This window comes from Dryobates pubescens, chromosome 39, assembly GCF_014839835.1.
Source record: "Dryobates pubescens isolate bDryPub1 chromosome 39, bDryPub1.pri, whole genome shotgun sequence".
In the NCBI taxonomy this organism is placed as follows: Eukaryota; Metazoa; Chordata; class Aves; order Piciformes; family Picidae; genus Dryobates; species Dryobates pubescens.
The window spans coordinates 1-59262 of record NC_071650.1 but is presented as its reverse complement, the minus strand read 5'-3'; the positions used below and the strand labels follow the sequence as shown (position 1 = coordinate 59262).

Below are 59262 nucleotides of genomic sequence, written 5' to 3'. Positions count from 1 at the left end.
TGTTTAAGTCTGTCAAACACACAGCTCTCCCTTTGTCCTCAGAACAGGCTGCTGCAAGCTTCACCCTTTAGAACAACCCACAACCACCACTGTGTTCACAACAGGTTCAAAGACGCTGCAGGCACAGTGCTGAGGCCATGGCTGAGTGGCCCTGGGTGGTGCTGGCTGGAGGCTCGGCCTGGATGGTCCCAGAGGCCTTTCCCAAGGGAACCATTCCATGGCTCCATGAGTCCAAGGCAAGGCTGAAGCCATCCTGGGAGACTTTACTGGGCAGAGCTGCAGCAGCCCAGGGCCAGCCTGGCAGAGCCCTGGGAGTCTTGGGGCTGCTAAGCTGGGCTGGGGCAGAGGGGCTGAGCCAGGGGGGCAGCGTGGGGCTGTGGGGATGTGGCACAGGGAGGGGCCAGGCACAGGGGAGGCTGCAGGCAGGGCCTGGCCGGTGGCTGAGCAGGGGCAGAAGGTGATTCAGGAGCCCTGTGGGGAGAGAAGGATCCCAGTCACAGAGTGGTGGGGGGCAGGGGGGAGCACTGGGGAGCATGGAGTCCAACCCCCTGCTGGAGCAGGGACACCCAGAGCCCATCCCCCAGGGGCACCCAGAGCTCATCTCCAGGGGCACCCAGAGCCCATCCCCAGGGACACCCAAAGTGCATCCCCAGGGGCACCCAGAGCTCATCCCGAGGGGCACCCATTGCCCACCCCCCAGGAGCACCCAGAGTCCAGCCCCAGGGTCACCCAGAACCCACCCCCAGGGGCACCCAGAGCCCATCCCCCAGGAGCACCCAGAGCCCATCCCCCAGGAGCACCCAGAGCCCACCCCCCAGGAGCACCCAGAGCCCATCGCCCAGGAGCACCCAGAGCCCACCCCCAGGGGCACCCAGAGCCCATCCCCAGGAGCACCCAGAGCCCACACCCAGGAGCACCCAGAGCCCACACCCAGGAGCACCCAGAGCCCATCCCCAGGGGCACCCAGAGCCCACCCCCAGGGGCACCCAGAGCCCATCCCCCAGGAGCACCCAGAGCCCATCCCCCAGGAGCACCCAGAGCCCATCGCCCAGGAGCAGCCAGAGCCCACCCCCAGGGGCACCCAGAGCCCACACCCCCAGGAGCACCCAGAGTCCAGCCCCAGGGTCACCCAGAACCGACCCCCAGGAGCACCCAGAGTCCATCGCCCAGGAGCACCCAGAGCCCATCCCCAGGGGCACCCAGAGTCCACCCCCAGGGGCACAATGGCCGGGGGGGGCGGTTGGAAAGCCTGCAGAGCTGGAGCCTCCAGCAGCTCCCTGGGCAGAGAGAGGCCCCCAGCCGCTGGCCCCCACCCCCCAGCTCACCTTGCTGCGCAGGTGGAGGCAGAGCCCCAGGCCCAGGAAGAGGAGCCCCAGCACCAAGCCCCCCACCCCTGTCAGCATCTTGCTGCGGCCGGGGTCCGACGGCAGCTCTGTGGGGAGGAGAGCGGGGAGGGGGCTGAGGGCTGAAGTCAAGGCAGAGCCCATCCCCCACCCTCCCCCTCCAGCCCTGCAGCTCCCAAGCTTCCCCAGCAGGACTCGATGGGGACCCCACCAGCACCTTGTGCCCCCCCAGCTGCCCCGGGGCCGGGGCAGAGCCTTACCCCAGCGCTGGGCGATGGGGCGCTGCAGGCTGCTGTGCTCCACCTGGCACAGGTAGGTGTCCCCGCGCTGCGGGCTGGTTTCCAGCAGCACCAGCACCTGGTAGGTCCAGTCCCCGTTCTGCAGCACCTCCGTGGACACCACGCTCTCCGTCTCCTCCTGCCCGTTCCTGAACCACTTCACTTCCACCTCCGCGGGGTAGAAATCCATCACGGCGCAAACCAGCCTGGCGCTGGTGCCCTGGGGCAGGGAGCTCGGCTGCACGAAGTGGATCTGCACCTGGGGTGGCACTGGGGCAGAGCCAGAGACAGCTGGCAAGGGGCTGGCACAGCCCAGGCAGGGACCACCCTGCCCCTGCTCTGACCCACGTTTGGCTCTGGGGACCCCAAGCACCGCGGGACGTGCCCAGGGACTTGCCAACCCTCTCTGCACCTGGCACAGCCACACTCTGCCCTCCTGCCAGCCCTCCTGGGCATCTCCTCCGTGCTCAGCCAGAGCCAAGGGCTGGGGGGCAAGAGGGCAAGCAGGCTGCCCAGAGAGGTTGTGGAGTCTCCTCCTGTGGACAGCTTCCAACCCCCCCCTGGCCTTTGTGCTCCTGGGCAAGCTGCTGGGGGTGCCCTGCCAGAGCAGGGGGCTTGGGCTGGGTGAGCTCCAGAGCTCCCTTCCCACCCCTACCATGCAGGGATTCCATGGCACCAGCCCTGGGTGGGGGGCGTTGCAGGGCTGCCAGCTGGCAGGAACCTCTCCAGAGGGCTATGTTGTGGGGCACTATCCTGCTGGCTCAGCTCCAGCAGCCTCCAGGCTCAGCTCACTTCTGCCCTGGGAGCTGCTGACAGCCCTGGGCGTGGGGGGAAGCTTCCCTCGGAAACCCCCTGGCAGCCTTCCCACCCAGTTCCCCTTTCTGTTCTCCTCCCCCCTCCCCTCAGCAAGGCAAAGCAGGACCCCTGCATGGGGCTGGGGGGGGCTGAGCCAGGCGGGGACCACCTTAGTGACGGGCGATGGGCACAAGGCACCAGCAGCCCTGAGGCTCCCATCCGGATCCCCAGAGGTCCCTTCCCACCCTGAACCACGCTGGGGTTGGGGCATCTGGGGAGTGCCAGGGGCTTGGCTGGTGCCCACTGCCCAGGGAAAGGCTCTGCCACACTCTCACCTCTCCTCTCCACCGTGAATGGAGTTACCACCTTGTAGTTGTGCCGGCAGAACCTGTCCACCTCAGCCCTTCTCTGCTCCAGTACCTCCGGTTGGCTGTTCCAGTACCGGGCTTGGGGCTCACCCAGGGGGGTGTCGGCCACAAAGATCCCCAGATCGCTGTCGAAGTGAGCATACTGCTCCCGGTTGTGGATCCTCTTGTACACAAACCTGACCCTCTCGGTGCCGTTGAGGAACTGGCACTCGCCCTTCACCATCTCCAGGAAAACTCCTGGTGGGGCAGGAGCCAGGTCAGGGGAGGGCAGCCAGGCACCAGGGAGCCCCCTGCCCATCGCCGCTCCCCTCCCAGCCTCCCCCAGTGCCACGCAGCTGCCGCAGCACTGCTGGGGGGATCCTGACCCCGAGAGGACTCCGTGCCTCAGCCTGGGCCCTGGGCACAGCCAGGGAGGAGCTAGGGGAGGCCAGGGCAGGAGGGACTGGCACCCAGCAGTGGGGGCAGGAGGGGACAGCAGACCCCCAGCACCTCGCAGGGCACCACCCAAGCCCAGCAGCCCCTCCCCGTGCCCCAGCTCTGAGCCCACCTGAGAGCTCCTCAGCTCCAGCCGGGTGGGCTCCCAGCACCACCAGTGCCACCAGCACGGCCGCAGCTCCCAGCACAGCACCAGGCTCCATGGCTAACGCAGCAGAGGCTGCGGTGGGGCTGGGACCCCCTGAGCAAGCTGAGCTCCCGCCCCAGCCTCACCCAATGCGGGCCCCGGGAGCCCCAGCACGGCGCAGCCAGGAGCGGCGCTGGGCAGCGTCAGCAGTCACCAGGCAGAGCCCAGCCCCGCAGGGCTGCCAGCGCCGCTTGGCCCCGGGCTGCAGCACCGGCCCCAGCCAGGGGCTGCTGGCCCCAGCCAGCTCTGGGGCTCTTTCACCTTGGCAGCGCCCGGCTGCCCCCTGCCCACAGCCCCCTGCAGGGGCGTGCCCGGCCCGAGGGCATCGCTGCCCCTTGGCACCCTGGCTGGGCGTCCGTCCGTCCGTCTGCTCCGCAGGGTGCCCGGCGCTGCTGCTCTGCCTGGGCACAGCCGAGTCAGCAGCAGGGCTGCCTCCCATTGGCCGGGCACTGGGTGGCACTGGCTGCCCAGATCCACCCCCAGCCCTCAGCCGGTGCTGCTGGCACTGCTGGGTGCGGGGGCAGGGGGAGCTGGCTCATGGGGCAGGGGGGGCACAGTCGGGGCTGGGGTGGCCTGGAGCCATGGGTGGGGGTGCTGGGGCAGGTGAGAGGCTTGGGGCAGTGCCTCAGTGTCCTTCCTGGAGTAAACAGCCCAGAGCTGAACACAGCGCTCGAGGTGTGGCCTCCCCAGTGCTGGGCACAGGGGGATGGACACCTCCTGGCCCTGCTGCCCACCCTGCCAGGATGCCATTGGCCTTCTTGGCCGCCTGGGCACTGCTGCCTCATGGTCAGTCGACTGCCAACCAGCACCCCCAGGCCCCTCTCCGAGTCGCAGCTTTCCAACCACGCATCCCCAGGTCTGCAGCCTGCCTGTGCGTCACAGGCCCTTAGGTGGCGCTGTTGCAATGCGCGGAAAGCAAGGAAAGGGCAACTAAGGCTCCATGGGGCTCTGGAGAGGCTCCCATGGGCTCTGGAGAGGCTCCATGGGGCTCTGGAGAGGCTCCCACGGGCTCTGCAGAGGCTCCATGGGGCTCTAGAGAGGCTCCCACGGGCTCTGCAGAGGCTCCATGGGGCTCTAGAGAGGCTCCCACGGGCTCTGCAGAGGCTCCAGGGGGCTCTAGAGAGGCTCCCACGGGCTCTGCAGAGGCTCCATGGGGCTCTAGAGAGGCTCCCACGGGCTCTGCAGAGGCTCCATGGGGCTCTAGAGAGGCTCCCACGGGCTCTGCAGAGGCTCCATGGGGCTCTAGAGAGGCTCCCACGGGCTCTGCAGAGGCTCCATGGGGCTCTAGAGAGGCTCCCACGGGCTCTGCAGAGGCTCCATGGGGCTCTGGAGAGGCTCCCACGGGCTCTGCAGAGGCTCCATGGGGCTCTAGAGAGGCTCCCACGGGCTCTGCAGAGGCTCCATGGGGCTCTAGAGAGGCTCCCACGGGCTCTGCAGAGGCTCCATGGGGCTCTAGAGAGGCTCCCACGGGCTCTGCAGAGGCTCCATGGGGCTCTAGAGAGGCTCCCACGGGCTCTGCAGAGGCTCCATGGGGCTCTAGAGAGGCTCCCATAGGCTCTACAGAGGCACCACAGGCTTCTGTAGAAGCTCCACAGGCTTCTAGAGAGGCACCCACTGCAAAGGCCTCTCTAGAGGCTCCAATGGTCAATATTGAGGTTCCTTAGGGCTCCATAGAGACTCCCAAGGGCTCTACAGAGGCTCCATGGGGCTCTACAGAGGCAACCATGGTCTATCGAGAGGCTCCATCAGCCTCTATAGAGGCTGCATAGGCCTCTATGGAGGCTACCATGGTCTACATAGAGGCTCCAACAGTCACCACAGAGGTTCCATAGGCCTCCATAGAGGTTCCCACGGGCTCTATAGACACTCCCATTGGCTCAATATGGGCTCCACAGGCCAATGTAGAGGCTCCCAAGGTCTATACAGAGCCTCCCATGGTTTATATAGAGGCTCCATTGGAATCTAAAGAGGCTCCCAGAGGTCTATAGAGTCTCCATAAGGCTCTATAAAGGTTCCATAAGCCTCTAGAGAGGCTCCCATGGGCTCTACAGAGGTGCCACAGGCTTCTGTAGAGGCTCCCTAGGCCGCTCTAGAGGCTCCCACTGTCTATATAGAGGCTGCATAGTCCTCTATAGAGTCTCCAATGGTCAATATAGAGGTTCCTTAGGGCTCCATAGACTCCCAATGGCTCTACAGAGGCTCCATAGGCCTCTGCAGAGGCAACCACAGTCTATCTAGAGGCTCCATCAGCCTCTATAAAGACTGCATAGGCCTCTATGGAGGCTACCATGGTCTACATGGAGGCTCCAACAGTTAATATAGAGGCTCCATAGACCTCTATAGAGGCTCCATTGGGCTCCATGGGGCAATATAGAGGATACACAGGACTCTATAGAGCCTCAATAGGGCTCTATAGTGGCTCTATAGAGCTCCATGGGGTTCCATAGGGCTCCATAGGGTATTATAGAGGGTGCATTGGGCTCCATAGAGGCTGCATTGAGAGTCTAAAGGGCACTAGAGAGGCTCTAGAGAGGCTCATTGGGCTCTAGAGAGGCTCTATGGAGGTTCCTTAGGGCACTATAGAGGCTGCATGGGGCTCTCTATAGACTGTATAGAGGCTCCATAGGGCTCCATAGGGTGCTACCAGGCTCCACGGGGCTCTGTTGGGCTCTATAGTGGCTGCATTAGGCTCTATAGAGGCTGTATAGAGTCTCCCTAGGGCACTCTAGAGGCTGTGTTGTGCTCTCTACAGGCTGTCTGGAGGCTGAGTAGTGTAGGAAAGCAGAATGTATCTATGAAAGCTTTCAGGACAAGAAAGAACAACAGGCCTCTGCTACTGGAAGGATGGCTTGATGAGAAAGAAGAGCTGACCGTGGCAAACAGCCTGAAGTGCGAGACAGGAGGACACTCGCCTCCACGCTGGAGAAGATCAACCTGATAGGGCATGAAGATAACAATGGACAGCTGCATCTCAAAGGAGAAAACTCATTTAGCAGCAGTGGTGCAAGAATGTCAGGGAATGGCTTACCCTGCTCGATTTTTCCTACATAAGCTGCTTGTTCTGTACCAAGAAAGGATTCCTGCCTCACCAACAAGGGAGTCCCTGCAGGCTTTCCGACAGCCATGGGTGGTGCTGGCTGGAGGCTCGGCCTGGATGGTCCCAGAGGCCTTTCCCAAGGGAACCATTCCATGGCTCCATGAGTCCAAGGCAAGGCTGAAGAAGCCATCCTGGGAGACTTTACTGGGCAGAGCTGCAGCAGCCCAGGGCCAGCCTGGCAGAGCCCTGGGAATCTTGGGGCTGCTAAGCTGGGCTGGGGCAGAGGGGCTGAGCCAGGGGGGCAGCGTGGGGCTGTGGGGATGTGGCACAGGGAGGGGCCAGGCACAGGGGAGGCTGCAGGCAGGGCCTGGCCGGTGGCTGAGCAGGGGCAGAAGGTGATTCAGGAGCCCTGTGGGGAGAGAAGGATCCCAGTCACAGAGTGGTGGGGGGCAGGGGGGAGCACTGGGGAGCATGGAGTCCAACCCCCTGCTGGAGCAGGGGCACCCAGAGCCCATCCCCCAGGGGCACCCAGAGCTCATCTTCAGGGGCACCCAGAGCCCATCCCCAGGGACACCCAAAGTGCATCCCCAGGGGCACCCAGAGCTCATCCCAAGGGGCACCCATTGCCCACCCCCCAGGAGCACCCAGAGTCCAGCCCCAGGGTCACCCAGAACCCACCACCAGGGGCACCCAGAACCGATCCCCCAGGAGCACCCAGAGCCCATCCCCCAGGAGCACCCAGTGCCCACCCCCAGGGGCACCCAGAGCCCACCCCCCAGGAACACCCAGAGCCCACCCCCAGGGGCACAATGGCGGGGGGGGCGGTTGGAAAGCCTGCAGAGCTGGAGCCTCCAGCAGCTCCCTGGGCAGAGAGAGGCCCCCAGCCGCTGGCCCCCACCCCCCAGCTCACCTTGCTGCGCAGGTGGAGGCAGAGCCCCAGGCCCAGGAAGAGGAGCCCCAGCACCAAGCCCCCCACCCCTGTCAGCATCTTGCTGCGGCCGGGGTCCGACGGCAGCTCTGTGGGGAGGAGAGCGGGGAGGGGGCTGAGGGCTGAAGTCAAGGCAGAGCCCATCCCCCACCTTCCCCCTCCAGCCCCGCAGCTCCCAAGCTTCCCCAGCAGGACTCGATGGGGACCCCACCAGCACCTTGTGCCCCCCCAGCTGCCCCGGGGCCGGGGCAGAGCCTTACCCCAGCGCTGGGCGATGGGGCGCTGCAGGCTGCTGTGCTCCACCTGGCACAGGTAGGTGTCCCCGCGCTGCGGGCTGGTTTCCAGCAGCACCAGCACCTGGTAGGTCCAGTCCCCGTTCTGCAGCACCTCCGTGGACACCACGCTCTCCGTCTCCTCCTGCCCGTTCCTGAACCACTTCACCTCCACCTCCGCGGGGTAGAAATCCATCACGGCGCAAACCAGCCTGGCGCTGGTGCCCTGGGGCAGGGAGCTCGGCTGCACGAAGTGGATCTGCACCTGGGGTGGCACTGGGGCAGAGCCAGAGACAGCTGGCAAGGGGCTGGCACAGCCCAGGCAGGGACCACCCTGCCCCTGCTCTGACCCACGTTTGGCTCTGGGGCCCCCAAGCAGCGCGGGACGTGCCCAGGGACTTGCCAAGCCCTCTCTGCACCTGGCACAGCCACACTCTGCCCTCCTGCCAGCCCTCCTGGGCATCTCCTCCGTGCTCAGCCAGAGCCAAGGGCTGGGGGGCAAGAGGGCAAGCAGGCTGCCCAGAGAGGTTGTGGAGTCTCCTCCTGTGGACAGCTTCCAACCCCCCCTGGCCTTTGTGCTCCTGGGCAAGCTGCTGGGGGTGCCCTGCCGGAGCAGGGGGCTTGGGCTGGGTGAGCTGCAGAGCTCCCTTCCCACCCCTACCATGCAGGGACTCCATGGCACCAGCCCTGGGTGGGGGGCGTTGCAGGGCTGCCAGCTGGCAGGAACCTCTCCAGAGGGCTATGTTGTGGGGCACTATCCTGCTGGCTCAGCTCCAGCAGCCTCCAGGCTCAGCTCACTTCTGCCCTGGGAGCTGCTGACAGCCCTGGGCGTAGGGGGAAGCTTCCCTCGGAAACCCCCTGGCAGCCTTCCCACCCAGTTCCCCTTTCTGTTCTCCTCCCCCCTCCCCTCAGCAAGGCAAAGCAGGACCCCTGCATGGGGCTGGGGGGGCTGAGCCAGGCGGGGACCACCTTAGTGATGGGCGATGGGCACAAGGCACCAGCAGCCCTGAGGCTCCCATCCGGATCCCCAGAGGTCCCTTCCCACCCTGAACCATGCTGGGGTTGGGGCATCTGGGGAGTGCCAGGGGCTTGGCTGGTGCCCACTGCCCAGGGAAAGGCTCTGCCACGCTCTCACCTCTCCTCTCCACCGTGAATGGAGTTACCGCCTTGTAGTTGTGCCGGCAGGTGTCCACCTCAGCCCTTCTCCGCTCCATTAGCTCCGGTTGGCTGTTCCAGTACTGGGCTTGGTGCTCACCCAGGGGGGTGTCGGCCACATGGATCCCCAGATCGCTGTCGAAGTGAACAAGCTGCTCCCGGTTGTGGATGTACCTGAGCACAAACCTGACCCTCTCGGTGCCGTTGAGGAACTGGCACTCGCCCTTCCCCATCTCCAGGAAAACTCCTGGTGGGGCAGGAGCCAGGTCAGGGGAGGGCAGCGAGGCACCAGGGAGCCCCCTGCCCATCGCCGCTCCCCTCCCAGCCTCCCCCAGTGCCACGCAGCTGCCGCAGCACTGCTGGGGGGATCCTGACCCCGAGAGGACTCCGTGCCTCAGCCTGGGCCCTGGGCACAGCCAGGGAGGAGCCAGGGGAGGCCAGGGCAGGAGGGACTGGCACCCAGCAGTGGGGGCAGGAGGGGACAGCAGACCCCCAGCACCTCGCAGGGCACCACCCAAGCCCAGCAGCCCCTCCCCGTGCCCCAGCTCTGAGCCCACCTGAGAGCTTCTCAGCTCCAGCCGGGTGGGCTCCCAGCACCACCAGTGCCACCAGCACGGCCGCAGCTCCCAGCACAGCACCAGGCTCCATGGCTAACGCAGCAGAGGCTGCGGTGGGGCTGGGACCCCCTGAGCAAGCTGAGCTCCCGCCCCGGCCTCACCCAATGCGGGCCCCGGGAGCCCCAGCACGGCGCAGCCAGGAGCGGCGCTGGGCAGCGTCAGCAGTCACCAGGCAGAGCCCAGCCCCGCAGGGCTGCCAGCGCCGCTTGGCCCCGGGCTGCAGCACCGGCCCCAGCCAGGGGCTGCTGGCCCCAGCCAGCTCTGGGGCTCTTTCACCTTGGCAGCGCCCGGCTGCCCCCTGCCCACAGCCCCCTGCAGGGGCGTGCCCGGCCCGAGGGCATCGCTGCCCCTTGGCACCCTGGCTGGGCGTCCGTCCGTCCGTCTGCTCCGCAGGGTGCCCGGCGCTGCTGCTCTGCCTGGGCACAGCCGAGTCAGCAGCAGGGCTGCCTCCCATTGGCCGGGCACTGGGTGGCACTGGCTGCCCAGATCCACCCCCAGCCCTCAGCCGGTGCTGCTGGCACTGCTGGGTGCGGGGGCAGGGGGAGCTGGCGCATGGGGCAGGGGGGGCACAGTCGGGGCTGGGGTGGCCTGGAGCCATGGGTGGGGGTGCTGGGGCAGGTGAGAGGCTTGGGGCAGTGCCTCAGTGTCCTTCCTGGAGTAAGTAGCCCAGAGCTGAACACAGCGCTCGAGGTGTGGCCTCCCCAGTGCTGGGCACAGGGGGATGGACACCTCCTGCCCCTGCTGCCCACCCTGCCAGGATGCCATTGGCCTTCTTGGCCGCCTGGGCACTGCTGCCTCATGGTCAGTCGACTGCCAACCAGCACCCCCAGGGCCCCTCTCCGAGTCGCAGCTTTCCAACCACGCATCCCCAGGTCTGCAGCCTGCCTGTGCGTCACAGGCCCTTAGGTGGCGCTGTTGCAATGCGCGGAAAGCAAGGAAAGGGCAACTAAGGCTCCATGGGGCTCTAGAGAGGCTCCCACGGGCTCTGCAGAGGCTCCATGGGGCTCTGGAGAGGCTCCCACGGGCTCTGCAGAGGCTCCATCGGGCTCTAGAGAGGCTCCCACGGGCTCTGCAGAGGCTCCATGGGGCTCTGGAGAGGCTCCCACGGGCTCTGCAGAGGCTCCATGGGGCTCTAGAGAGGCTCCCACGGGCTCTGCAGAGGCTCCATGGGGCTCTGGAGAGGCTCCCACGGGCTCTGCAGAGGCTCCATGGGGCTCTAGAGAGGCTCCCATAGGCTCTACAGAGGCACCACAGGCTTCTGTAGAAGCTCCACAGGCTTCTAGAGAGGCACCCACTGCAAAGGCCTCTCTAGAGGCTCCAATGGTCAATATTGAGGTTCCTTAGGGCTCCATAGAGACTCCCAAGGGCTCTACAGAGGCTCCATGGGTCTCTACAGAGGCAACCACAGTCTATCTAGAGGCTCCATCAGCCTCTATAGAGGCTGCATAGGCCTCTATGGAGGCTACCATGGTCTACATAGAGGCTTCAACAGACACCACAGAGGTTCCATAGGCCTCCATAGAGGCTCCCACGGGCTCTATAGACACTCCCATTGGCTCAATATGGGCTCCACAGGCCAATGTAGAGGCTCCCAAGGTCTATACAGAGCCTCCCATGGTTTATATAGAGGCTCCATTGGAATCTAAAGAGGCTCCCAGAGGTCTATAGAGTCTCCATAAGGCTCTATAAAGGTTCCATAAGCCTCTAGAGAGGCTCCCATGGGCTCTACAGAGGTGCCACAGGCTTCTGTAGAGGCTCCCTAGGCCGCTCTAGAGGCTCCCACTGTCTATATAGAGGCTGCATAGTCCTCTATAGAGTCTCCAATGGTCAATATAGAGGTTCCTTAGGGCTCCATAGACTCCCAATGGCTCTACAGAGGCTCCATAGGCCTCTGCAGAGGCAACCACAGTCTATCTAGAGGCTCCATCAGCCTCTATAAAGACTGCATAGGCCTCTATGGAGGCTACCATGGTCTACATGGAGGCTCCAACAGTTAATATAGAGGCTCCATAGACCTCTATAGAGGCTCCATTGGGCTCCATGGGGCAATATAGAGGATACACAGGACTCTATAGAGCCTCAATAGGGCTCTATAGTGGCTCTATAGAGCTCCATGGGGTTCCATAGGGCTCCATAGGGTATTATAGAGGGTGCATTGGGCTCCATAGAGGCTGCATTGAGAGTCTAAAGGGCACTAGAGAGGCTCTAGAGAGGCTCATTGGGCTCTAGAGAGGCTCTATGGAGGTTCCTTAGGGCACTATAGAGGCTGCATGGGGCTCTCTATAGACTGTATAGAGGCTCCATAGGGCTCCATAGGGTGCTACCAGGCTCCACGGGGCTCTGTTGGGCTCTATAGTGGCTGCATTAGGCTCTATAGAGGCTGTATAGAGTCTCCCTAGGGCACTCTAGAGGCTGTGTTGTGCTCTCTACAGGCTGTCTGGAGGCTGAGTAGTGTAGGAAAGCAGAATGTATCTATGAAAGCTTTCAGGACAAGAAAGAACAACAGGCCTCTGCTACTGGAAGGATGGCTTGATGAGAAAGAAGAGCTGACCGTGGCAAACAGCCTGAAGTGCGAGACAGGAGGACACTCGCCTCCACGCTGGAGAAGATCAACCTGATAGGGCATGAAGATAACAATGGACAGCTGCATCTCAAAGGAGAAAACTCATTTAGCAGCAGTGGTGCAAGAATGTCAGGGAATGGCTTACCCTGCTCGATTTTTCCTACATAAGCTGCTTGTTCTGTACCAAGAAAGGATTCCTGCCTCACCAACAAGGGAGTCCCTGCAGGCTTTCCGACAGCCATGGGTGGTGCTGGCTGGAGGCTCGGCCTGGATGGTCCCAGAGGCCTTTCCCAAGGGAACCATTCCATGGCTCCATGAGTCCAAGGCAAGGCTGAAGAAGCCATCCTGGGAGACTTTACTGGGCAGAGCTGCAGCAGCCCAGGGCCAGCCTGGCAGAGCCCTGGGAGTCTTGGGGCTGCTAAGCTGGGCTGGGGCAGAGGGGCTGAGCCAGGGGGGCAGCGTGGGGCTGTGGGGATGTGGCACAGGGAGGGGCCAGGCACAGGGGAGGCTGCAGGCAGGGCCTGGCCGGTGGCTGAGCAGGGGCAGAAGGTGATTCAGGAGCCCTGTGGGGAGAGAAGGATCCCAGTCACAGAGTGGTGGGGGGCAGGGGGGAGCACTGGGGAGCATGGAGTCCAACCCCCTGCTGGAGCAGGGGCACCCAGAGCCCATCCCCCAGGGGCACCCAGAGCTCATCTTCAGGGGCACCCAGAGCCCATCCCCAGGGACACCCAAAGTGCATCCCCAGGGGCACCCAGAGCTCATCCCAAGGGGCACCCATTGCCCACCCCCCAGGAGCACCCAGACTCCAGCCCCAGGGTCACCCAGAACCCACCACCAGGGGCACCCAGAGCCCATCCCCCAGGAGCACCCAGAGCCCATCCCCCAGGAGCACCCAGTGCCCACCCCCAGGGGCACCCAGAGCCCACCCCCCAGGAACACCCAGAGCCCACCCCCAGGGGCACAATGGCGGGGGGGGCGGTTGGAAAGCCTGCAGAGCTGGAGCCTCCAGCAGCTCCCTGGGCAGAGAGAGGCCCCCAGCCGCTGGCCCCCACCCCCCAGCTCACCTTGCTGCGCAGGTGGAGGCAGAGCCCCAGGCCCAGGAAGAGGAGCCCCAGCACCAAGCCCCCCACCCCTGTCAGCATCTTGCTGCGGCCGGGGTCCGACGGCAGCTCTGTGGGGAGGAGAGCGGGGAGGGGGCTGAGGGCTGAAGTCAAGGCAGAGCCCATCCCCCACCCTCCCCTTCCAGCCCCGCAGCTCCCAAGCTTCCCCAGCAGGACTCGATGGGGACCCCACCAGCACCTTGTGCCCCCCCAGCTGCCCCGGGGCCGGGGCAGAGCCTTACCCCAGCGCTGGGCGATGGGGCGCTGCAGGCTGCTGTGCTCCACCTGGCACAGGTAGGTGTCCCCGCGCTGCGGGCTGGTTTCCAGCAGCACCAGCACCTGGTAGGTCCAGTCCCCGTTCTGCAGCACCTCCGTGGACACCACGCTCTCCGTCTCCTCCTGCCCGTTCCTGAACCACTTCACCTCCACCTCCGCGGGGTAGAAATCCATCACGGCGCAAACCAGCCTGGCGCTGGTGCCCTGGGGCAGGGAGCTCGGCTGCACGAAGTGGATCTGCACCTGGGGTGGCACTGGGGCAGAGCCAGAGACAGCTGGCAAGGGGCTGGCACAGCCCAGGCAGGGACCACCCTGCCCCTGCTCTGACCCACGTTTGGCTCTGGGGCCCCCAAGCACCGCGGGACGTGCCCAGGGACTTGCCAAGCCCTCTCTGCACCTGGCACAGCCACACTCTGCCCTCCTGCCAGCCCTCCTGGGCATCTCCTCCGTGCTCAGCCAGAGCCAAGGGCTGGGGGGCAAGAGGGCAAGCAGGCTGCCCAGAGAGGTTGTGGAGTCTCCTCCTGTGGACAGCTTCCAACCCCCCCCTGGCCTTTGTGCTCCTGGGCAAGCTGCTGGGGGTGCCCTGCCGGAGCAGGGGGCTTGGGCTGGGTGAGCTCCAGAGCTCCCTTCCCACCCCTACCATGCAGGGACTCCATGGCACCAGCCCTGGGTGGGGGGCGTTGCAGGGCTGCCAGCTGGCAGGAACCTCTCCAGAGGGCTATGTTGTGGGGCACTATCCTGCTGGCTCAGCTCCAGCAGCCTCCAGGCTCAGCTCACTTCTGCCCTGGGAGCTGCTGACAGCCCTGGGCGTGGGGGGAAGCTTCCCTCGGAAACCCCCTGGCAGCCTTCCCACCCAGTTCCCCTTTCTGTTCTCCTCCCCCCTCCCCTCAGCAAGGCAAAGCAGGACCCCTGCATGGGGCTGGGGGGGGCTGAGCCAGGCGGGGACCACCTTAGTGATGGGCGATGGGCACAAGGCACCAGCAGCCCTGAGGCTCCCATCCGGATCCCCAGAGGACCCTTTCCACCCGGAACCACGCTGGGGTTGGGGCATCTGGGGAGTGCCAGGGGCTTGGCTGGTGCCCACTGCCCAGGGAAAGGCTCTGCCACGCTCTCACCTCTCCTCTCCACCGTGAATGGAGTTACCACCTTGTAGTTGTGCCGGCAGTAGGTGTCCACCTTAGCCCTTCTCTGCTCCAGTATCTCCGGTTGGCTGTTCCAGTACCGGGCTTGGGGCTCACCCAGCGGGGTGTCGGCCACATGGATCCCCAGATCGCTGTCGAAGTGAACAAACTGCTCCCGGTTGTGGATGTTCTTGTACACATACCTGACCCTCTCGGTGCCGTTGAGGAACTGGCACTCAGACTTCCCCATCTCCAGGAAAACTCCTGGTGGGGCAGGAGCCAGGTCAGGGGAGGGCAGCGAGGCACCAGGGAGCCCCCTGCCCATCGCCGCTCCCCTCCCAGCCTCCCCCAGTGCCACGCAGCTGCCGCAGCACTGCTGGGGGGATCCTGACCCCGAGAGGACTCCGTGCCTCAGCCTGGGCCCTGGGCACAGCCAGGGAGGAGCTAGGGGAGGCCAGGGCAGGAGGGACTGGCACCCAGCAGTGGGGGCAGGAGGGGACAGCAGACCCCCAGCACCTCGCAGGGCACCACCCAAGCCCAGCAGCCCCTCCCCGTGCCCCAGCTCTGAGCCCACCTGAGAGCTCCTCAGCTCCAGCCGGGTGGGCTCCCAGCACCACCAGTGCCACCAGCACGGCCGCAGCTCCCAGCACAGCACCAGGCTCCATGGCTAACGCAGCAGAGGCTGCGGTGGGGCTGGGACCCCCTGAGCAAGCTGAGCTCCCGCCCCAGCCTCACCCAATGCGGGCCCCGGGAGCCCCAGCACGGCGCAGCCAGGAGCGGCGCTGGGCAGCGTCAGCAGTCACCAGGCAGAGCCCAGCCCCGCAGGGCTGCCAGCGCCGCTTGGCCCCGGGCTGCAGCACCGGCCCCAGCCAGGGGCTGCTGGCCCCAGCCAGCTCTGGGGCTCTTTCACCTTGGCAGCGCCCGGCTGCCCCCTGCCCACAGCCCCCTGCAGGGGCGTGCCCGGCCCGAGGGCATCGCTGCCCCTTGGCACCCTGGCTGGGCGTCCGTCCGTCCGTCTGCTCCGCAGGGTGCCCGGCGCTGCTGCTCTGCCTGGGCACAGCCGAGTCAGCAGCAGGGCTGCCTCCCATTGGCCGGGCACTGGGTGGCACTGGCTGCCCAGATCCACCCCCAGCCCTCAGCCGGTGCTGCTGGCACTGCTGGGTGCGGGGGCAGGGGGAGCTGGCTCATGGGGCAGGGGGGGCACAGTCGGGGCTGGGGTGGCCTGGAGCCATGGGTGGGGGTGCTGGGGCAGGTGAGAGGCTTGGGGCAGTGCCTCAGTGTCCTTCCTGGAGTAAGTAGCCCAGAGCTGAACACAGCGCTCGAGGTGTGGCCTCCCCAGTGCTGGGCACAGGGGGATGGACACCTCCTGGCCCTGCTGCCCACCCTGCCAGGATGCCATTGGCCTTCTTGGCCGCCTGGGCACTGCTGCCTCATGGTCAGTCGACTGCCAACCAGCACCCCCAGGGCCCCTCTCCGAGTCGCAGCTTTCCAACCACGCATCCCCAGGTCTGCAGCCTGCCTGTGCGTCACAGGCCCTTAGGTGGCGCTGTTGCAGTGCGCGGAAAGCAAGGAAAGGGCAACTAAGGCTCCATGGGGCTCTGGAGAGGCTCCCACGGGCTCTGCAGAGGCTCCATGGGGCTCTAGAGAGGCTCCCACGGGCTCTGCAGAGGCTCCATGGGGCTCTGGAGAGGCTCCCACGGGCTCTGCAGAGGCTCCATGGGGCTCTAGAGAGGCTCCATGGGGCTCTGGAGAGGCTCCATGGGGCTCTGGAGAGGCTCCCACGGGCTCTGCAGAGGCTCCATGGGGCTCTAGAGAGGCTCCCACGGGCTCTGCAGAGGCTCCATGGGGCTCTAGAGAGGCTCCCACGGGCTCTGCAGAGGCTCCATCGAGCCCTAGAGAGGCTCCCACGGGCTCTGCAGAGGCTCCATGGGGCTCTGGAGAGGCTCCCACGGGCTCTGCAGAGGCTCCATGGGGCTCTGGAGAGGCTCCCACGGGCTCTGCAGAGGCTCCATGGGGCTCTAGAGAGGCTCCCACGGGCTCTGCAGAGGCTCCATGGGGCTCTAGAGAGGCTCCCACGGGCTCTGCAGAGGCTCCATCGGGCTCTAGAGAGGCTCCCACGGGCTCTGCAGAGGCTCCATCGGGCTCTAGAGAGGCTCCCACGGGCTCTGCAGAGGCTCCATGGGGCTCTAGAGAGGCTCCCACGGGCTCTGCAGAGGCTCCATGGGGCTCTAGAGAGGCTCCCACGGGCTCTGCAGAGGTGCCATAGGCTTCTGTAGCAGCTCCACAGGCTTCTGGGGAGGCACCCACTGTCTCTATAGAGGCTGCAAAAGCCTCTCTAGAGGCTCCAATGGTCCATATTGAGGTTCCTTAGGGCTCCATAGAGACTCCCAAGGGCTCTACAGAGGCTCCATAGGCCTCTATACAGGCGCCCACAGGCTCTATAGACAGGCCCTTTGGCTCATTATAGGCACCACAGGCCAATATAGTCTCCCAAGGTCTATACAGTGGCTCCCATGGTTTATATAGAGACTCCATAGGCCTCTAGAGAGGCTCCCACAGGTCTATAGAGTCTCCATATGCCTCTATAGAGGTTCCTTAGTACTCCATGGGGCTACATAGAGGCTGCATGAGGCTCTATAGAGGCTCCATGGGGCTCCACAGGGCTCCATAGAGGCTCCATAGTGTATTATAGAGGCTGCATTGACCTCTATAGAGGCTCTCTACAGGCTCCATATGATGCTACAGAGGCTCCATTGGGCTCTAGAGAAGCTCCATAGGGCATTATAGAGGCTGCATTGGGCTCTATAGAGGCTCTCTACAGGCTCCATATGACACTACAGAGGCTCCATTGGGCTCTAGAGAAGCTCCATAGGGCATTATAGAGGCTGCATTGACCTCTATAGAGGCTCTCTACAGGCTCCATATGACACTACAGAGGCTCCATTGGGCTCTAGAGAAGCTCCATAGGGCATTATAGAGGCTGCATTGGGCTCTATAGAGGCTCTCTACAGGCTCCTCAAGGCTAGGCTAGGGTGGGGTAGGCTCTCTCTGGCAACATAGGCATCTCTAGAGGCTCTATACAGGCTCTATATAAGCATCTTAGGGTTCTTTAGGGCACTAGAGAGGCTCCACAGGGCTCCACAGGGTTCTACAGAAGCTCCATGGAGCTCCACAGTGCTCTATGGAGGCTCCTTAGAGGCTCTATAGAGGCTCCAAAGGGCTCTAAAGAGGGTCTATAGCATTCTATAGAGGCTGCATTGGGCTCTACAGAGGCTCCATAGGGCTCCATAGGGATCTAGAGAGGCTCCATTAGGCATTATAGAGGCTCCATTGGGCTTTATAGAGGCTCTATAGGGCTCTATAGAGGCTTCTTAGGGCTCTATAGAGGTTCTTTTAAGGCTCCATAGGGCTCTACAGAGGCCCCTTAGGGCTGTATAGAATCTCTGTAGAGGCTCTATGGAGGCTCCTTAGGGCACTCTAGAGGCTGCATTGGGCTCTAGAGAGGCTCTAAAGGCCTCTGATACTGTCCCCCACAGCAATCTGCTGGCCAAGCTGTCAGCCCCTGGCTTGGACAGCAGCACTCTGCACTGAGTTATGAACTGGCTGGAGGCTGAGCCCAGAGAGTGGTGGTGAATGGTGCCACATCCAGCTGGCAGCCAGGCACCAGTGGTGTCCCCCAGGGAGCAGTGCTGGGCCCCAGCCTCTTTAACATCTTCACTGATGATCTGGAGGAGGGCATTGAGTCCATCAGCAGGAAGTTTGCAGCTGACACCAAGCTGGGGGCAGGAGTTGATCTGCTGGAGGGTAGAGAGGCTCTGCAGAGGGAGCTTGCCAGGCTGCACAGATGGGTAGAGTCCAAGGGCAGGAGATTGAACACATCCAAGTGCCAGGTGCTGCACATTGGCCACAACAACCCCAGGCAGTGCTACAGGCTAGGGTCAGAGTGGCTGAGAGCAGCCAGGCAGAGAGGGACCTCAGGGTACTGGTTGATGGTAGGCTGAACATGAGCCTGCAGTGTGCCCAGGCAGCCAGGAGGGCCAATGGCATCCTGGCCTGCATCAGGAACAGTGTGGCCAGCAGGAGCAGGGAGATCATTCTGCCCCTGTACACTGCACTGGTTAGGCCACACCTTGAGTCCTGTGTCTAGTTCTGGGCCCCTCAGTTTAGGGCCCTTAAGGTCCCTATAGAACCAGAGGGGTCCCTGAGGTTCCTATAGAACCAGAGGGGTTCCCAAGGTCCCTATAGAACCAGAGGGGTCCCTGAGGTCCCTATAGAACCAGGGGTCCCTATAGAACCAGGGGGGTTCCTGAGGTCCCTATAGAACCAGAGGGGTTCCCAAGGTCCCTATAGAACCAGAGGGGTCCCTGAGGTCCCTATAGAACCAGGGGTCCCTATAGAACCAGGGGGGTTCCTGAGGTCCCTATAGAACCAGAGGGGTTCCCAAGGTCCCTATAGAACCAGGAGGGTCCCTATAGAACCAGAGGGGTTCCCGAGGTCCCTATAGAACCAAGGGGTCCCTATAGAACCAGGGGGGTTCCTGAGGTCCCTATAGAACCAGAGGGGTTCCCGAGGTCCCTATAGAACCAAGGGCTCCCTATAGAACCAGAGGGGTCCCTGAGGTCCCTATAGAACCAGGGGTCCCTATAGAACCAGGAGGGTCCCTATAGAACCAGAGGGGTCCCTGAGGTCCCTATAGAACCAGAGGGGTCCCTCTAGAACCAGGGGGGTCCTATAGAACCGGGGGCTTCCTATGGAATCGGAGGGTCCCTGCGGGTCGGCTCCGCCCCCCCCAGACGCCTGCAGCTCCCTGGCCGAGTCCTGACGTCACCGCCACGGCCCCGCCCCCTGCCGCGGCCCCGCCCCCTACCGCGGCCCCGCCCCCTGCCGCGGCCCCGCCCCCTGCCGCGGCCCCCTCCCTGCCGCGGCCCCGCCCCCTGCCGCGGCCCCTGCTCCACCAAGGCCACTTCCGGTGCTCCGAGGCCACTTCCGGTCCCGGCGGCGGGGCGGGGGGGCTGCTCCGGCGGCGCCAAGATGGCGCAGGCGCTGTCGGCCGAGGAGTTCCAGCGGATGCAGGTACCGGGGCAGCCGCCGCCGGGGGTCGGCCGGGAGGCTGCCGGCGATGGGGGCCCGGGCCCGGGGGTGTCCGGGGAGGGGTCTGGGGCTGCTCGGGGCACGGAGCTGGCCGGGGCTGGGGCGCTGGGGCCCTCCGGGGCTCCGGTTTAGGGCCCACTGAGGCTCCGGTTCAGGTCTCTCCGGGCTCCGGTTCGGGGCTCTCCGGGCCTGGGGCTGCCTGGCACTGGGGGCCTGGGTCCGGGGCTCGCCGAGGGGGCTCCGGGAATCCTGGTGCAGGGTTGGGGGCTGCGGGCTGCGGCTCTCGGGGTCCCCGGGGGCTCTCTCTCGGGGTCCCCGGGGGTGGCTCCGGGGCTCGGCGCCGTCCCCGGTGCCGTCGCTGAGGCTGTGCCGCGCAGGGGCAGCTGCTGGAGCTGCGCTCCGAGAACTATCGCCTGTCGGATGAGCTCCGCAAGAACGGCGCCGGTACCGGGGCGGGGAGAGGGAGGGCAGAGGGTCCCGGGGAGGCTGCCGGCGGCTCTGACCTCCCCTCCCCCCCCCAGAGCTGTCAGGGCTGCGGCAGAGAGTTCAGGCTCTGGACCGGGACCTGGCCAAGGCCAACAAGGTACCCGCGGGGGCTGCTCCCTCCCTCCCTCTCCCCCCCTCCCCTTCCTCCCTCTCCCCCCCCTTCCCTCCCTCCCTCTCCCCCTCCCTCCCCTCCCTCTCCCCCCCCTCCCCTCCCCTCCCTCTCCCCCCCCTCCCCTCCCTCCCTCTCCCCCCCTCCCCTCCCTCCCTCTCCCCCCCTCCCCTCCCTCCCTCTCCCCCTCCCTCCCCTCCCTCCCTCTCCCCCTCCCTCCCCTCCCTCCCTCTCCCCCTCCCTCCCCCTCCCCCTCCCTCCCCTCCCTCCCTCCCCTCCCTCCCTCTCCCCCTCCCTCTCCCCCTCCCTCTCCCCCTCCCTCTCCCCCTCCCTCTCCCCCTCCCTCTCCCCCTCCCTCTCCCCCTCCCTCTCCCCCTCCCTCTCCCCCTCCCTCTCCCCCTCCCTCTCCCCCTCCCTCTCCCCCTCCCTCTCCCCCTCCCTCTCCCCCTCCCTCTCCCCCTCCCTCTCCCCCTCCCTCTCCCCCTCCCTCTCCCCCTCCCTCTCCCCCTCCCTCTCCCCCTCCCTCTCCCCCTCCCTCTCCCCCCCTCCCCTCCCTCCCTCCCTCTCACCCTTTGTTCTTTTCCAGGCTCTCAGCAAGAGCAAGAAGGCACAGGTGGGGTCCTGGGGGTGCTGGGGAGGTGCTGGGGGGCAGTCCTGGGGGTGCTGGAGGGATCCTGGGGGTGTTGGGAGAGGTCTGGGGGTGCTGGGGAGGAGCCTGGGGGGTCCTAGGGTGACCCTGGGGGTGCTGGAGGGGCTCCTGGGGGTGCTGGGGGGGGTCTGGGGCTGCTGAAGGTTAAGCTCTAGGGTTGGGGGGGGGTCTGTGAGGTTGGGGGGGTCTGTGAGGTTGGGGGGGGTCTGTGAGGTTGGGGGGGGTCTGTGAGGTTGGGGGGGGGGTCTGTGAGGTTGGGGGGGGGGTCTGTGAGGTTGGGGGGGGTCTGTGAGGTTTGGGGGGGGGTCTGTGAGGTTGGGGGGGGGTCTGTGAGGGTTGGGGGGGGTCTGTGAGGGTTGGGGGGGGTCTGTGAGGTTGGGGGGGGGGTCTGTGAGGTTGGGGGGGGGTCTGTGAGGTTGGGGGGGGGTCTGTGAGGGTTTGGGGGGGTCTGTGAGGCTTGGGGGGGGGTCCGTGAGGTTGGGGGGGGGTCCGTGAGGTTGGGGGGGGGTCCGTGAGGTTGGGGGGGGGTCCGTGAGGTTGGGGGGGGGCTGTGAGGTTGGGGGGGGGGTCTGTGAGGTTGGGGGGGGTCCCCACGATGCCCTTCCCTCCCCCCCAGGAGGTGGAGGCCCTGCTGGGGGAGACTCAGATGCTGCAGGGGAAGCTGCAGAGCCAGGAGGATGACTTCAGGCTGCAGAACAGTACCCTGCTGGGGGAGCTGGCCAAGGTGGGACCCCAGCAACCCCCTCCCCCACCCGGGGGGGTCCCCAAAACCACCCCCAGGGGGTCCCCAAGCCACCCAGAGCCTCCTGGGGGGGGTGGTCCTGAGCTGATGTGGGGAGGGGGCTTGGGGCCTATGTAGGGAAGGAGGAGCTGGAGGGACTGGGAGGGGGGGGGGAGGAGCTCAGGACCACCCCGGGGGGGGGCTCCAAACCCCACAGGGGGTCCCCAATACCTTCCTGAGGGTCCCCAACTCCCCCCCCAGGGGTCCCCCAGCCACCCAGAGCCTCCTGGGGGGGGTCCTGAGCTGATGTGGGGAGGGGGCTTGGGGCTCTTTAGCCACCCAGGGCTACTTGAGGGGAACTGGGGGCAGGGTCCTGAGAGGCCTGGGGGGCTCCCAGAGGTCATCTGGGGGCCCTGGGGGGGGCTGTGGGTCTGGCAGGGGTCCTGGGGGAGGTCTCAAGGTACTGGGGGGTAGGTCCTGGGGGCACTGGGGGGGGGTCTATGGGTCCTGGGGGGGGGTCTCAAAGCCCCAGGGGGGGTCTGGGGGAGGGTCTGGGGGGGACCTGGGGGTTCCCCCACCCTTAGGGGGGAGGGGTCTGTAATTGGGGAGGGGTCTCTAACCTGGGGGGGTCTCAGCTGTGTGCCCAGCTGGAGGGGCTGGAGGAGGAGAACAGGAGGCTGAGGGGGGGGGGCTGCCAGCCCAGGGCCCCCCCAGGACCCCCCCCCAGAGCCCCCCCAGGATGGAGCCCCCCCAGAGCCCCCCCAGGAGCTGCAGGAGGGGGGGGAGGGGTCTGGGGGGGAGGCTCCCCCCAGGGACCCCCCAGAGGCTGCTGCTCAGGTATGGGGGAGGGGGGAGGGTCTGGGGGGGGCTGCTGGAGTGGGCTGGGGGGGGGGTCGGGGGGTGACTTGGGGGGGCTTGGGGGGGGCTGTGAGGAGTCTTGGGGGGGCACTGGAGGGGTCTGGGAGGGTTATGGGATGGCAGTGGGGGGGCTGGAAGTGGGTTTGGGGGGGATGGGGGGGTCTGGGGGGGATGGGGGGGTCTGGGGGGGCTATGGGAGGGGTCTGGGGGGGTATGGGTGGCTCTGGGGAGGCTCTGGGCAGCTGTAAGTGGGCTGGGGGGGGCTGGGGGCTCTCTGGGAGGGATTTGGGGTGGGGGGGGGGAGTGTCTCACAGTGGGGGGGGGGTCTCTGGCAGGCAGAAGTGGCTCAGCTGCAGGCAGAGGTGGCCAAGGTAAGGGGGGAGGCCTTGGGGGGGGGAGTGAGGCGGTCTGGGGGGGTCTGGGGGCTCTCTGGCTGGGGTCTGGGGGGGTCTGAGGGGTCTGAGGGCTCTCTGGGTGGGGTCTGAGGGGGTCTGGAGGCTCCCTGGGGGGTTCTGAGGGGGTCTGGGGCCTTTCAGGGGGGGGTCTGAGGGGTTCTGGAGGCTCTCTGGGGGCTTTCTGGAGGAGTCTGGAGGCTCTCTGGGGGGGTCTGAGAGGGTCTGGGGGCTCTCTGGGGGGGTCTGAGAGGGTCTGGGGGCTCTCTGGGGGGGTCTGAGAGGGTCTGGGGGCTCTCAGGGGGGTCTGAGAGGGTCTGGGGGCTCTCAGGGGGGGTCTGAGAGGGTCTGGGGGCTCTCTGGGGGGGTCTGAGAGGGTCTGGGGGCTCTCAGGGGGGTCTGAGAGGGTCTGGGGGCTCTCTGGGGGGGTCTGAGAGGGTCTGGGGGCTCTCAGGGGGGTCTGAGAGGGTCTGGGGGCTCTCAGGGGGGTGTGGGGTGCCCCTCCCCACCCTGCCCCTCCTGCTCTGTCTCCCCAGCTGACCAAGCAACTGCAGCAGCAGCAGGAGAGGTGAGGACCCCCCCCCCATGTGGGGACTCTTCCTCCCTCCCTTCCCTCCCCCTGGGGGGGGATTTTTGCCCAATTTTGCCCTTTCCTGCCCCATTTCTGTTCTCCCCTCAGGCTGCAGCAGCTGCAGGCAGAGAAGGAGGCAGAGCTCAGGTGGGGAACCCCTGAGGGGGCCTGGGGGGGCTGTGAGTGGACTTGGGGGGCTCTAGGGGGGCTGCAGGATCCCTGGGGGGGCTGTGAGTGGACTTGGGGGGCTCTAGGGGGGCTGCAGGGGGCCTGGGGGGGCTGTGAGTGGACTTGGGGGGCTGCAGGGGGCCTGGGGGGGCTGTGAGTGGATTTGGGGGGCTCTAGGGGGGCTGCAGGGGCCCTGGGGGGGCTGTGAGTGGATTTGGGGGGCTCTAGGGGGGCTGCAGGGGGCCTGGGGGGGCTGTGAGTGGATTTGGGGGGGTCGGGGGGGGCTGCAGGGGCCCTGGGGGGGGCTGTGAGTGGATCTGGGAGGGGGTTGGGGGTCTGTGAGTTTGGGGGGGATTTAGGGGGGGTCCTGAGGAGGTGCCTGGAAGCCCCCCCTCAGTTCTTGCCCCCCCCCAGGAAGGAGCTGGAGCTGCAGGAGGAGAAGCTGCAGAGCAGGGCTGAGGTGGGGGGGGCTGGGGGGGGCCATGGAGAATTGTGGGGGGGGGGCAGTGCTGGGGGGGTGAGGGGGTGCTGGGGGGGGGCTGTTGGAGGGGCCTGGGGGGGGCCATAAGTGGATTTGGGGAGGTCTGGGGGGGGCTATAGGGAGACCTAGGGGGGGTCATAACTGGATTGGGGGGGGGGCTGGGGGGAGGGGGGACTGGGGGGCTCGGGGGGGGGCTGCACGTGGGGGGGCTGGGGGGGTCTGGGGGCTCTCTGAGGGGGTCTTGAGCTGCTGGGGAAGAGTCTGGAGGCTGGTTGGGGGGGGGGGCACCCAAAGGGGTCCTGGGGGGGCACATTTTGGGCTGTTTGAGGGGGGGTTCCTGTGGGGGGGTCCCCACCAGGGCTGGGTGCCCCCCACGGTGCCCTATAGCTGTTGGGGGGAGGGGAAGGGGGACCCCTATTGCCCCCCCCCCCAAGGACCCCCTCTCAGAGGCCCCCCCCAACCCCCCCAGGCCCAGGCCCAGCAGCTGCAGGAGGCCCAGGGCCGGTGCCAGGCCCTGCAGACACAGCTCCAGGTGGGGGGGGCTGGGGGGAGAGATTTGGGGGTCCTGGGGGGGGGGAGGATGTGGGGTTCTGGGGGTGGCACCCAAAGGACTCAAGGGTCCTCTACAGGTCTCCTGTGGACCCCCATGGACCCCCCCCCCCCATAGACCCTCCCCTGTAGGACCCCCCATGGACCCCCCCCCTGCATAGACCACTCTGGACCCCCAGTGACCCTCCTGGACCCCCCCTAGACCACTATAGACCCCCCCATGGACCCCCCTATAGACCACTATGGACCCCCCATAGGCCACTCTAGACACCCCCCATGGACCCCCCATAGACCATTATAGATCCCCCCATGGACCCCCCCCATGGACCACTATAGACCCCCCAATGGACCCCCCATAGACCACTATAGACCCCCCATAGACCCCCCCCCCTAGGCCACTCTGGACCCCCCCATGGACCCCCCCATGGGCCACTCTAGACCCCCCCATAGGCCCCCCCATGGACCCCCCCATAGGCCATTCTAGACCCCCCCATGGGCCACTCTAGACCCCCCCATGGACCCCCCCATGGGCCACTATAGACCCCCCCATAGGCCCCCCCATGGACCCTCCCATAGGCCACTCTAGACCCCCCCATGGACCCCCCCATAGGCCCCCCCATGGACCCCCCCATAGGCCCCCCCATGGACCCCCCCATAGGCCATTCTAGACCCCCCCATGGGCCACTATAGACCCCCCCATAGGCCCCCCCATGGACCCCCCCATAGGCCATTCTAGACCCCCCCATGGGCCACTATAGACCCCCCCATAGGCCCCCCCATGGACCCCCCCATAGACCACTATAGACCCCCCCATGGATCCCCCCATGGGCCACTATGGACCCCCCCATAGACCACTCTAGACCCCCCCATGGACCCCCCCATAGACCACTATGGACCCCCCATAGACCCCTTCCTCTAGGCCACTCTAGACCCCCCCATGGACCCCCCCCATGGACCACTCTAGACCCCCCATGGACCTCCCCACAGACCACTATAGCCACCCCCCCCCCCCATGGATCACTATGGACACCCCCCCAATAGACCCCCCCCCCCCCCATAGACCCCCCCCCTAGGTGCCCCTGGACCCCTCTGGAGCTCCCTAGCCCCCCAGGGACCCCTCCAGCCCCTCCCCTCTGTCCTTGCCCCCCAGGCCCAGGCCCAGCAGCTGCAGGAGGCCCAGGGCCGGTGCCAGGCCCTGCAGACACAGCTCCAGGTGGGGGGGGCTGGGGGGGGGCTTGGGGGTCCTGGAGGAGATTTGGAGGTCTTGTGGGGGGAATTTGGGGGTCTTGGCGGGGGGGGGGGGCAGGGGATTGGGGGGTCCTGGGGGGGGATGTTAGGGTCCTGGGGGGGAGGGGATTGGGGAGGCCTTGGGGGAGGGTTGGGGCTGCTGGGGGGGGAAGGGTCAGTGCCAGGCTGAGCATGGGGGGGGCCCAGGCTGGGGGGGGGAAGGGTCAGTGCCAGGCTGAGCATGGGGGGGCCCAGGCTGGGGGGGGGAGGGTCAGTGCCAGGCTGAGCATGGGGGGGCCCAGGCTGGGGGGGGGAAGGGTCAGTGCCAGGCTGAGCATGGGGGGGGCCCAGGCTGGGGGGGGGGAGGGGTCAGTGCCAGGGGAATTGGGGGGGGTCAGCCTCTGTTGCAGGTGAACTGGGGGGGGTCTCTCCCAGGCTGATCTGGGGGGGGTCAGCCTCTGATGCAGGTGAATTTGGGGGGGGGTCTCTCCCAGGCTGATCTGGGGGGGGTCAGCCTCTGATGCAGGTGAATTTGGGGGGGGTCTCTCCCAGGCTGATCTGGGGGGGGTCAGCCTCTGATGCAGGTGAATTTGGGGGGGGGTCTCTCCCAGGCTGATCTGGGGGGGGTCAGCCTCTGATGCAGGTGAATTTGGGGGGGGTCTCTCCCAGGCTGATCTGGGGGGGGTCAGCCTCTGATGCAGGTGAATTTGGGGGGGGGTCTCTCCTGTGTCCCTGCAGGCCAGCAGGGGGCAGCAGCAGCAGCTGGGGCAGCGCCTGGCAGAGGCTGAGGCTGCGCTGAGGGCCGGTGCCCAGGCACAGGTCAGAGCCCCCCCCTGACCCCCACCCCCCCGACCCCCACGCCCCCAGACCCACCCCAGGCCCTGGGGAGGGGTCAGGTCCCCCCTGGCCACGCCCATCCTGTGCCACTCCCCCCCCCAGGAGCAGCTGCAGCAGCAGCAGAAGGCAGCAGAGCAGCAGCGACAAAAGCTGGAGGTGAGAGGGAGGGGGGAGGGATCCCCTGGGGCTGCAGAGGCTGCAGGGGATCCCCAGGGGCTGCAGGGGATCCCCAGGGGCTGCAGGGGATCCCCTGGGGCTGCAGAGGCTGCAGGGGATCCCCAGGGGCTGCAGGGGATCCCCTGGGGCTGCAGAGGCTGCAGGGGATCCCCAGGGGCTGCAGAGGATCCCCTGGGGCTGCAGAGGCTGCAGGGGATCCCCTGGGGCTGCAGAGGATCCACTGGGGCTGCAGAGGATGCAGGGGATCCACTGGGACTGGAGGAGAGCCACTTGGGCTGCACAGGCTGGGGGGGGGGATCCACTGGGGCTGCACAGGCTGCAGGGGATCCCCTGGGGCTGTAGAAGCTGCAGGGGATCTACTGGGGCTGTAGAGGATCTACTGGGGCTAGAGGGGATCCACTGGGGCTGCAGAGGCTGGAGGGGGATCCACTGGGGCTGCAAAGGGTGTAGGAGATTTGCTGGGATTGTGCAGGGTGATTGGGACCCCCTGGAGCTGGATGGGATCTACAGCAGCTGGGTGGGATCCACTGAGGGGTAGAGGCCACAGGGGGATCTACTGGAGCCGTCCAGGGCCAATGGGACCCATTGGGGCAGGATGGGATCAGCAGGAGCTGTAGAGACTGTGAGGGATCTCCTGGGGTTATGGAGGCTGCAGGGGATCCACTGGGCCTCGAGAGGATCCCCCTGGCCACACCCACCCCTGTGCCCCCCCCCCAGGAGCAGCTGCAGCAGCAGCAGAAGGCAGCAGAGCAGCAGCGACTGGAGCTGGAGGTGAGAGGGGACCAGAGGGGATCCCCTGGGGCTGGAGGGGATCCCCTGGGGATGTAGAAGCTGTGGGGTGTGTGCTGGGGCTCTACAGGGGGAATGGGATCCACTGGGGGCAGGGTGGGGATCTGTAGAAGCTACCAAGGCTGTGAGGGATCTGCTGGGCGTGGATAGGGTCTCTGGGGCTGGGGAGACTCCGAGAGATCCATGGGGTCTGGATGGGATTGCCTGGGGCTATGGAGGCTGCAGGGGATCTGCTGGGGCAGGATGGGATCCATGGGGGCTATAGAGGCCCCCCCCAGGCAGGCTCATCCCTGTGCCCCCCCAGGAGCAGCTGCAGCAGCAGCAGAAGGCAGCAGAGCAGCAGCGACTGGAGCTGGAGGTGAGGGGAGGCTGGGGGGGGATCCACTGGGGGGATCCACTGAGTGTGCAGAGACTGCATGGGGTTTACTGGGGTTTGATAGGGTGGGTGGGAGCCACTGGGGCTGGGGGAGATCCACTGGGGCTGGGTGGGATTCACTGAGGGTGCAGAGGCTGGTGGGATCTACTAGGGCTGGGTAGGGTGAAGGGGGGGGATCCACTGGGGCTGGGCAGGGTGGATGGGATCTACTGGGGTTGAACAACAAATGGAGCTATAGAGAGTGTGGGGAATCCACCTGGGGTGGATGGGATCTAAAAAGGGTGCAGAGACTGGGTGGGATCTGCTGGGGCTAGAGAGGATCCACCGAGCATGCAGAGGCTGGGTGGGATCTGCTGGGGCTAGACAGGGTGGAGGGGATCTGCTGGAGCAGGAGGAGAGCCACTGGGGCTGGAGAGGCTGCAGGGGATCTGCTGGGGCCCTGCAGGAGGTGTAGAGGCTGCTAAGGGCTGGGGGTGCCAGGAGGGGTCTGGGGGTGCCAGGGAGGCTCTGGGGGTGCCGGGGGGGTCCCTCCGGTGCCCCATTGGTGCCCTCCCCTCAGGGCCGTGCCCAGGAGCTGCAGCAGGCCCTGGGGCAGCAGGAGGCTGAGGGCAGAGCTCTGAGACAGGTGACCCCCGAGACCCCCCCCCAGGATCCCCAAACTGCTCCCTGGGGACCCCCAACCCCTCCCCCAGGGACCCCCAACCCCCCCTAGGGACACTCATTTCCCTCCCCAGGGATCCCAACCCCCCCTCCTGAGATGCCCAACTGCCCCCAGGGGCCCCCAAACTCTCTGGGACTCACAGAAATTCTGGAGACCCCCCCCAGGAGCCCAAAATCCCCTTTGAGACCCCCCCCAGGAGCCCCAAATCCCCTTTGAGACCCCCCCCAGGAGCCCCAAATCCCCTTTGAGACCCCCCCAGGAGCCCCAAATCCCTTTCAGGACCCCCCCCAGGAGCTCCAAATCCCCTTTGAGACCCCCCCAAACTCCCTCAAGTCACTCCTAACCCTCTGGGACCCCCCTAAATCCCCTCAGCCCCCCCTCCCCAGCTGCTCTCTGTGCCCCCCCTAGGAGCTGAAGGACCTCCAGGACGGGCAGAGGATCCTGGAGAAGAAAGGCAGCGCTGCGGTGAGACCCCCAGGGACCCCCTGGGACCCCCCTGGGACCCCCCAGTCCTATGCAGAGATCCCCACATCCCCTCCTGGCATCCCTCAAGGACCCCCAGATCCTTCCTGGGACCCTCAGGGACCCCCAAACCCCACCCAGGGACCCCCAGGTTACTCCCTGATACCCCTCAGGGACCCCCCCTGCTCCCCCCCAAATTCCCCCTGACACCCCCCCAGGGATCCCCAAATTTCTCCTGGCATCCCCAGGGCCCTCAAGCACCCTCAGGGATCCCCCAGATCCCTCCTGGGACTCCCAAACTCCCTCCTGGGACCCCCAGGGACCCCCAGACCTCTCCCAGTGATCCCCAGCCCCATCCTGGGGACCCCCAGACCCCCTGCTGGCTCCACCCAGGAACTCCCAAACTCCTCTCAGGGACTCCCAAATATGCCTCCACCCCCCCCTCCTCCCAGGGATCCCCAAATCCTACCCAGGGACCCCCAAACCCCCTCCTGGCTCCCCTCCAGAGACCCCTCCCCCAAACATCTGACACCCCCTGCGGTCCCCCAGATCCCTTCCTGGCTCCCCCAGGGGCCCTCAGACTCCCTGGCACAACACAGGACCCCCAAATAGCCCTCCCAAGAACCCCCAAAATCCCTCCTAGGGACCCCCAAACCCCTCTGGGGACTCCCAGCCCCCTTCATGGCACCCCCCCAGAGACCCCCAGACCCCCCCCCAGACCCCCCCCAGGACTCCCAAACCCTTTCCGGTGCCCCCAAGGGACGCTTGAGGAAGAGATGTTCTGGGGGGTGGGGGGGAGAGGGGGTTTTGGGGACCCCTCCAGAGGTTCCTGACCCCCCCAAACCTGTGTTTTGGGGTGTGTCCCCCCCCCCAGCTGAAGGACCTGAAGAGGCAGCTGCAGCTGGAGCGCCGCAGGGGGGATCGGCTGCAGGAGAGGCTGCAGGAGCTGCTGACCCCCACCCGCAGCAGGGGGGGTATGGGGAGGGGGCTGAGGGGGTCCCAGAGAGGATTTTGGGGTCCCAAAGGGGATTTGGGAGTCCCAGAGAGGAACTGGGGGACCTGGGGAGGTCCCAGAGAGCGTTTGGGGGTCCTGAGGAGGAGTCTGGGGGGGTTCTGAAGAAGAACTGAGAGGCTGCAGGAGCTGCTGACCCCCAGCTGCAGCATGGGGGGGGGCTGGGGGAGGGGCCCAGAGGGTGTTTGGGGGTCCTTAGGGGGTCCCAGAGAGGATCTGGGGGGGACCTTGGGGGTCCTGGAAGGGGTTTGTGGAGGTCCTAGAGGGCATTGGGGGCCTGAGGGGGTACCCAGAGGGCAGCTGGGGGTCCTGGGGGGCAGTACCAGAGGGGATTTGGAGGTCCTAGGGGGGTCCTGGGGAGGGGTTGGGGAGGTCCCAGAGAGGATTTGGGGTCCTGGGGGGGTCCTGGAGAGGAATTGTGCAGCCTGAGGAGTCCTGCAGGAGGGTTTGAGGGGATCCCAGAGAGGATCTGGGGGTCCTGGGGGGCTCCAGGAGGGGTCCTGGGGAGGGTCTCAGGATTTGGGGGTCCTGGGAGGGCCTGGAAGGTTTCTGTGGGTGTCCCAGTTGGGACCTGAGGGTCCTGGAGGGGTCCCAGGGAGAATCTGGGGCTCTTGGGGGGGGTCCTGAGTCCCTTCTGTGCCCCCAGGGCTGGAGGAGCTGGGACTGGAGGGAGGCTCCCCTGGGCGGGGCCCGGGCGGGGACAGCAGCAGCCTCTCCTCGTTGGGGCGCGACGGCTCCGCCCCTGGCAGCACCAAGGTGGGTGGGGCCTGCTGGGGGCGGGGCCTGGGGGTGGGCATGATTGGCAGAGGGGGAGGGGTCTGAAGGCAAACTCAGGGCAAACTCAGCAGGGGTGGGACTCATGGGGGTGTGGCCTGAAATGGGTGTGGCTCTTGGTGTGGCTCAGGAGCAGGTGTGACATGGGGAGGCGTGGCTTGGAGGGGGTGTGGCTCTTTGGGATGTAGGTTTAGAGTGGGTGTGGCACTTTGGGGGTGTGCACAGTGAATGAGTGTGGCTCTCATGAGGGTGGGGTGGGTGTGGCTTTGCAGGTGGGTGTGGCTCAGGCAATGGCATTTCAATGTGTGCCTTGGAAGTGGGTGTGGCTTAGGGGAGGGCGTGGCTTTGGGAGTGGGTGTGGATTTGGAGGTGGGTGTGGCTCTCGGGGGGGGCTGTCATCCAGAGCGGGAGGGGTTGAGGGGTGGGCGTGGCTCTGGGGGTTGGGATTGGCTGTGGCTTCCCAGGGGTATGGCTCGGCAGGGGGCGTGGCTCTGAGGGGTGTGGCTTGGAGGGGGGCTGTGGTTTCGAGGTGGGTGTGGCTGTTGGATTGGGCGTGGTTCTTGGGGGCAGGATTTGGGAGTGGGTGTGGCCATTTCTAACCCCACCCCTCTCTCCTCCCCGTCCCCTCCCCCCCCCCAGTCGGGCTCGGGCAGCCCCGGGGGGGGCAGCGGGGGAGGGGTCCCGGCCGGGGGGGGGTTGTCCCCCGCGGAGGTTGCTGAACTGTTCCAGCGCCTGGCACAGAGCCAGCAGGAGAGGTGGATGCTGGAGGAGAAGGTGAGGAGGGGGCTGGGGGGCACTGGGAGGGGCTGGGACGGACTGGGAGGGGACTGGGAGAGGATTGGAAGGGGGCTGGGGGGGCACTGGGAGGGGACTGGGATGGACTGGGAGAGACTGGGAGGGGATTAGGAGAGACTGGGAGGGGACTGGGAGAGGATTGGAAGGGGTTGGGGAGGGACTGGGAGAGACTGGAAGGGGAACTGGGACTGGGAGAGGATTGGGAGGGGACTGGGAGAGGACTGGGAGGGGCTGGGAGGGGACTGGGAGAGGACTGGGAGGGGACTGGAAGGGGAACTGGGACTAGGAGAGGATTGGGAGGGGACTGGGAGGGGCTGGGAGGGGACTGGGAGAGACTGGAAGAGGACTGGGAGGGGCTGGGAGGGACTGAAAGAGGATTGGAAGGGGACTGGGAGGGGCTGAGAAGGGACTTGGAGAGGAGTGGAAGAGGATTGGGAGGGGGCTGGGAGGGGCTGGGGAGTGGTCTGTGACCTCCCCTCCCCCCCCCAGGTTCGCCACCTGGAGCTGGGCTCAGCCTCCCTGGCCGAGGATCTGTGCCGCAAGGCTGCCATCATCCAGAGCTTCGTCCGCGACAGCCGCCGCGGTCAGCCCCGCCCTCCGCCCCGCCCCCCTGCCCCGCCCAGCCCCGCCCGGCCGCGCCCAACCTTCCCTCCCCCTCTGCAGAAGCCGCGGGCCCCTCCCACGCCCCGCCCCGGCGCGGGGCCCTGGGGCCAGGCCCCGGTGAGGAAGGCCTCAGGGAGATGAACAAGAAGCTGCAGAACCTCCTGGAGGAGCAACTGACCAAGAACCTCCACCTGGAGCAGGTGGGTGGGGTGGGGAAGGGCTGAGGCCACGCCCGGCCACGCCCACCCCACCCTGACCCTCTCCTCTCTCCCAGGACCTGGAGGCAATGTCACAGGAGCTGGAGAGGCTCAGCAAGGAGAGAGGGACCCCCAAGGCGGAGCCCTGAGGAGAGGGAGGGGCTGCAGGTGCAGGCCACGCCCCTGCCGGTACGAGCCACGCCCCTTCCTCGGCAGGCCACGCCTCCTCCCCCCATCACCCTGCAGGCCTGCTTTTCAGGAGGATGCTGCCCCCTGCAGGAGGCTTGGGGCCTCCTCCCTGGCAGGCCTCTGCCCCTCCTAGGCGGAGCCTGCCCTCGGGAGGGGCCCTGTGCAGGAGCTTTGGGAGCCCTCCCCCCAGGACAGAGCCCTGGGGAGCAGCTCTGGGCCCCCAGAGGCAGCGCTGGAGCCCCCCTGGGGCCTGACCCCCGCCCAGGCTCCCTCCAAGGAGCCTGTGGCCCCTCCCACCGGGGAGGGCGTGGCCCCACCCAGGACCCCTGGTGGGACCCCTCAGGCTGTTGCCCTTCTGAGGAGGCTGTGGTCCCCCTGGAGGGGGAAGGCCTTGCACTCTGTTGCACCTTTAAGAGGGGGTCGGCCCTGGGAGGAGGGCGTGGCCCCACCCCGGGAGGGTGTGGCGCCTCTGAGAGGCTGTTGCCCATTTAAGGAAGAGGGGAAACCCCGCCCCTCCCCCCCCCCCCCTCCCATCCAGCCCTTCCCCCCCGCCCCCGAGGACGCTGCCCCTTTAAGAGCTGCTGGAGCCCAGGGCAGGGCGTGGCCCCTGCGGGAGGACAAAGCCCCCGGGCAGGGCCACGCCTCCCGGGCAGGGCCACGCCTCCCGGGCAGGGCCACGCCTCCCGGGCAGGGCGTGGCCCCGCGCGGAGGGCGTGGCCTGGCAGAGAAGCTTCAGCAGAGCCCGGCGCGGGACTGAGACCTTCTGGGATGAAGTTGTCCCTTCCAGAGGGACCCCACCCCCGGGGCCGCCCCCCACCCCCCCCGCGGGCCGTGGACCCCCCCGGGGGCAGGACAAAGCTGGAACAGGCTTCGGCCCCTCCCGGTTCCCTCCCCCTCCCCCCCTCCGATCCCCCCCCGAGCCGCTCCGCATGCGCCCTGCCCCGCCCCCCCGGTAATAAACGCGATGTGATTGGCTGCTCGGCTGACGTCACTGCCTCTGGGCGTGATTTCTTCGTCGCTGCCCGCCCGTGCGGGGGGGAGGGGGGCGCGCGCTGACGTTACTTCCGGCCGCCGACCCGGATGTTGTTGCGGCGGCCGCAGGAGGAGGACGATCTCGGCGCCGCTCCTGCTCCTGCTACCCCCCCCCCCAACACCTCCCTCCCCGTGCGCTGATGGGGGGGACGCCGCCGCGTGACGTCAGCACGGTGACGTAGCCCTTCCCCCACCCCCTCTCACCCCCTCCTCCCCTTCCCTTTTCGCTTTCGGGCGGCACAAACCTTTCCCCCCCCCATCCCCGGCCCCTCTCCGGCTCCGCGCCTGCGCCGAGCGGCAGCCGCCCCCCAGGCTCCGCCCGCGGAGATGGCGACGGGAGGCGGGGCCAGCCCGGGGGGCGGGGCCTCGCTGGAGGAGGAGCGCGAGGTGGTCCGCGTGCGCGTCAAGGTAAGGGGCGGGGCCGGGCGGGGGCGGGCAGGGACCAACCTGGTCGGGAGTGGCTGGGTGGGCGGGGCTAGTCGCGCGAATGGGCGGGGCTTTGGGACGCCCCGCCCCGCCCCCACGCGGGGAAGGGTTTTCCGCCGAGGGGGCGTCGTTTGGGGGCGCGGTGGCCAATGGGGCGCTGGGTGGTGGCGAGGCGGCGGGGTGCGGCGGGGCGGGCGGCAGCCAATGGGGGCGTCGCGTTCCGAGGCTACGGCCTCCGGCGCCGGGCTAGGGCGGCGGCAGCCAATTGGAGCGCTGCATACTGTTGCCCTGGCAGCCGGCCCGCGGCGGGGTGGTGGCAGCCAATGGGAGCGCTGGGTGTTGTTGCCATGGCAGCCGGCCCGCGGCGGGGCTGGCGGCAGCCCGTGGGAGCGCCGCGTTCCGTTGCTATGGCTCCGGAGCAGCTCCCTGCGCGTCCTCCGGCTGCGCTCCTGGGGGCGCTTCGCGGCCGCCAGTATGGCAGCGCCGCATCTCGTGGCCGTAGCCCCGGGGCCTGCGTGGGGCCGCTGGGTGCCGTGGCCGCGGCGCGAGGGCTGAGCTGGGGCCGCCGCAGCCAATGGCAGCGCCGCGTCCGGTTGCCATGGCGCCGCGGTCGCGATCTGGCGGCCGACGGTACCGCGGCCTCTGCGGGGCCGCCGCAACCAATGGGAGCGCCGCTCCCTGCTGCTATGGCGCCGGGGGCGGGGCCGCCGCGCCGCAGCCAATGGCAGCGCCGCGTTCCGTCGCTATGGCAGCGCCTGGCGGCCGGCGCCGGGCTGGGGCCGAGGCCTGGCTGCCCGCGGGGGGCTTCTGGGGGCTCTGCCTTGCCGAGACCCCCAACCCCCTCCCCATCCGCAGAAGGTGGAGGGGCAGCAGCCGCCTGAGTTCCGCTCGTTCGCCGTGGACCCGCAGATCACCTCCCTGGACGTGCTGCAGCACATCCTGGCCAGGGCCTTCGACCTGCAGGGGTGAGCCACGTGGGGACCCTACCCCCCCTCCACCCCCGCCACTCCCCCCTCCCGGTGCCCCACAGTGGGGACCCTCAGTCCCTTCTCTCCCTTCCCTCTTCTCCCTCTCCACTCCTCTAGCAGAGACCCTTTCCCCTTCTCCACCTTCCTCCCCTTCCATTCCCCCTCTTCTCCTCCTCTGCTCCTCCTCCTCTCCTCTCCTTTTCCTCTCTCTCTGCTCCTCTCTTCTCCTCTCTCCTTCTCCTCTTCCTCTTCTCCCTCTCTCCTCCCTGTCTTCTCCCCTCCCCCCTCCCCTCCCCTCTTCTGCCCTCCCTTCTCCTTCCTTCTTTCTTCTCCTCTCTTCTTCCCTTCTTTTTCTCTTCTCCCCTTCCTCTCTCTCCCCTCTCACCTTTTCCTTTTCTTCCCCATCTTTCTCCCCTTTCTTCTCTCTCTTCTATCTCCTCTCCTCTCCTCCCTCTCTTCTCCCTCTTTTCTCCCTCTCTCCTCCATTTCTCCTCTCTCTTTCCTCCCACTCTTCTCCCCCTTTTTCCCCTCTTCCTCTTCTCTTTCCCCCCTCTCTTCCCTCCTCTTCCTTCCTCTCCACTCCCCCAGAGGAGACCCTTTCCCTTTCTCCTCCTTCCTCCCATCTCCCCCCCCCGCCGCCCAGGGCCGCCTCAAGCTCCTCCCCTGCCTCCCCTGCAGCCGCAGCAGTTTCTCTCTCAGTTTCTGGGCCCGGGACGCTCAGGGCCAGGAAGGTTTCCTGCCGCTGCTCAGCGATGGAGACCTGGCTGCGGCCTTCAGCGGCGCCCGGCCCGGCCTCAGCCTGCGGCTGGACGTGCGGCAGCCCCCCGAGAGTGAGCGGGGGGGAGGGGGGAACCCCCCAGAGTGAGCGGGGGGGGAGGGGGGAACCCCCCAGAGTGAGCGGGGGGGGAGGGGGGAATCCCCCCAGAGTGAGCGGGGGGGGAGGGGGGAACCCCCCAGAGTGAGCGGGGGGGGAGGGGGAACCCCCCCAGAGTGAGCTGGGGGGGATGGGGGAACCCCCCTGTGAGAGGGGTGGGGGGAGGGGTGATCTCCCACCCTGGGGTTGGGGGATGGGTTAAGGAGAGGGCTAGGGAGGGTCCTGGGTGGGTCAAAATCTGCACCCCGAGGGTCCCAGACCCTTCCTTGGTCCCCTTCCCAGACCCTTCCTTGGTCCCCTTCCCAGACCCCCTGAGGAGGGTCCCAGGGTGCAGTGGAGGGTCTTGGGCTCTTGGAACATCCCCAGCCCCCAGCCGAGGGTCCCCAGCCCCCAGCTCAGGGTCCCCAGCCCCTGGTTTGGGGTCCTCAGCCCTCAGTTGAAGCTCCCAAGGTCCCAGCTGAGGCTCCCAGCCCCCAGTTTGGGCTCCCAAGCCCCCAGGGGAGGTTCCCAGCCCCTCATTGAGGTTCCAGCCCCCAGCTGGGGGTCCCCAGCCCCCTGTGGAAGATCCCAGCCCCCCATTTGAGGTCCCCAGCCCCCAGTGGAGCCTCCCAAGACCCCATTTGGGGGTCTGCAGCCCCTGGCTAAGGCTGCCAATGCCCCCCTGTGCCCCCCAGGCCCCTTGCTGGAGGACTGGGACATCATCAGCCCCCGGGAGGTGGCTGGGGCTGAGCCTGGCCCTGAGCGCCGCTCGCTGCTGGCTGCTGCCCTGCCCCTCACCCAGGCCCTGCTGGCACAGGTCAGGGGGCTGGGGGGGCTGGGGGGGGGACTGGAGCGGGGCCTGGAGGGGGCTTGGGAGTTTTGGAAGGTCCTGAGGGGATTCTTGGGGGAGGGGGGGACAAGGCGGGGGGCGCCTAGAGGGGTCTGCAGGGGGATGGAGAGTCCTAGGGCATGCTGGAGGGGATCCTGAGGGGGCCTGGAGGGGGCCTGGGGGGAGCTGAGGGGGCCTGGGAGGGGTGAGTGGGCCTGGGGGGGTCCTGAGTGGGCCTGGGGTGGGGGGGCTGAGGGGGCCTGGGGGGGGGTCCTGAGTGGGCCTGGGGGAGGGGGAGGGCTGATGGGGCCTGGGGGAGCTCTGGGGGTCCTGGGGAGGGTCCTGGGAAACTCAGGATGGTCCTAGGGGTTCTTGGGAGGTTCTGGGGGAGGGGCCTAAGAGGACTGCTTGGGAGGGGTCCTGGGGGGGGGGTCTCCTACCCTGCCTGCTCCCCAGTCCCCTCCCAACTCCTGCCCTCCCCCGCAGCTGGGCCGGACCCTGGCCCGGGCCCAGGCTGCCCTCTCGTGGCCGGAGGCCTCCTCGCAGCCGGTGCCGGCGCTGCCGGTGCCCCCCCAGTGCTCCCCCCTCGGCGACCTGGAGCTCAGGAGCTTCCTGGGCCCCGGGGGGAGGCTGCAGAGGCCTCAGGACCTGCGCCTCAGAGTCTTCCACGGCGGCGTCGAGCCCGGGCTCAGGAAGGTGCGAGGGGAGGAGACCCCCCGGGACCCCCATGGGGCACCCTCCCCCAGCATGGGGCACCCTCCCCCCCCCAGGACCCCCTGGGATGGGACACCCCCCCCCCCCCCCAGCACCCTTGCAACCCCACCCCCCCAGGGACACCCCAGGGATGCTGGGACCCCCCCCCCAGGTTCCCAACCTGCGCTCAGGAGGGTGGGAGGGGAACCCCAGGGCTGGGACCACGCCCCCTAGAGCCACTGAGACTCCCCTGCAGCCCCTCCCCCCTGCCACCCCAACAGGGGATCTGGAGGTGCCCCTTGGGTGCTCTCCATCCATGGTCTCCTCCTGGAGCTCCCCAGAGGCCCCCTGGAGCTCCCTCACCACCTCCCTCCCCTGCCCAGCATTCCCTCAGTGTCCTCTGCTGCCCCCTGGTGCTGTGGAGGCCTCCAGGCACCTCCTGGTGCTCCACAGCCATTTCCAGATCCCCCTCTCTAGTGTCCCACTTCGAGGTTCCTGTCCTGGAGCTCCCATCCTGAGGTCCTCAAAGACCTCCTGGAGCTCCACCACCATCTCCATCCCCTCTCCAGCATCATCCCAGTGTGCTCTTTGTCGCCCCCAGGTGGTCCGGAGGACCACAACCACCTTCTAGAGCTCCTCCACCACCTCCCTCCTCACCCCAGACCTCCACAGTGATTGGCGTTGCCCTCCCTGTCGCCCCCAGGTGGTCTGGAGGAGCACAGCCACTCCCCAGACCTCCGCAGTGATTGGTCTGTGTCGCCCCCAGGTGGTCTGGAGGAGCACAGCCGCTCCCCAGACCTCCGCAGTGATTGGTCTGTGTCGCCCCCAGGTGGTCTGGAGGAGCACAGCCGCTCCCCAGACCTCCACAGTGATTGGTCTGTGTCGCCCCCAGGTGGTCTGGAGGAGCACAGCCGCTCCCCAGACCTCCGCAGTGATTGGTCTGTGTCGCCCCCAGGTGGTCTGGAGGAGCACAGCCGCTCCCCAGACCTCCGCAGTGATTGGTCTGTGTCGCCCCCAGGTGGTCTGGAGGTACCTGCTCAACATCTTCCCCGCCGAGCTGTCGGGCCAGGAGCGCCTCAGCCACCTGCGTCGCAAGGCCTGCGAGTATGAGGCCCTGAAGGGGGCGCTGCTGGCCTGGGCGCCGCCGGGGCAGCTGGCCCTGGTGAGCGCCGCGGTGCGCAAGGACGTGGTGCGGACCGACCGCGGCCACCCTTACTTCGGGGGCCCCGAGGAAGGCCACCCCCACCTGCAGGCCCTGCAGGACCTGCTGACCACCTTCGCCCTGGGCCACCCCCGGCTCTCCTACTGCCAGGGCATGTCGGACGTGGCCTCGCCGCTGCTGGCCGTGCTGGACGACGAGGCCCAGGCCTTCCTCTGCTTCTGCTCCCTCATGCGGCGCCTGGGGCCTCGCTTCCGCCCCGGGGGCCGCGGCCTGGCCAAGGCCTTCGGGCACCTGCGGCGCCTGCTGCGGCGCCTGGACCCCGGCTTCTGGAGCTTCCTGGCCGCCCGCGGCGCCCACGACCTCCTCTTCTGCTACCGCTGGCTGCTGCTGGAGCTCAAGAGGGAGTTCCCCTTCGAGGACGCCCTCAGGGTGCTGGAGATCACCTGGAGCTCCCTGCCCCCCGCCCCACCCCCCCCGCCCGAGGGGGTGCCTCTGCTCGGGGCGCCCCCCAGGGGCAGGGAGGAGAGGGGGGGGATGAGGCCCAGGCTGCCCGGGAGGAGGAGGAGGAGGAGGAGGAGGAGGAAGGATGGAGCGGAGGAGGAGGAGGAAGAGGAGGAGGGAGAAAGGAAAGGAGAGGAGGGGGAGAGGTATGGGCAGGAAGGGGTCAGGAATGGGCAGGAGGGGCTCAAGAGCTCCAGGGATGGGCAGGAAGGTCCAGGGAACATCCCAGAGGGGGCCAAGAGCTCCAGGGGTGACCAAGAGGCTCCCAGGAACATCCAGGAGGGGCTCAAGAGCTCCAAGAGTGACCAAGAGGCTCCCAGGAACGTCCAGGAGGGGCTCAAGAGCTCCAAGAGTGACCAAGAGGCTCCCAGGAACATCCAGGAGGGGCTCAAGAGCTCCAAGAGTGACCAAGAGGCTCCCAGGAACATCCAGGAGGGACCCAAGAGCTCCAGGGATGGCCAAGAGGGGCCCAGGAAGATCCAGGAGTGGCTCAGGAGCTTCACTGAGCTCCAGGAGGGGCTCCAGAGCTCCAGGGGTGGCCAAGAGGGGCCCAGGAACACCAATTTGGGTGCTGAGGTCCCCAAAGATCCTGGAGGTGCCACCAAGGAGTTGTGTGAAGACCTCCAAGAGGTGACCCCAGACCACAAGGCCCTCAAAGAGCCTGGAGGCACCACCAAGGAGTTGGCTGAAGAACCCCAAGCCCCCAGACTCCTCAAAGACTCTGAAGCTTCCCCCAAGGATCCACCTGAAGGCCCCCAGGAGCTAACCCAAGCCCCCACACTGCTCAAAGAACCTGGAGGCCCCCCCAGGGAGTGGGGTCGAGACCCCCAGGTCCCCAAAGAGGTTGGAGGCACCACCAAGGGGTTGGCTGAAGATCCTCAAGGGCTGCCCCAAGGCCTCAAGGTCCTTAGAGAGCCTGCAGGCGCCACCAAGGAGTTGAGTGAAGGCCTCAAGGTCCTCAAAGAGCCTGAGGGCACCACCAAGGAGTTGGCTGAAGACCCCCAAGGGCTGTCTCGAGACCCCAAGGTTTCCAAAGAGGTTGGAGGCATCACCAAGGAGTTGAGTGAAGGCCCCAAGGCCCTCAGAGACCCTGGAGGCACCACCAAGGAGTTGAGTGAAGGCCCCAAGGCCCTCAGAGACCCTGGAGGCACCACCAAGGAGGTGAGGGAAGACCTCAAGGTCCCCGAAGAGCCTGGGGGCACCCCAGAGGAGTTGAGCGAAGACCTCAAGGTCCCCAAAGACCCTGGAGGCAGCACCAAGGAGTTGAGTGAGGACCCCGAGCCTCCCCCTCTCGACCCCTGGGGCGGCCGCTGGGCCTGGGAGTCCTCTTCCTCCTCCTCCTCCTGCTCCTCCTCCTCCTCCTCGGAAGAGGAGGAGCTGGCGGTGGAGGACGACGGAGCTCCGCTGCCCCCCCCCGAGGAGCTGGGGCAGGGCAACCCCTTCCTGCTCTTCCTGTGCCTGGCAATGCTGCTGGAGCAGCGCCAGGCCCTGATGGCTCAGCCCGGGGACTACAACGAGGTCGGGCAGCACTTCCACCGCCTGCTGCGGCGCCACCGCCTGGACGCCGTCCTGCAGCGCGCCAAGGGCCTCTTCGCCGCCTACCTCGAGGGGTGGGGAGGGGGCCAGCAGCAGTAGGGGGGGGCCAGAGGAGGTCCTCATGGGACATCATGGCAGGTCCATAGGAGATCAACCACGGGAGGTCCATAAGAGGTCCATAGGAGATCATCTATGGAGATCCATGGGAGGTCCATGGGAGATCATCCATGGGAGGTCCATAGGAGATCATCTATGGGAGGTCCATGGGAGATCATCCATGGAGGTCCATAGGAGGTCATCCATGGGAGGTCCATAGGAGATCATCCATGGGAGGTCCATGGGAGATCATCCATGGGAGGTCCATAGGAGATCATCCATGGAGGTCCATGGGAGATCATCCATGGAGGTCCATAGGAGGTCATCCATGGGAGGTCCATAGGAGATCATCCATGGGAGGTCCATGGGAGATCATCCATGGGAGGTCCATGGGAGATCATCCATGGAGGTCCATGGGAGATCATCCATGGGAGGTCCATGGGAGATCATCCATGGAGGTCCATGGGAGATCATCCATGGGAGGTCCATAGGAGATCATCTATGGGAGGTCCATGGGAGATCATCCAGGGGAGGTCCATGGGAGATCATCCATGGAGGTCCATAGGAGATCATCCATGGGAGGTCCATAGGAGATCATCCATGGGAGATCCATGGGAGATCATCCATGGGAGGTCCATGGGAGATCATCCATGGAGGTCCATAGATCATCAATGGGAGGTCCATGGGATGGCCATGGGAAGTCCAGCTGGGAGCCCTGAGTGTGTGCTTGGGTCAGACCAGTAAGGGACTGGGAGCCCAACTAGGAGCTCTGTGTTGGCTTGGGTCAGACCAGAATGGACCAGTAAAGGACTGGGAGCCCAGCTGGAAGCCCTGAGTGTTGGTTTGGGTCAGACCAGTAAGGACCAGTATGGACCAGTAAAGGACTGGGAGCCCAGCTGGGAGCTCTGTTGGTTTGGGTTAGACTGGTATGGACCGGTATGGACCAGTAAGGGACTGGGAGCCCAACTGGGAGCTCTGTGTTGGCTTGGGTCAGACCAGTTTGGACTAGTACAGCCTACCAGCTGGGATGACAGCACTGGCACAGCCTTCAGCCATCCCAGTATGGACCAGTTTGGACTGGGAACTCTTCACTCCTGTGGCCTTGTGTCCTCCCAGTATGGACCAGTACAGCATCTTGCCTGGCATCACCCCTGTGGCCTTGTGTCCTCCCAGTATGGACCAGTACAGCGTCTCACCCAGGATCTCTTCATCCCTGTGGCCTTCTGTCCTCCCAGTATGGACCACTACAGACCAGTATGGACCAGTACAAGACCTTACATGGGCTCTCATCACCCCTGTGGCCTTCTGACCTCCCAGTATGGACCAGTAAGGGCTGGCAGAGTGCCCAGACTGGGATCTCCAGGCCCCTGGAGGCCCTTCCAGTATGGACCAGTATAAACCAGTTCCTGCCTCCCCAGCCCTGGGTGCCTTCTGCCCCCACTCTCCTTATTTATTGCCCCACCCCAGTATGGACTGGGGGGGCTCCCAGTATGTTCCAGTGAGTCCCAGTAGGTCCTGGGGGGATCCCAAAGCTGAATAAAGCTGAGGCCCTGAACTGGGCTCCCAGTATGGACTGGGAGGGGATTGGGGGCTCACAGTATGGACTGGGAGGGAGGTGGGAGGGGACTGGGGGGCTCCCACTATGGACTGGGAGGGGGTTGGGGGGCTCCCAGTATGGACTGGGAGGGGACTGGGGGGCTCCCACTATGGACTGGGAGGGGGTTGGGCCATTAAGGAGCCGTTCATTAGCCCCTAATGCGCCCTTCATTAGCCATTAAGGAGCCCTTCATTAGCCCCTAATGAAGCCTCAGTGTGCCGTCCATTAGCCCCTAATGCGCCCTTCATTAGCCCCTAATGAGCCCCTCATTAGCCCCTAATGAAGCCTCCGTTCGCCCTCCCCCAGCCCCTCGGGCGCCGCTCCGCAGCCGTTGCTCAGCCGATACTGAGCTGCCCACGCTCCGCGCAGCGCCGGCAGCGGCACCGCCCCCTATGCAAATGAGGACGCGCCTCAACCAATGGGAAGCGAGGAAAGGAGCGGGGCGGGGGAGGCGAACAGGCGCGGCGCCGGGCGGACGTGACGTGGCCGAGAGGGAAAGGAGCGGAAGTGACGTCAGGGAGCGAGAGGTGGCGGAAGAGGAACAGAAATGGCGGAAAATTTAAAAGGTGCGCGCGGGACGGCGGCCTCGAGCCGAACGAGACCCGGGACCGGGAGGGAATCGGAACCAGCACCGCGGCTGCAGGGCAACCGGAACCGGGATCCGGATCGGGGCTGGAGGGGAAGCGGGCCTGGGACCGGGACCGGCACCGGGCGGGGGACTCGGGACCGGGACCAGAATGCAACCGGAACCGGGATCCGGATCGGGGCTGGAGGGGAATCGGGACCAGGTCTGGAAGGGAATGAGGATCTAGTGGGCACTCGGGACCGGGACCGGGGAGCGAGCAGCTGGGACCGGAGCGGGGAGCCGGGACCGGGACGCTGGGGAAGATTCCGGTACTGGGCAGGGCGGATCCGGTGCTGGGAGCGCTGCCGGTGCCCTGGGGGGGGGAGCACACGGAGGACGGTTCTGAGCCCCTTCCCTTTCTCTCCCCCCGGTAACGGCGTCCCCCCTCCCCCCGCAGAGTGCTCTGTGAGCTGCAAATCGTCGTGGCGGCAGCTGGCGGAACTCTGCCGACTGCGGCGCCTCCGGTGCCCGGCGCTGGGAGTCAGCCGCCGGACCCTGCGGCGGCACTTCGAGGTCGAGCAGCTGCTGGACTACCGCAGGGTCAAGGTCAGGGACGAGCCCCGGCGGCACCGGGACCCCGCCCCCCGGTAGCACTGGGATGCCCCCAGGACAAATCCTGCCCCCTGTACCCCCCTCACCGCTCTCCCCCCATTGCCGCTTTCTGCCCCACCCCATTTCCATCTTTGCCCTCCCTCAGACACCAAATATCCTCCTTTAGAGACCTCCAGCCCCCCCCAATTCCCCCCCCATAAATTCCCCCCTTATCCCCCCACCCCCCTCAGTCCCCCTTTCAGAGCCCCTCCCGGGGCCCCAATTCCCCCTTTAGAGTCCCTCTTAGCCCCCCACACCCCCTATTCCCCCTTTACTCCCCAGCCCCCCAATATCCCCCTTAGAGCCCCCCCTTCCCCCCTATTCCCCCTTTACTCCCCAGCCCCCCAATATCCCCCTTAGAGCCCCCCCTTCCCCCCTATTCACCCTTTACCCCCCCAGACCCCAAATATCCCCTTTGAGAGCCCCCCAGCCCTCCCCAATTCCCCCTTTACCTGCCCCCCAATTCCCACTGTAGACTCCCCCTCAGGCCCCCCAATTTCCCCTTTTGAGCCCCCCCAGCCCCTTTCGAGCCCCTTTAGCCTCTCCCCGCGCCCTCTCTTTGCCCTCCCCCTTGCCCCCCTCCCCTCCAGGACGAAGACTTCTACCTGGTGAAGTGGGAGGGCTACCCTGAGAGCTCCAACACCTGGGAGCCCAAAAAGAACCTGCGGTGCCCGGGGCTGCTCCGGCAGCTCCACCTCGACCTGGGCCGGGCCCCGGGGGGCCCTTTCCGCCCGGGCCCCCGGGGCTTGCCCCCCCGGGCGGTGTCCTACCTGCGGCAGAAGGCGGAGCAGCGCCGTGAGCTGCAGCGCTGGGAGCGGCTCCTCAACAGCTCCGGCGGGGGAGGGGGCGGGGGGGGGAGGGGCGGGGGGCTGCGGATCGTGGTGGAGAACGAAGTGGACCTGCAGGGCCCCCCCCGGGATTTCGTCTACGGCGAAGACTACAAGCTGGGGCCGGGGGTGGAGGTGACGCCGGTGGCGGCGGGCTGCGAGTGCAGCGACTGCTACCGGGAGGGCTGCGCCGGGCGCTGCTGCCCGGGGGCCTCCCGCATCCCCTTCCCCTACACGGCGGGGGGCAGGCTGCGGCTGCGGGCCGGGCTGCCCATCTTCGAGTGCAACTCCCGCTGCCGCTGCGGCCGGGACTGCCCCAACCGGGTGGTGCAGCGCCGCGGGGAGGCGGCGGGGGGCGGCGCGGCGGGCCGGGGGGAGCGCCGCTGCCTCTGCATCTTCCGCACCGCCGACGGCCGCGGCTGGGGCGTGCGCACCCTGCACAGCATCCGCAGCCACCGCTTCGTCATGGAGTACGTGGGGGAGGTGAGCGGCCTGGGGCCACCCGGACCCGGCCCCCCAGCCCCTCCTCAGCCGTCCTGCATCCCACCCCCTGACCGTGCTCGGCCCTCTCCCTGATCTGAGCAATCCTGACCCCCTCCCCCCCCCCCCAGCCCTTCCTGAATGCCTCCACTCTGACCCCTCCCCACTCCTACCCTGCCCCCCTCCTCACCCACCCCTCCTCACCCACCTGAATCCTGCTCCTGACCTAAACCCCACACCCCACCCTGAAGCCCTGCACTCTGATCCCTCCCAACTCCCACCCTGACCCCCTCCTCACTCACCTGAATCCTGCTCCTGACCTCCTTTGACCCCCCCCACACCCTAAACCCCTGCACTCTGATCCACCCTGATCCCCTCCTCACTCATCTTGATCCTCTCCCTGACCTGAGCCCCCTTGACCCTTCCTCACCCCCTCCACTCTGCCTGACCCCCTCCTCACCTGCCTAAATCCCACTCCTGACCTCCTTTGACCCCCCACCCCCACCCCCCTAACCCCTGCACTCTGATCCACCCCAACCCCCACCCTGACCCCCTCCTCGCTCACCTTGATCCTCTCCCTGCCCTGAGCCCTCCCAACCCCCCCACCCTGACTCCCTCCCTTAAGGGGTCGCTATTGAGCCGCTCATAAGCTGCCAACGAGCCATCGCTCGGCTATTGAGCTGCCTTTAATGACCTGCTAATGAGACGCTAATGACCCGGTAGCAAATCATTAACGAGCCGCTAATTAACCACTAATAGTCTACCAACAAGCCACCGCTAATCCAATAACAATGAGCCACCAATCGGCCTCCACTGAGCCACAATCCACCAGAGCCTGCCCCCCTCATCAGCCAATTAACCCTGATGGGTGCTAATGAACACACCCCCCACCCCCCGCAGATCATCACGACGGAGGAGGCGGAGCGGCGGGGGCAGGAGTACGACCGGCAGGGCGCCACCTACCTGTTCGACCTGGACTACGTGGAGGACGTGTACACCGTGGACGCAGCGCGCTACGGCAACATCTCCCACTTCGTCAACCACAGCGTGCGTTCACCCGCCCCTCCTTAGCCGCTGGCGGCTGCTGCTTGCCGCTGCTGAGCTGCCTGTAGCCGCTGAAGGTCATCAGTGAGCTGCCTATAGCTGCTAACGGCCATCAATGAGCTGCCTGTGGCCACTGCTGCCCTGCCCATAGCCACTAGTGGCCGCTACTGAGCTGCCTGTAGCCGCTACGGGCTGCTCATGAGCTGCATATAGCCGCCATGGCCACTAGTGGCCGCTAATGAGATGCCTGCCAGTGCTAATGGCCACTGATAGCTGCCTATGGGCACTAGTGAGTCATTAAAGAGCTGCCTCTAGCCACTAGTGGCTGCTTGTGAGCTGCCTGTAGCTGCTCTTGAGCTGCCTACAGCTGCTAGTGGCCTCTAGTGAGCTGCCTATAGCGGCTAGTGGCCTCTAGTGAGCTGCCTATAAGTGCTAATGAGTCACTAATGAGCTGCCTGTAGCTGCTACAGGCTCCTCATGAACTGCCTACAGCCGCTAGTGGCCTCTAGTGAGCTGCCTATAGCGGCTAGTGGCCTCTAGTGAGCTGCCTATGGCCACTACAGGCTGCTCATGCACTGCCTATAGCCACTAGTGGCCTCTAGTGAGCTGCCTATGGCCACTACAGGCTGCTCATGCACTGCCTATAGCCACTAGTGGCCTCTAGTGAGCTGCCTATAGCGGCTAGTGGACACTCATGAGTTGCCTATAGCCACTAGTAGCTGCTAGTAAGCTGCCTATAGCCACTAGTGGCCTCCAGTGAGCTGCCTATATGTGCTAATGAGTCACTAATGAGCTGCCTGTAGCTGCTACAGGCTCCTCATGAACTGCCTACAGCCGCTAGTGGCCACTGGTGAGCTGCCTATAGCCGCTAGTAGCCACTCATGAGTTGCATATAGCCGCTAGTGGCCACTGGTGAGCTGCCTATAGCCGCTAGAGATCATTAATGAGCTGCTTATAGCTGCTAATGGCCACTAATGAGCTGCCTGTAGCTGCTACAGGCTCCTCATGAACTGCCTACAGCCGCTAGTGGCCTCTAGGGAGCTGCCTATAGCTGCCCGTGGCCACTCGTGAGCTGCCTGTAGCCGCTAGTGGCCACTGGTGAGCTGCCTATAGCCGCTTGTGGCCACTCGTGAGCTGCCTATAGCCGCTAGAGGGCATTAATGAGCTGCTTATAGCTGCTAATGGCCACTAATGAGCTGCCTGTGGCCCCTAGTGGCCGCTGATGAGCTTCCTATATCTGCTAATGGCCACTAATGAGCTGCCTGTAACTGCTAATGAGCTGCTAATGAACTTCTACAACCGCTAATGGCCGATCAGGAGCTGCTATTAATTACTTGTTTAATAGGCATTAATAAGCCTTTTTTCAGCAGGTCACTGGCACCAAAATAGCTATAATTTAGCTTTTAATTAGTCACTAATTAGCCACTAATTCCCCCCCTGCTGTGCTAGGCCAACCTGCAGCTCTTCAACATCTCCCTTGAGAATCTTGACCTGGGGGCTTCTGCTAATTAGCCATTCTTTTATAATTAGCCTAAGGTCTAATTAGCCTTTCTTTTAGCTGTTAATTAATGTTTAATGAGCCATTAACTAACCCCCCAGGTGGTGTGAGCCCAACCCTCAGGACCCGAGGCTGCCAGTAATCAGCCCTTAATCATCTTCATTAATCGTTAATCAGCATTTAATCAGCTGTTAATCAGCCATTACTTAGCTAGTCATTAGCTTTTAATGAGCTCTTAATTAGCCTTTAACCCTTAATTAGCCATTAATTGACTCCTGGCAGTGCAAGCCCAACCGACATGCTTCCACTCTCTTCATCAAGAAGCTGGACCCACGGCTGCCATTGATCAGCAATTATTTAGCCTTTAATCACATTAATAGCCATTAATTAGCTACTCCTCAGCAATTAATTAACCTTTACTATGCCACTAATTATCCATTAATCACCCCCTTGCATGCTAGCCCAACCAGCAGGCATTCAGTGTCTTGCCTGAGAACCTGCACCTCTGGCTCCCCCTTCATCAGCCGTTTATTACCCTTTAATTAGCCGCTAATTAGGGCTCTAATTAGCCGTTAATTGCCTCCCCCCCCACGGGCAGTGCGAGCCCAACCTGCAGGTGTTCAATGTCTTCATCGAGAACCTGGACCCGCGGCTGCCTCGCATTGCCCTCTTCAGCGCCAGGCACATCCGGGCCGGGGAGGAGCTCACCTTCGACTACCGCATGAGAGGTGAGCGCACAGCGCCCCCTGCTGCCCACAGTGCCGCATCGCAGCCCCCTCGTGCCCCGCAGTGACGCCATAGAGCCCCATGGTGACCCCTGGTGGCCAGAGCACCACATAGCAGCCCCGTAGTGCCCCATGGTGACCCCTGGTGGCCAGAGCGCCACATAGCAGCCCCATAGAGCCACATAGCAGCCCCGTAGTGCCCCATGCTGACCCCTGGTGGCCAGAGCACCACATAGCAGCCCCATAGAGCCACATAGCAGCCCCGTAGTGCCCCATGCTGACCCCTGGTGGCCAGAGCACCACATAGCAGCCCCATAGAGCCACATAGCAGCCCCGTAGTGCCCCACGGTGACCCCTGGTGGCCAGAGCACCACATAGCAGCCCCATAGAGCCACATAGCAGCCCCATAGTGCCCCATGGTGACCCCTGGTGGCCGGAGCACCACATAGCAGCCCCATAGAGCCACATAGCAGTCCCGTAGTGCCCCATGGTGACCCCTGGTGGCCAGAGCACCACATAGCAGCCCCATAGAGCCACATAGCAGCCCCATAGTGCCCCATGGTGACCTCTGGTGGCCGGAGCACCACATAGCAGCTCCATAGAGCCACATAGCAGCCCCATAGTGACCCCTGGTGGCCAGAGCACCACACAGCAGTCCCATAGAGCCACATAACAGCCCCATAGTGCCCCACAGTGACCCCTGGTGACCATAGCACCATACAGCAGTCCCATAGAGCCAAATAACAGCCCTATCGTGCCCCATAGTGACCCCTGGTGGCCAGAGCACCACACAGCAGTCCCATAGAGCCACATAACAGCCCCCTAGTGCCCCACGGTGACCCCTGGTGGCCAGAGCACCACATAGCAGCCCCATAGTGCCGCACAGTGACCCCTGGTGGCCGTAGAGCCACATACCATCCCCATAGTGCCACCTAGCAGCCCCATAGTGCCCTGCAGCGCCCCTAGTGCCCCATGGATGCCCTGTTGCTGCCCCACCATGCCCCCTAGTGCCAAATGGCCGCTCCACAGCACCCCCTAGCACCCACAGTGCCCCGTGGCTGCCCCATAGCACCCTTCCCCACCCCAGCCCCCTTGGTGCTACCCTAGACCCCCCCGGTGCCACCCCAGAGCTCCGTTGGCACCTCCCCATACCTCCCCCCTCAGCCCCCTCTCTGGCCATGGGTGGGCACCAAGGGCTCCCCTGGGCACTGAAGGGTCACTTGAGTACCCCTCAGTTGCTAACCTGTGCCCCCCTGCCCTGTGCCCACCCTGTGCCCCCTGCAGTGGACCCAGTGGACGCCGAGAGCAGCCAAATGGACTCCAACTTCGGGTTGGCATCTGGGGGGGGGACCAGGGGGGTCCCCCCGTGCCAGGGGGCGCATGGAGTGCAAGTGTGGAGCTGGCACCTGCCGGAAGTTCCTCTGCTGAGGGCCTGGCACCAACAGGGCACTGCCAGCCAACCCCTGTGGCCTCTGCCTGCTGTGGGCGCTGGGGAAGGCGGACATGGGGCATGGGGGGGTGCCAAGAGGGTACCAGGTGGGCGCAGGGAGGGTCTCAGGGGTGTTGGAGAGGCCAAGGGTGGTGCCAGGCAGGTACAGGGATGGCATTGAGGGGGTCTCAGGTGTATTGGGGATGCTAGGGATGATACCAGGCTGGCAGGAGGGGGGTTGGGAATGCCAAGGACAGTGCCAGGCAGACACCAGGTGGGCACAGGGGTAGCCTCAGAGGATAGTGATGCCAGAGGTGGTGCCAGGTGGGCAGAGGGGTGGCATTGTGGGAGTCTCAGAGGTATTACGGATGCCAAGGACGGTGCCAGCTGGGCACAGGGTGGCACAGGGATAATCTCAGCAGTGTTGGGGATGCCAGGTGGGCACAGGGATGGCATTGGGGGGGTGTGTCAGGGGTGTTGGGGATACTAAGGGTGGTGCCAGGTGGGCGCAGGGTGGGTCTCAGGTGTTGCCAAGTTCCTGTGTTGGGGGTTGGGCACCAACAGGGCACTGCCAGCCAACCCCTGTGGCCTCTGCCTGCTGTGGGCACTGGGGAGGGGGGGCATGAGGCGGTGGGAGGTGCCAAGGATAGTGCCAGAGGTACTGGGGGGGGGGGGTCTCAGGGGTGTTAGGGATGATGCCAGGCTGGCACAAGGCTGGGCTGGCAATCCCAAGGATGGTGTCATGTGGCACCAGGGATGGCATTGGAGGGTCTCAGAGGTGCTGGCAATGCCAGGGATGGTGCCTGGCAGGTACACCAGGGCTCAGCCAGGGCCAGTGCCAGGCTGGCACAGAGAGGTCTGTCATGGCCAGGGCTGATGCCAGGAGAGATTTGGGGTCGGGGGGGAGTCTGCCAATGCCAAGAATGATGCCAGGCTGGCACAGGATCCTTCAGGAGCTTGGTTGATGCCAGGAGAGCTTTATTTGGGGTCTTGGAAGGGGATCTGCCAATGCCAAGAATGATGCCAGGCTGGCACGGGGTGGGGTCTGTGAGTGCCAGACATGATGCCAGCCTGGCATGGGGGACGTGTGCCAATGCCAAGAATGATGCCAGCCTGGCATGGGGAAGGCTGTGCCAGGGATGATGCCAGCCTGGCATGGGGGGGGGGGGGGGGCTATGAGTGCCAGGGATGATGCCAGCCTGGCACGGGGGAGTCTATGAGTGCCAGGGCCAATGCCAGGTGGGCACGGGGGGGCGGTCTATGAGTGCCATGGCTGATGGCAGGCTGGCAAGGGGCAGGGCTGTGCCAGGGATGATGCCAGCCTGGCACAGGGGGGGGGTGTCTATGAATGCCATGGCTGATGGCAGGCTGGCAAGGGGCAGGGCTGTGCCAGGGATGATGCCAGCCTGGCACAGGGGGGGGTCTATGAGTGCCATGGCTGATGGCAGGCTGGCAAGGGGCAGGGCTGTGCCAGGGATGATGCCAGCCTGGCACGGGGGGGGTCTATGAGTGCCAGGGATGATGCCAGCCTGGCACGGGGGGGGTCTATGAATGCCATGGCTGATGGCAGGCTGTCAAGGGGCAGGGCTGTGCCAGGGATGATGCCAGCCTGGCACGGGGGGGGGGTCTATGAGTGCCAGGGATGATGCCAGCCTGGCACGGGGGGGGTCTATGAGTGCCATGGCTGAGGGCAGGCGGGCAGGGGGCACTGCCGGCGGCGGGCTGCAGGCGCTGCCCGGCGGTGCCAGGCGGTGCCAGGCGGTGCCCGGCGGTCAGGGGGCGCTCTGGCGGCGCCAGACGATGACGGTGCCCTTGGCGTCGCTGGAGGCCAGCAGGCTCTCGTCGCAGTTGAAGGCCACGGCCAGCACGGCGGCGCCGTGGCCCTGCAGGGCGTTGAGGCTGGCACGAGCTGCCCGCCCCACGTCGAAGAACAGCACCGAGCCGTCCTCGCTGCCCGTCACTGCGGGCACCGGCCCCGTCAGCGGGCGCCCGGCCGCTGCCCCCGCCCCACCGGGCCTGGTGCCAGCCTGGCGTGCCAGCTGCCAGCCCCACCGGGCCTGGTGCCAGCCAGGAGTCCCAGCTGCCAGCCCCACCGGGCCTGGTGCCAGCCTGGAGTCCCAGCTGCCAGCCCCAGGGGGCCTGGTGCCAGCCAGGAGTCCCAGCTGCCAGCCCCAGGGGGCCTGGTGCCAGCCAGGAGTCCCAGCTGCCAGCCCCAGGGGGCCTGGTGCCAGCCAGGAGTCCCAGCTGCCAGCCCCAGGGGGCCTGGTGCCAGCCTGGAGTCCCAGCTGCCAGCCCCACCAGGCCTGGTGCCAGCCTGGAGTCCCAACTGCCAGCCCCACCGGGCCTGGTGCCAGCCTGGAGTCCCAGCTGCCAGCCCCACCGGGCCTGGTGCCAGCCTGCAGTCCCAGCTGCCAGCCCCAGCCCCATTTTCACCACCCCCAGCTTCCTCGGTGCCAACCCCAGACCCCTCTTGCCAACCCCCCCCCAACCAGGGCCCTTGGTGCCCACCCCAGACCCCTCTTGCCAACCCCCCCCCAACCAGGGCCCTTGGTGCCAACCCCAGACCCCTCTTGCCACACCACCCCCCCCCAGGGCCCTTGGTACCACTCCAGACCCCTTGCAGCACCCCCAGCTTCCTCAGTGCCACCCAAGATCCCCTCTTGTTGCCACTCCAGCTCCTTTGATGCCACCCCAGAGCCCCCCCTGGTGCCACCCCCCCAGCCCCCTTGGTGCCAGTCCCAGAGCTCCTGGTGCCAACCCCAACCCCATTTTTACCACCCCGGAGCCCCCTTGGTGCCACCCCAGAGCTCCCTTGGTACCGCTCTAGACCCCTTGTGCCACCCCCAGAGCCCTTAGTGCCAATCCCCAGCCCCCTTGGTGCCACCCCAGCCCCCCTGGTGCCCGCAGGTGCCCCTTACCCACGCAGGCTCCCTGGCGGAAGGACATCAGAGGGCAGAAGCAGCTCCGCAGGTGGTGCCCTCGGTGCCTGGTGGGGAAGCTGCGGCGCAGCCTCAGGCCTGGCACCGCTGAGCCCTCCTCCTGCACCAGGCTGGGGGCACACAGGGGCTGTGGTGCCAGCTGGGCCCAGCCCCCGCCCACCCCTGTGCCGCCTCTGGTGCCCACCCTGTGCTAGGCAAGCTCTGGCAGGGCCTCAGCCCTGGCACCCCTCAGCCCTCCTTCCCCTCCCCCCTCCGCTCCCAGAGACGGTTTGGAGCCAACTGTGCCCACCCTGTGCCCACCTCAATGCCCACCCTGTGGCACAGCCTCACCCCTGGCACCCCCCAAGCCCTCCTCCTCCCCCACCCTACAAGAGGCTCCCAAAGGGACTTTGGTGCCAACTGTGCCCACCCTGTGCCCACCTCAATGCCCACCCTGTGGCACAGCCTCACCCCTGGCACCCCCCAAGTCCTCCTCCTCCTCCCCCACCCTACAAGAGACCTCCAAAGGAGCTTGGATGCCAACTGTGCCCACCCTGTGCCCACCTCAATGCCCACCCCGTGCTGGGGAAGCTCTGGCACAGCCTCCCCCCTGCCACCCCCCAAACCCTTCCTCCTGCTCCACTCCCCTACAGGAGAGCCCCAAGGGAGCAGCGGTGCCAGCTGTGCCCGGCCCTGGTGCCCACCTGAAGAGCAGCAGTCGGTCTGGGCTGGCATTGAGCAGCAGGGAGGGGTCAGGAGCCTCTCTGCTGGCCCAGGCCCTGGCACTGAGGGAGGTGATGGCACCGCCAGGCTGCACCAGCACCCTGCCCGCGCGGCTCAGCTGCCCTGCCGGCGGGCACCGGGCTCAGGGCCGGCCTGGCAGCTCCACCAGGGCAGCACCCAGCCTGGCACCCCCAGGGGGGCAGCACCCAGCCTGGCACCCCCAGGGGGGCAGCACCCAGCCTGGCACCAACCCAGGGACACAGAGGAGGCCAAGGCCCAGCCTGGCACCCATGGAACCTTCCCAGCCCCACCCAATCTCTCTCAGTCCCTCCCGGCCCCACCTAATCCCCTCCCAGCCCCACCCAGTCCTCTCTCAGTCCCTTCCAGCCCCACCCAATCCCCACCCAATCCCCTCCCAGCCCCACCCAGCCCTGCCCAATCCCCTCCCAGCCCCACCCAATCCCCTCCCAGCCCCACCCAGCCCCTCCCAATCCCCTCCCAGGCCCCACCCAGTCCTCTCTCAGTCCCTTCCAGCCCCACCCAGTCCTCTCTCAGTCCCTTCCAGCCCCACCCAATCCCCACCCAATCCCCTCCCAGCCCCACCCAGCCCCGCCCAATCCCCTCCCAGCCCCTCCCCTCCCCGTACCTGTGTTGGGGTCGCACAGGAAGCTGCTCACTGAGCCTCTGTCGTCCCCTGCCCACAGGACCCTCCCAGGGGGGTCGAAGCACAGCGCCAGGACCCTGCCTGGCACCCGCCCGGTGCCGCCCTTGGCAGCCTTCCCGGTGGAGATGTTCACCACCCGCACCGTGTGCCTGGCACTGCCCACCTGGGGGGGAGGGGCATGGGCAGGGAGCCTGGCACAGGGGGCCAACCCCCCCTGGCACCCCCCCAGGGCCCAGAGGCACCCAGCCTGGCACCCAGCCTGGCACCACCGCACCTGGGGGGCACCCACCCTGGTATCACCAGACCCAGGGGCACCCAGCCTGGCACACCCAGACCCTGATGAACCTATCCTGGCACTGCCCAGATGGGAGGACTGAGCCTGGCACCCAGCCTGGCACACACAGCACCAGAAGCAGCCAGCCTGGCACCTGTGGCAAGAGAGGCACCCCCAACCCCAGGGGCACCCACCAAGCGTGGCGCTGAGGCCGGCATTAAGCTGGCACTACCCAGGGGTGGGTTACCATTGGGCACCCAGGGGGCACCCAGGGGGCACTCAGGCTGGCACTAACTGTGCTCAGGTTGTAATTAGGAACCCAGGCAACACTGAGTGGGACACTGGACTGGCATCAGGCTGGCACCAGGCTGGCATTACCCAGGAAGAACTTATCACTGGATACCCAGGGAGCACCTAGACAATACCCAGGCTGGCCTCAGGCTGGCACTACCCAGGGCTGGGTCACTATTGGCCACTCAGGGGGCACCCAGGGGACCCAGAGGGGCAGGCAGGGGCTGGCAGCAGGGGCACGGGGGGGCACAGGGGCTGGCATGGGGGCACAGGGGCCGGCACTCACCACGGTGAGGTGGTTGTTGAGGGGCTGGAAGGCGCAGCACAGCAGGGGGGCACAGGGGCTCAGGGGGGCACAGGGGCTGGCAGCAGGGCTCAGGGGGGCACAGGGGCTGGCACAGGGGCTCAGGGGCTGGCACAGGGGCTCAGGGGCTGGCACAGGGGCTGGCACAGGGGCTGGCACAGGGGCTCAGGGGGGCACAGGGGCTGGCACAGGGGCCGGGGGCCGGCACTCACCACGGTGAGGTTGTTGTTGAGGGGCTGGAAGGCGCAGCACAGCAGGGGGGGCACAGGGGCTCAGGGGGGCACAGGGGCTGGCACAGGGGCTCAGGGGGGCACAGGGGCACAGGGGCTGGCACAGGGGCTGAGGGGGGCACAGGGGCTCAGGGGGGCACAGGGGCTGGCACAGGGGCTCAGGGGGGCACAGGGGCACAGGCGCTGGCACAGGGGCTCAGGGGGGCACAGGGGCTGGCACAGGGGCTGAGGGGGGCACAGGGGCTGGCACAGGGGCACAGGGGCTGGCACAGGGGCTCAGGGGCTGGCACTCACCACGGTGAGGTTGTTGTTGAGGGGCTGGAAGGCGCAGCACAGCAGGGGGGCACAGGGGCTCAGGGGCTGGCACAGGGGCTCAGGGGGGCACAGGGGCTGGCACAGGGGCTCAGGGCCTGGCACTCACCACGGTGAGGTTGTTGTTGAGGGGCTGGAAGGCGCAGCACAGCAGGGGGGCACAGGGGCTCAGGGGGGCACAGGGGCTCAGGGGGGCACAGGGGCTGGCACAGGGGCTCAGGGGCTGGCACAGGGGCACAGGGGCTGGCACAGGGGCCGGGGGCCGGCACTCACCACGGTGAGGTTGTTGTTGAGGGGCTGGAAGGCGCAGCACAGCAGGGGGGCGCCGTCGGGGTCGGGCACGCGGCGGATGCAGAGCCCCCGGCCCGGCGCCCAGAGCCGCAGGCTGCCGTCCAGCGAGGCCGAGACCAGGACGTCGTTGGCCAGCGACCAGTCGAGGTCGGCGACGCCGGCGCCGTGGCCGCGCAGCACGCGCAGCACCGCCGGCGGCCCCGGGCCCAGCCGGCACACCGAGATGCTGCCGTCCAGCGAGCAGCAGGCCAGCAGGTGCCGGTCGTGGTGAGCGAACTGCACCTTGGGCACTGCCGCCGGGGCGCCAGAGTGAGGCAGCTGCCCCGCCCCGCCCCGCCCGGCGCCGCCCTGCCCAGTGCTGCCCCGCCCAGCACCACCCCGCCCGGCACCGCCCTGCCCAGCGCCACCCCACCCAGTGCCGCCCCGCCCGGCGCCACCCCGCCCGGCGCCGCCCCGCCCAGTGCCGCCCCGCCCAGTGCCGCCCTGCCCAGTGCCATGGCGCCCGGCGCCACCCCGCCCAGTGCCGCCCCACCCAGTGCCGCCCCACCCAGCTCCGCCCCGCCCAGCGCCGCCCCGCCCAGTGCCGCCCCACCCAGCGCCGCCCCGCCCAGCGCCACCCCACCCAGTGCTGCCCCGCCCGGCACCGCCCCGCCCAGTGCTGCCCCGCCCAGTGCCGCTCCGCCCAGTGCCGCCCCACCCAGTGCTGCCCCGCCCGGCGCCACCCCGCCCAGTGCTGCCCCGCCCAGTGCCGCTCCGCCCAGTGCTGCCCCGCCCGGCACCACCCTGCCCAGCGCCACCCCACCCAGGCCCTGCCAGCCCTGCCCAGCACCGCCCCACCCAGCGCCACCCTGCCCAGGCCCTGCTGGCCCCGCCTACTCCCTCCCAGGCCCTGCAGGCCCCGCCCACTCCCTCCCACTCCCTCCCAGTCCCCTCCCAATCCCTCTCAGTCCACTTCAGTGTCTCTCAGTGCCCTCCAGGCCCTCCCAGTCCCTCCCAATCCCGTCCCAGACTCCTCCCAGTCCCTCCCAATCCCCTCCCAGTCACTCCCAATCCCCTCCCAGTTCCCTCCAGTGCCTCTCAATTCCCTCCCAGTCTCTCCCAGTCCCCTCCCAACCCCTCCCACTCCCCTCCAGTGCCTCTCAATCCCCTCCCAGGCCCTCCCAGTCCATTCCAGTCCCCTCCCAGACTCCTCCCAGTTCCCTCCAGTCCCTTCCCAGTCCCTCCCCATTCCTCATAATCCCCACCCAGTACCTTCCCAGTTTCCTCCCAGTCCCTGTCCAGGCTGTGCCAGTCCCTCCCAGTCCCTCCCAGTCCCTCCCAGTGCCCCCCAGCGCCCCCCGGGCCCTCACCGGGGCTGTCGCTGTGCTGGTCGAACACGTGGCAGACTCCTCGGAACTCATAGTTCTGGCTCAGGGAGGTGCCCCCAGCCATGGCCCTGCTGGCCTCTGCCAGCGGCGTGGGCACCACCCCGGGGGCACTGCCAGCGCAGGGCAGGGCAGGGGGGAGCAGGGGAGGGGAAAGGGGAAGGTCAGAGCCTCCCAACCCTCCTCTTGACCCCCACCCTGATCCCCCAAACTCCCTCCTCTTGACCCCCACCCTGATCCCCCAAACTCCCTCCTCTTGACCCCCCCCTTGATCCCCTCCTGACCCCCAAACCCCCACCCTGACTTCCACCCCCCTTGACCCCCCTCAAGCCCCCTGCCTGCCCCCTGCCTTCCTCCCTCCTCCCCCTCCCCCCCGAGCCCCCTCCTCTCCCTTCCTCTCCCACCTTGACTCTCCCAACACCCCTCCCTCCCTCCCCCCTCCCCTCCCTCTCCCCTCCCCTCCCCTCTTCCTCCTCCCTCCCTCTCCCCTCCCCTCCCCTCTTCCCCTCCCCCTCCCCTCTTCCCCCTCCCTCCCCCCCCTCCCCTCCCCTCACCGCTCCTGCTGCCCTGCCCTGCTCAGGGGGCGCCGCTGCCCCCGGGGGGCATCCTCAAAGTCCTGTGGGGAGGGCACAGTGCCAGGGGGCGCCAGGGGGGCACCAAGGGACACCAGGGGGTACTAGAGGGGCACCAAGGCCTACCAAAGAGGCACCAGGGGCTACCAAAAGGGTGCCAAGGGCTACCAGAGGGGCACCAGAGGCTACCAAAGGGGCGACAGAGGCTACCAAAGGGGCGACAGAGGCTACCAGAGGGGCACCGAGGGCTATCAGAGGGGCACCAGAGGCCACCAAAGGGACACAAGGGGCTACCAAAGGGGCGCCAGGGGCTACCAAAGGGGCACCAGGGGCTACCAAAGGGGCACCAGGGGCTACCTAAGGGGCGCCAAGGGCTACCAAAGGGGCGCCAGGGGCTACCAAAGGGGCGCCCCCCCTCCTCCCTACCCCCACCCCCAATTACCTCCATCCTGTCCAGGGTGCTCCTGCTGGCCCGCAGGGCGCTGCCGCTGTGGGCGCGGCCGGCGCCCGGCTCGGAGAGGGCTCCGAAGCGCTGGGCCAGCAGCCTGGCACGGAGCCGCAGGTACCAGCGGCGCCGGGCGGCCTCCTGGCACCCCCAGGCCTCCGCCCCCGCCCGCAGCAGCTGGCTGCGGCGCCGCACGTACTGCGTCCGGAACTGCGGGCACCGCGGCGTGCGGTACGCAGCGTACCTGCGGGGGGCACCACGGTGAGCGGGGGCCAGGGGGCACAGGGGGCACCACGGTGAGCAGGAGCCAGGGGGTACAGGGGTGAACAGGGGTGAGCAGGGGCCAGGGGGCACAGGGGGCACAGGGGTGAACAGGGGTGAACAGGGGTAAGCAGGGGCCAGGGGGGCACAGGGGGCACGGAGAGCACCGCGGCGTGCGGTACGCAGCGTACCTGCAGGGGGCACCGTGAGGGGGGTGCCAGGGGGCACAGGGGGGCACAGAAAGTAAAGAAGGGTACAAAGCAGAGGGTAAAGGGGGTGCCAGAGAGCAGTGGCCACCAGGGACCTGAGCATCAGGGACCCCCGGGGGGCAGTGGGCAGCAGGGGCCCGAAGGGGCAGTGGGCACCAGGGACCCCAGGGGGCAGAGGGCATCAGGGGGCAGTGGGCATCAAGGATCCCAGGGGGCAGTGGGCAGCAGGGACCCCAGGGGGCAGTGGGCATCAGGGATCCCAGCGGGCAGTGGGCAGCAGGGACCCCAGGGGGCAGTGGGCATCAGGGATCCCAGCGGGCAGTGGGCAGCAGGGATCCCAGCGGGCAGTGGGCAGCAGGGACCTGGGCATCAGGGACCCCCGGGGGGCAGTGGGTACCAGGGAACCCCAGGGGGCAGTGGGCAGCAGGGGCCCGAAGGGGCAGTGGGCACCAGGGACCCCAGGGAGCAGAGGGCATCAGGGGGCAGTGGGCATCAGGGACCCCCGGGGGGCAGTGGGCAGCAGGGACCCCCGGGGGGCAGTGGGCAGCAGCACCCCCAGGCTCCCCCCCGCGGCGCCCCCCGGGGCTCACCTGGCGTCCAGGGCCAGCAGCTGCTGCCAGACCGCGGCCATGGCGGCGCCGAGCCCGGGCCGGGACCCCGCGGCGGTGCTGGCCGAGGCCTGGCCGAGGCCGCTCCGAGGCCGCCGCCGCCGCCGCCCTGCCGCCGCGCCGGCTTTGCGACACCTCCCCGCGCTTTACGGCAGCGCGGCGGCTGTAGCTCCGGGCGGCGAGCGGCCGCCGCGCTTTACGGCAGCTCGGCCGCGGCTCACCGCGACAGGTGCCC

At 66.7% G+C, this 59262-nt stretch overlaps 7 protein-coding genes across 7 annotated transcripts; 3 read left to right on the top strand and 4 right to left on the bottom strand.

Annotated features, from left to right (window-relative positions):
- Positions 1-440: 440 nt before the first annotated feature.
- Positions 441-3457, bottom strand: LOC104301057 (class II histocompatibility antigen, B-L beta chain-like). The gene is made up of 5 exons (XM_054177170.1): positions 3332-3457; positions 2752-3021; positions 1604-1891; positions 1326-1432; positions 441-471 (listed from the first exon to the last, which is right to left on the bottom strand). The coding sequence occupies exons 1-5, from the start codon at positions 3420-3422 to the stop codon at positions 463-465; spliced, it is 765 nt and encodes a 254-aa protein (XP_054033145.1). The 5' UTR covers positions 3423-3457; the 3' UTR covers positions 441-462.
- A 3363-nt stretch (positions 3458-6820) lies between these two features.
- LOC128899042 (class II histocompatibility antigen, B-L beta chain-like) lies at positions 6821-9481 on the bottom strand. Its single transcript, XM_054177169.1, has 5 exons — positions 9356-9481; positions 8779-9045; positions 7632-7919; positions 7354-7460; positions 6821-6852 (listed from the first exon to the last, which is right to left on the bottom strand). Exons 1-5 carry the CDS (start codon positions 9444-9446, stop codon positions 6844-6846), a joined length of 762 nt encoding a protein of 253 aa, XP_054033144.1. The 5' UTR covers positions 9447-9481; the 3' UTR covers positions 6821-6843.
- Positions 9482-12509: 3028 nt separating this feature from the next.
- LOC128899043 (class II histocompatibility antigen, B-L beta chain-like) lies at positions 12510-15175 on the bottom strand. The gene is made up of 5 exons (XM_054177171.1): positions 15050-15175; positions 14470-14739; positions 13321-13608; positions 13043-13149; positions 12510-12541 (listed from the first exon to the last, which is right to left on the bottom strand). The coding sequence occupies exons 1-5, from the start codon at positions 15138-15140 to the stop codon at positions 12533-12535; spliced, it is 765 nt and encodes a 254-aa protein (XP_054033146.1). The 5' UTR covers positions 15141-15175; the 3' UTR covers positions 12510-12532.
- A 4331-nt stretch (positions 15176-19506) lies between these two features.
- GRIPAP1 (GRIP1 associated protein 1) lies at positions 19507-31007 on the top strand. The gene is made up of 16 exons (XM_054177177.1): positions 19507-19548; positions 19944-20010; positions 20088-20149; positions 23318-23349; positions 23461-23499; positions 24449-24533; positions 25701-25763; positions 26516-26596; positions 26717-26770; positions 27509-27562; positions 27885-27938; positions 28516-28581; positions 29026-29082; positions 29954-30053; positions 30738-30847; positions 30996-31007. Exons 1-16 carry the CDS (start codon positions 19507-19509, stop codon positions 31005-31007), a joined length of 978 nt encoding a protein of 325 aa, XP_054033152.1.
- Positions 31008-33993: 2986 nt separating this feature from the next.
- Positions 33994-40908, top strand: TBC1D25 (TBC1 domain family member 25). The gene is made up of 8 exons (XM_054177176.1): positions 33994-34089; positions 34963-35072; positions 35754-35905; positions 36624-36745; positions 37244-37453; positions 38469-39203; positions 39393-40823; positions 40859-40908. Exons 1-7 carry the CDS (start codon positions 34009-34011, stop codon positions 40746-40748), a joined length of 2766 nt encoding a protein of 921 aa, XP_054033151.1. The 5' UTR covers positions 33994-34008; the 3' UTR covers positions 40749-40823; positions 40859-40908.
- A 1981-nt stretch (positions 40909-42889) lies between these two features.
- LOC104300442 (histone-lysine N-methyltransferase SUV39H1-like) lies at positions 42890-49624 on the top strand. The gene is given in 6 exon segments (XM_054177293.1): positions 42890-43513; positions 44149-44868; positions 45766-45912; positions 48006-48135; positions 49417-49478; positions 49480-49624. Coding segments are annotated over 6 exon segments (1764 nt in total). The 3' UTR covers positions 49561-49624.
- Positions 49625-51333: 1709 nt separating this feature from the next.
- Positions 51334-59093, bottom strand: WDR13 (WD repeat domain 13). Its single transcript, XM_054177240.1, has 9 exons — positions 59010-59093; positions 57947-58193; positions 57487-57548; positions 56918-57045; positions 55551-55858; positions 53849-54029; positions 53184-53325; positions 52480-52610; positions 51334-51521 (listed from the first exon to the last, which is right to left on the bottom strand). The coding sequence occupies exons 1-9, from the start codon at positions 59048-59050 to the stop codon at positions 51334-51336; spliced, it is 1428 nt and encodes a 475-aa protein (XP_054033215.1). The 5' UTR covers positions 59051-59093.
- Between the last annotated feature and the right edge of the window lie 169 nt (positions 59094-59262).

Excerpts from the sequence above, each read along its gene's own strand:
- LOC104301057 (XM_054177170.1), bottom strand. The coding sequence starts at position 3,422 with ATGGAGCCTGGTGCTGTGCTGGGAGCTGCGGCCGTGCTGGTGGCACTG. Across the intron at positions 3,022-3,331 it reads TGGAGCTGAGGAGCTCTCAG|GAGTTTTCCTGGAGATGGTG; the intron begins GTGGGCTCAGAG and ends CTGCCCCACCAG. Across the intron at positions 1,892-2,751 it reads ATTCACGGTGGAGAGGAGAG|TGCCACCCCAGGTGCAGATC; the intron begins GTGAGAGTGTGG and ends GCTCTGCCCCAG.
- LOC128899042 (XM_054177169.1), bottom strand. The coding sequence starts at position 9,446 with ATGGAGCCTGGTGCTGTGCTGGGAGCTGCGGCCGTGCTGGTGGCACTG. Across the intron at positions 7,920-8,778 it reads ATTCACGGTGGAGAGGAGAG|TGCCACCCCAGGTGCAGATC; the intron begins GTGAGAGCGTGG and ends GCTCTGCCCCAG. Across the intron at positions 7,461-7,631 it reads CCCCATCGCCCAGCGCTGGG|AGCTGCCGTCGGACCCCGGC; the intron begins GTAAGGCTCTGC and ends TCCTCCCCACAG.
- LOC128899043 (XM_054177171.1), bottom strand. The coding sequence starts at position 15,140 with ATGGAGCCTGGTGCTGTGCTGGGAGCTGCGGCCGTGCTGGTGGCACTG. Across the intron at positions 14,740-15,049 it reads TGGAGCTGAGGAGCTCTCAG|GAGTTTTCCTGGAGATGGGG; the intron begins GTGGGCTCAGAG and ends CTGCCCCACCAG. Across the intron at positions 13,150-13,320 it reads CCCCATCGCCCAGCGCTGGG|AGCTGCCGTCGGACCCCGGC; the intron begins GTAAGGCTCTGC and ends TCCTCCCCACAG.
- GRIPAP1 (XM_054177177.1), top strand. The coding sequence starts at position 19,507 with ATGGCGCAGGCGCTGTCGGCCGAGGAGTTCCAGCGGATGCAG. Across the intron at positions 23,350-23,460 it reads CTGCAGCAGCAGCAGGAGAG|GCTGCAGCAGCTGCAGGCAG; the intron begins GTGAGGACCCCC and ends TTCTCCCCTCAG. Across the intron at positions 26,597-26,716 it reads GGGCCGGTGCCCAGGCACAG|GAGCAGCTGCAGCAGCAGCA; the intron begins GTCAGAGCCCCC and ends TCCCCCCCCCAG.
- TBC1D25 (XM_054177176.1), top strand. The coding sequence starts at position 34,009 with ATGGCGACGGGAGGCGGGGCCAGCCCGGGGGGCGGGGCCTCGCTGGAG. Across the intron at positions 35,906-36,623 it reads CGTGCGGCAGCCCCCCGAGA|GCCCCTTGCTGGAGGACTGG; the intron begins GTGAGCGGGGGG and ends TGTGCCCCCCAG. Across the intron at positions 39,204-39,392 it reads GGAGGAGGAGGAAGGATGGA|GAGGGGCTCAAGAGCTCCAA; the intron begins GCGGAGGAGGAG and ends AGGAACATCCAG.
- WDR13 (XM_054177240.1), bottom strand. The coding sequence starts at position 59,050 with ATGGCCGCGGTCTGGCAGCAGCTGCTGGCCCTGGACGCCAG. Across the intron at positions 52,611-53,183 it reads GACCGACTGCTGCTCTTCAG|CCTGGTGCAGGAGGAGGGCT; the intron begins GTGGGCACCAGG and ends GTGTGCCCCCAG. Across the intron at positions 51,522-52,479 it reads CCGCCAGGGAGCCTGCGTGG|TGACGGGCAGCGAGGACGGC; the intron begins GTAAGGGGCACC and ends CGGTGCCCGCAG.